The sequence below is a fragment of the Sipha flava genome, unplaced genomic scaffold (assembly GCF_003268045.1).
Source record: "Sipha flava isolate LNK unplaced genomic scaffold, YSA_version1 101_pilon_pilon, whole genome shotgun sequence".
In the NCBI taxonomy this organism is placed as follows: Eukaryota; Metazoa; Arthropoda; class Insecta; order Hemiptera; family Aphididae; genus Sipha; species Sipha flava.
Genome location: NW_020271715.1, coordinates 375,275 through 443,926, shown reverse-complemented (window position 1 = coordinate 443,926; position 68,652 = coordinate 375,275). Strand labels below are relative to the sequence as shown.

Below are 68,652 nucleotides of genomic sequence, written 5' to 3'. Positions count from 1 at the left end.
CCTATACCAGTCTATACTGTACATGCGTCATATGTGCAATTGACAATTTAATGTTCTTTTTCTGCATATAGAAACTAACAAAAATGATGAGATATTTATAGTATATTAACATGAAATTTGTTCAAATAAAATGATTACATACATTAAATATTTATTTATATATAAATTTATTTTTAGAGACAAGAAGTTGAAGCTGAAGGAGAAAATTTCGCTGATTTGCCAACTACTAATTTAACAGATTATTTACAACTTGATCTTTACTTAAGCCGTATAAGATATTTATTAGATAATAACATCGGTCGTTATGTCAGTAGAGAACGAATATGTACAATAATTGACAAACTTTTTGCGGATGTAAAATTTAAACATAGCACTAAAAAACGGAACAGGAATAGATCTAATCCTAAATTGACAGCTAAAATTAAAAGAGATAATAAGAAAATGAAAAATCTAAAAAAGAAGAAAAAGTAGTAATACTAAAGGATAAGTATATCTTGTATATTCATTATATTATATTTTGTTAAAACTAATTTTTTTTGCCTCATAATTCAACTAATATTTTGTAAATTCATTTTATAAATATATTTTATATTTATATTTATAACTTGGCATTTATTATTAAACAACAATAATATGTAACTATTCATTATATGTTTATTTTAATTTTAATGTCTTGTTACATTTTTGAACATTTTTTAGAATTTCATTATTATTCACACATTAATAAATAATTTTTTCATAAATTTATATATATCAGGGATGGCCACTAACCTTAACTCTGAGAACCACAAATTTATAAAGCTAATGCAAGGTGAGCCATATTGTAAAGCAATGTTTATAAAATGAAGTCATATTTTGGCTACACATACTAAAAGCACCGCCGCCTTGCCAATCTATACCTAATTACAGCTTTACTGATAACGAAACCAACGGTTGTAAAAATACTATTTAATATTTCTAAGGATTCTAACAAAGTCTTATATTTATTAATTTTAGTCTAAATTTGGTTCAATAGCCGTACAAAACTGATTTAAGATTCGCATGTGGCTCACGAGCTTCGTTGTGGCTACTCCTAATATTTACATGTGTATGTGTATTTATGTACAGATTATATACACGTTATTTGAGAGTAAGAAATGCAATTTTTATAAATAACAATTTATAAATACTTCCGAAGAACTGAAAACATTAAGCATACTATTTCATTAATTTACTTAAGCTGAAATTGACGTACGTTTTCCTTATATTACAGACAAGAACATGTTTTTTCATAAATACCATTTGAATTTATAATTTCTTTCTAGTATACATTTTCATATAGCAACCAATTTAAATAATTATATGTTGAGATCTGCCTAATGATAATCTATGTTTACTAAAGTATTATGTGCAAACTTAGAAACCTAGCAATTATGATTTATAGCTTTAATGTCTACTGTGTTACTGTGCATTTCTAAAATTAAAATCATTGACTTAGTCAACATAATCATATTATGTATAATAACAAAAAAAATAAGCTCTACTAAATCATTATGTTTAAAAAACTGTTAAGTGATATAAAATGAGGATTGTATACATTTTATGAACATTTATTATATGATAGATTTGTTTAATAAACACGTCCAATTTTACCTGAACTATTTAACTATTTTACCTCTGTATATTATTTTTATTGTTCTAATAGATGGCAAATAAGACCAAAATTCACACTCGTTTTATTTTTTGGTATGCTATATAATATTTGTAGGGATTAATTGCATATTTTTACTCATTTGTTTAGCTTAACGGTTTAAAGCAATAGGGATTACTTTTCACAGCAATGAACAGATTGGAGACAACAGCTTTGTTTCAAACCCTAGATTATGTACACTATTTATTATTATTAGTATTATATAGTTTATGTTTTTAACGCAGCTATCTTATGCCGCTTGACTGGTGCTAACAATTCTCAATTTTCTCCTTGTGATATTGCTAAGATATATAAGCATTAACAAAGCTTTTACCCGAAAAAAAACAACATTTATTGAAATATTAATTAGATATTTTACCCATAACATTTTAAAAATAATATTTAAATCATATAAATATGATATATATATGTATATATGTATCAGCTATTTGATGTTCTAACATATAGTAACAATCAATTTGAGTTGCTGAACAAGTTTTTAGTAAAATTATTGAACAGCTATTATAATATATTAATATCAAGTATCAAGTCCAATAATGGTATCTAAAATTAAATGAGAAAATATGAAAAATAAAGAAAATAAAGTTATCATGTTACAGATAGGTTTTGTTGTTTGAAAGCTATGTATCCTTTGAAAGTCCTAATGGAGAATTTTAATATTATAATACAATGAATAAATAATATACCTATTAAATAAATCAATTTATGTGTACATTGTGCAAATCGATCATGTAAAGTTAATCTTATAAAAATCATTTTTTTTAATATGCACTTATCTTATCAACCGATGTTTTGTACATCAGAAATATATTTGTACTATATTCCTTAGCATTATAATTTAAAACTTAATCTTGTGTTAATTAGTCACTAAATATATGTTTCTCATAACTCGAAATCTATTATTTATTGTTCATTCGTTTGGTTAGACACAGTATTAAAAATATTTTAAAAATTCAAAAAATGTTATATTTTAATTTATTGAGTGTACATGTTTATAAATTATATTTTATATCTGCAGTATACAAAATAATTTGTTAAAATTTTAAATTTACCAATATCTTAGTAAAGTCGAAAACAATATTATAACTACAGCGGAGTAGAAAACAATAATTACCAAATTAAAACTGACAGTATTTTAAATAAACAAATGTTTAAATAGAAAAACGAAATTGTTATTGACCAGTACGTTACAACGTCAACATTAATATAGAATAACTAATTATAACCCGTAATGTTATTATTGTCAAATATATAAAATTAAAAAAAAAAAACATTATTTTCAATTGTTTAAGACATATCACCAGTAAATAAGAGGTAACTTATTTTAAGTTGTAATTCCGAAATAAGACAAATAAGTACGTTACAATTCATGGTTTATTCATAAATTTTATGTTTTACAGTCATGGCATGCGCAGGAATTTGGTATGGGGGAGACGTCATAAATAAAAATGGGATTATTTGCAATCTTTATTTTTTATTATTACACAAAAAAAATTCAATCTAGATGGAAATTCATCCTTCTGGCTTTAACACTAAATTCATCAATTATTTGTTCTGTAGATAATGGAATGTCTTGATGTATGTTCATTAACGCCTATCCATTTAACCATGACTGCCCATCGTAATTCTTAATACGTTTTTAAACGTTTAAGACCAAAAAAAAAAAGAAAAACACATGTGGAGATATATCAATCATCCCCCTGCGCACACCACTGTTTACGGTAAAAGTACGAATAGCGGTATAACATAGGATACACAAAACAGTTTGGTCATACCCCAAATTATTTTGTAGTTCAGAATTTTGCAAACGAAATTTGGTAAAAGTCCAAAATTTTTTTGAATTCAATTTTTCACAAAAATTATGTGATGTTTTTTCCCTTACTATATATACACTCGTATATAAAAACAATTACTATTATTTATGTATATTAGCATCTACCACATATAGATTGTGATCGACTTTGGGAATTTTCATTTTGACTTTAATAAAAATCATTATCATGGAAGACCTTGACACGTGTACCTACTCATACAATCAATAAATTAGCCAAAAATATACCTACTTATGTGATAAAAGTTGTTATTACTGAACGATGTGTTGTACATACATTTTAATTAACGATACGGAACAGGTTATGATTCATTTAGATGTAAGATGTAAGTGTTTATCCAAAAATGTATTGTGCAATTCGAAATGCCACAACAGTCAAACCTGAACAAATAAATAATTATAACAAATAATTTTACTGTAACATTTAATAATGATATAAATTTGTCACAATATATAATTAGGTCCGACGAGAGGGGGAGCAACTGGGGCTATAGCCCAGGGGCCCGAGCTTCAGAAAAGGCCCGGGGCCTGATCAAGTCCACTACGTCTCGGTCATGGTATCGATCTATTTATGGATCACTAACATGAATCGTGCGATGTAACAAGTCTACAATAAAGTACACTACAATATTGATCTAAAACGTAGATAAATAACATTTTCAAGAAAGACCCTTAGGCTATAAGTAATTATTTTCATTTAGTCTGTGGAATAACTGTGACTGCAATTTCATTATCTCTTTGGTATACACATTTTAAAAGATGACACTGGATGTTAGTGGCAAATTTAATACATCGTGTCAAAAGGGCCTGAATTAATTTGTCCCTGAGGCCCTTGATTTCTCTCTGCGGCCCTGTATATAATAATTAATAATAATATAAATGTGTGTACCTATGAAAATGCTTATAGGTAGTAGCCAACATAGGCGTAGCGAGACTTCGTGATCAGGGTATGCGAGTGTGGTGACGTAAACAACGCACCGCGAATCGTCCAAGTTGTTTACAATATTGTTAGTGGATAAGGGGAAATCCCATGTTCTAGAATATGCAATGATTATCTCGTTAAGGTAATTTCGAGAATGTTCTAGACAATTGACGCCGATATATATATACCGGCTGGTCAGACGCTCATTCAATCAGTCCGTAAGTACAATCCGCGACACACCGTGAATTACACTCGGCGATATATTCGGCAATTCCTCCGCAATTGTAACGCGTATCGATATTTGTACATACATAATTATATAATATAGTATCTATTTTAATTAAATTAAATTGTGAGTGATTTTTATTACTTAAATCCCACACGAGAAAGCTGTAACTATATATGTAAAAAGTGAACTTTCAAAGAATATATATGATATATATAATAGCAACCTCCAAAATAGTAGAATATAAATTGTTGCTTACATAGGTGTTCAGGATATGGAGTTGCCTGTTTACGCCTATAGTAGCTAATATACTTAAATAATAATAATTATTTTTATACACAAGTATAATATATTTAAATAATAATAATTATTTTGTATACAAATATAAAACAAGGGTGGAATATCTCATAATTGGTGGAAAATTTTGGATTTTAATCAAATCTCGTTTGCAAAAGTCTGAATTACAAAATTTATTCGTGGTTTGACCAAACTGTTCTATGTATCCTATGTCTTATCGGTATTCGAACTTGTGCCGTAACATGTACATGAAAATGAGATTAAATAAATCATTACAAACATTTTTACTTAAAAATAATTAAGAACACTAAAAAATAATCATGAACAAATAAATATTATTAAATGTAATCTTGTAACCCATAGGCGTAAACTGGGAGAATAAGGGGGACAATTGCCACCCTAGAAAAAGTTAGGAGGGTCAGTGCCCCCCTTTGATATTTAACATACCTTGTTTTAAAATGAGTACAAAACAGCTATAGGTTATAGCTATTATTATAATTTTTTTTTTTTTAAATCTTAATTTTAAATTTTCGCTTATCTAACATGGTGTTAGAAAATAAATAATTTTATATAACAATATGTAGGTAGTAAAGCGGCGTTTAGTCTCGGATACCTTTTTCATTAGATATGTAATTATATTTTTGCCCCCCCCCTCCTAATAAATAAATTGTCGCACGGTAAAATAATTGCCAGCCTAAGGGTACCATTATTTTTGACTACCTATCATTACATTTTTCAGGTAACTGTTAGGAGTAATTAGTTATAGTATAAGTATAAATGGCATGGAATAGATCATTTAAAAAAAAAACTACTCAAAAATATTATAAATCAATTATTTACAGAAATTATTAATTTTTATTATATAAATATTTTATTGTCTTGAATTAATTTGTATTTATTTTATGTATTCAATGCAGTGCTCTCAAGTTTCAAACATACGAGTATTTTGCTTAAAAACTTTAGGATGATATGAAATAAAATATTTTTATAAATCATAATTCGACAATAGGATTGACCAGTATTGAGCACATGAATATAAATCCGTTATAAATAAAAAAATATTTTGATTTTAAATTGAATTCGATCCCCAATTATAAAAAATAGGGTATTTTAACATTGAATAACAATCAGCATACAAATAAAGTAAGACAATGTGAAATTTTCTCCGTGAATTTAAATGTTCGGATTATTATAATCCATGCAAACAAATCCGGTGTTTGTGTATCTGAAATAAATGGTTCGTTTCCCTGGGGATGATTCCCGGAAGCAAGAGAAAAGCGCGCGCTACGCTCTACCATATTAATGGAGTGTTTAAAAATTAGGGCTCAGTTGTTGGGGTTTCGTGGGTGTTAACATACCCCATTAGTCATATACGCGTTGCTGTATGGCTCACGCACCCTTATCAAACTGTAGCACCATCGAAGGGGTGGATGACTTCATAATAGAATTACGACCCCCGGGCTATATAAAGAAAGATATGGTGCTCGTAAAAAAAAGTACAGCTTTTAAATTGCAAAAATCAACCGCAGGAACAGATATGATTAATGGGAAAGCAGTGGAGTGGTGCGGGTAGACCGCTAATAAAAAATATAGAAAAAAACAGAACACGCTGTGTTGTAATTACAGTATCCGAATGCCCCAAACTACGCTGTACAGGATAAGCTACGACGGATACGCGTTTGCTCTTACTAAGTTTAGTACTGGTATATTTCATCTGACACAAACAGCCGTCGCTCGGGTATGATTTCGCTGTCTTGATCAGGACTTTTTAAACTGTGGGCCGCGGACCCCTAAGGCGCCATGAAATATCAGTTAAGGACGGCTTCCGTCTCACATAAACCCTACAGCCGTCTAGACTTACGATACGCCACCGTGAAGTTGGCATTTCCAGGCTGAAATTCTATTTCATTAGGTACGACTATGTTTGTGATGTATTCGGTTCGAAACCGTACGTAAAGCTAAAACACTAAACTTTTCGAAGAAATTTTAAGAACGTAGCATGTTCGTAGTATTAAAAAACCGTAAACGGATTACGCTTAATAAAAATCACCCGAGATTTAACGTTAAGATTTAGCGGTAATCGTTTTCGGTCGTACCAAACGTATTCGTCGAGTTTGTAACTTATATTATTGTTTTTGCAACGCGCAAAAGTATCTTTACACTGAAATTGGTAACTCGGTGCGTTCAAACCGGTACAAACGATAATTCATGTAACACAGGCAATTGAAAACATGTGTGTACGCGTATTTGATCCAGTGGCGGCTCGAGCTATGGTGCACAAGAGCTAGTGTAAGTGTAGTCTTTTAACTAGTGTCTATTAAATAATTAACGGAGCATGTCATAGGCGCGACTAGGGGGGCGTAATAGGGTTTTTAGTACCCCTGAGTTAAAATTTAGCATTCCTTTTTTTTTTCTTCAGATATATGTATCTATATAATCTATAGTGATTACAGGTAAATACCATTTTACTTTATTTTAGCAATTTCAGCACTCCCCAATGTTTGAGCTCTAGTTGCGCCCATGGAACACGCATTCGTTGTGCTCCGGGCGGCTATGCGAAAATTAACCAAATGCGCAGACACGTCGATTAGTGATACACGATCGATTGGAGCACAATCAATGTGTGCACCAGACTTATTTTTTCGGTCCGCGTATCGAAACAAGATTTTCTGTTCATGTATCACGTACATAGTTATTTTTTCCAATTTATTTTTATTTTACCGTGACAAAACTAGCTTATAGAGCATAAAAAAAATTGTAATTAATACGTTATATGTACATATATTTATGACAAAATAAACAATTTTTTACTCGTCTTCATAGGCAATCTTACTAATTATTTGCGCACCAACACGGCGAATCTCACGAGCCACCACTGATTTGATCGCAACCAACGCACACGCCGAAGACACAACGATAATACAACAATACTAGTACGTTGGAGGGTAATAAAACAGTCATTAATAATGGACGATGAAAAAATAAAACTTTATTACGGGCGGCCTTTGGCGAATTACATGTTGTATAATTGACCAATTGTAATAATACCAATTGCAATAATACCAAATGTATGTTGCAATATTTATTTGACCAAAAGCTTGAGTTCGTCTCGTTTCAGTTTACCAGCCGGAGACCGGGGTATGTCTTCTACGAATATCACACCACCGCGCAGTTGTTCGTGTTCGTCTACCCTATCTAAAAAAAAAAAAAAATTAAAAAAATATTGAAACCACTTATTTCGATGTTCGAGAAACTTTTTTACTGTCTCATCTTACCATTAACGTAAGACACTAGTTGGTCGGGTTTGATTTGCTGATCTTGTTTGACCTTTACGACTCCTATAACCAAATCGCCGTGAAAACTGTCTCTACTCGTCACCCCTGCGTCAAGTACGGCCGGATGACTTAGCAAAGCAGTTTCAATATCAATCGGTGATATCTGTAAACGAAGAAATATTCTACTTTATAAGACCATGGAGTCAAGTGCATCAAACATACATTTAAACTATATTTTATAGCAATTTATTCGTGTAGTAAAATAATAAAAGCTTTTTTTTTTTTTTTACAAGAAATTTGTTTAATTTAAAATATACCTATTCATGGGTTTTGGTTAATTGTAACAAAAAATGTGTACAAAGTTAAATTATGAAAATCGAACTCTTCTAAAGTAAGAACAACATTTTGATTTGATAAAATATATTCAATATCTATTTTTACTACACCCGGTAGTACAACCGAAAAAAATTTTATAGGATAATATAATATCTCAACAATTTGCTTGAAATCTAATAAAAAAATTTTAAATTACGTTGAAAGTCAGAAAAATAATGTATTAAATCAATTAAATGAAAACAATTGTAATTTTAATCCATTTTCTTACCCTAATATCCTTATAAATCATTAATTCTTTTATTCGACCGACGATGAACAAACAACCATCGTTCGTGTAATACCCAACGTCACCGCTTTTGAACCATCCGTCCTCGTCATAGGAATTCACTGTTTTCTTCATATCGTAAGCGTAACCGATCATGTTGGACACTGATTTAATACGAATCTCGCCTTCTTTATTAGGACCCATACTTTCACCGGTTACTAAATCGACAATCTAAAATATTTCGTTAACAAAACTGAACAAAATTCAGCTTTCTGCTTAAAAAATTAAAAATACCTCTGCTTACTTTAAATTTCACCCCAGCTGCTGGTTTTCCAACGGATCCGTCAACAACAGTATTAATATCTGATTTCATTGACCAAAGCGCTAGGATTCCCTGTTCCGAAGCCCCGTACCCTTGCTTGATCGGTATCCTTCCCTGCAGTAAATTCTCAGTAATCATCTTTTGTAACTTGGGACGCATTGGAGATCCACCGACGACGAATGTGATCAAGCTTTCAATATTATATTTGTGACCATTCGTCATCTGGTATGACATCATATCATTGGCCGCGGCTACTCCAGTCATTAAAAACGTAGGCTGTAAATACACATTTATATTTAAATTATTTTACAATAAACCTTATTTTGGTAACATAAATGTACGTATTTAATTGTATAATATATGATTAGAGTTTGTTAAATTAAATAATATATGATAAGCGATAAGATAAAATAATATCCCCACATCCATTATATGTAATATATATATATTTGTCAAACACTACTACTACACTGACTATACTCTTCTGTGGACCAGTTAGCCGATGACGTTAACCTGTGAGTATGTTTTATAAATTTTCCCTAATCAATTAATAACTATTATAAATACACTTATATCAAATTTATTTGAAAACACATAGAGTATGTCAAGATTAGTAGCGATTACTGTTCCCCTAGGCTATCTTCTTTATTCGCCTTATATATATAGAAAAAACAAAAATGTAGCTACATACACGCCATATTATATACTTTCCAAACACTGCTCCTGTACTTCTTACCCGGCCCGATTAGTCCAACGCGTAGTTGCTATCCAGAAGAATCACGAACATCGCACTAACCGGTCGGAAGTTCAAAAGTTTAATAATTGGATTGAATCAAAAATTTTAAGACCAACTCAGTGTAAAGTCACGGTTAGTTATTGCTTTTAGGTAAAACTAATTTTAGTATTAACTTACGTTATTTATAGAGCCTTGTACGTACTTTAAACATGTCTATCGCACAAAGTATTTGCTCGGAAGTTGGCTTCGCGGAGAAGAATAATCTGGGCTTACCGGAGTGAACTCCTAGCATCAATAACAATATTCCGGTGTACCAAAACACAGGAGATGTGATCATAAATCTGTTTTCGACCGGCTCCTCCATCAAAGTCCTGTTAAACAAACACCTTGGATTTATGATGCTTAAAATCGATTGGCTAGGTAAGGGGTGATGGGCTGAAATCGCGAGTCGCAAGTTGAAAGGGGCCACAATGTGTTTCGTAATTGTTTAAATATAAAGTACCTACTGTTCTATCAATTAATCGTGGTTGTACTACAATCTACAAAGGTACTATAATTATTTCAATCAATATTTTTTATAAATTACTAAACCCAAATAAAAATATAATAAATAAAAATAATAAAATTAAATTGTTTTTGAGAAACGGCAGAGAGTAATGGTTACCTCCCCCCTCAAGCCTTTTATAATGACAATGATCCGGCCTTGAACACTGTATGCACTGTGTGCACCGTTTGCACTCACATGAACGATATTAGGGCGGCTTTGATGGCGTCATCGGACAGGTGCACACCCTTTGGTACGCCGGTGGTGCCGCTCGAGAAAACCAGTGCGCTCGGCCAGCGCTTGTCGTACGCCGACCTGGTCGGTTGCACGGAAAAGCCGTCGGATCGCACGATATCCGAATAGGCGACGAACCCGACGGTGGTCGCCGTGGAGATCTTCAATTGTGGCCGGTGCTCGATCATGTTCAAGATGTCGGCTATTGCGTGGACGCTGGACGTATTGCAGAACAACACGTCCGGTCTCGACTCGTTAACGAGCGCCGCTAGGGTTTCTGCGTGCAGATAAATTCGCGCGTGATGAAAAAACCGATTAAATATCCGATTAAATATCAGCAGTGCCGGATTTAGCTGGTGGTGCAGGGGTGCAATCAGGGGGGGGAGGAAGGGGGCCGCGAGGGGTGCCCCGGGGGGGGGGGGGCACAAAAATGAAAAATTTTAATAATATACTACAAATATTACAATGTTGTGCATTTTATTTATAATCATTTCAACTTCCTTTTGCGCATTTCGAAGTGAGCGCAATATTTGGTTGCTACGACACTGGGCAAACGCCGTTGTATCTAAAGGGCCTAAAATTGAAACTTTAATTTTAATACATCCGGCACTGAATATCAGCCTTTTAAAACGGAGGCACGGTTACTTTTTTTCAAATTGTAATCCAACGCAGCAACAGTTGCGCCAATCAAAAGTCCCGCCAACAGTACCACTTGTCCTTCATACGAACCGTAGTCCACGCTCATCACTACGTCTCCTCGTCCCAAATTATCGTTGCGAAACGCGGTAGCCATCGCGAAAACGTCTTTTTTCAATTTCGCATACGTGTACTCCGTGCCGGTAATACAGTCGATCTAAATGTACGATGTTTTGTCATCAATCCGTTTACGTGAAACTAAATATGACTAACTGATACTATTACGTTTCATGGGAAAATATCCTGGTCAAATTATTTCCAAAACTAAATATCCCTTAACAAAATATCCCATGAAAACGCACATTTTTCTAAAAATACATGTTGAAATAAATTACATTTAATAATTACATTCATTTCAATCATATCAAACATTTAAAATTACAATAAAAGATTTTAAAGATGAGTGTTACATTAATTTATTACAATTATTTATTTGTATATTATTATATTCAATGTATTATTTATTTAACATTATATAATATAGAAAAATTATGTGCTCTCCGTCTACCGCCCCGCTCTTATTACCCACACATGATCAAAAAAATTTATAATTTATTAGAAATCTACTACGGCACTTTATTTGTTATGTGGTAATTCTAATTTACAAGTTCTTTAAAAACAGAAATAACTTCAGAGATAGGTACAAAAACATATAACGTCCTAGGAATACTTATTGTTTAATTCATTAGACTAAATATTTACTATATAGACTACAAAGAATATTTATATAGACTATGTATTTTTGTTATTAAAATTGAGTATAATGAAATGAAACATTTACGAACTTCAACATAATTTATATACAAGTATATTTCTATGGAAAATTTAATAAATGCCCACTCGAAATCTATTGCTATAGTTTTAGACTTAAAGTTATCAAAATACGTTGTATGTATTTTTTTAATCACAACTTTCATAGTAGAGGGAAATGTTAAGAATTAACTTTTACGTAGGATATATTTAAATTGTTGAGATATTTTGACCGGTTTATTTTTACTGTGATATTTTGACGAGTCACCTTGTATAACATCAATATTGTATTATTTTTCTTACCCCGAAAAGTCCTTTATTGTTCTCCAATTGAACCATAAACATTTCAGCTATTGTTTTATTGTGCATGAAGAGTTTTGGTCCAGAGAGCTGTATACTGACTGCCATTTTGTCCAAATATTCAAAATTTACGAGCAACTGACCTAATACTCGGAACGGGCTACATATTTATACGGTTCCACGTAAAAATAGATAATTTCGATTGCATGTCCAAATGTTGAACCGGTAATTACATATGTACATTCGTATATTACTAATTCGAACTATAATTTATTAATTTTCTAGATCATTATACCGTAAAAAAAAAAACGATACTTTTGAGAGTACGAATTGTTTTACATTCCCATATGAAAATTATCCGAAGGTCAATATTTCTATTTGTCTACGTTAGTAATATATTCTATAAGTATTTTTAATATTATTTTTAACTAATCGTTCTTAATTATGTCTTAGATCTTGGTAATTACAGTTGAAGTCAGTGTAATTTTTGCGATAAAGCAAATACCGGCTTTACATTTTTTTCCTGTGAATATTTGCAAATTAAATATAATTATTGTAAACTAGAAGTATATTAATAGAGTAGATAATTATTAAATATTTAAACTTGTATAGAAGATGAAATATTTAATAATTACCTAAACTTATATAGAAGACTATAATTTTCAGTTGATTTAGTTTTACCATTTCTGCATATATAAAGTCATGAATCGGTTCTTAGTTACAAGCAAATTCATATTATTTTTACACGATACAACGATAATGTATCTAAAAAAAAAAAACGACAGGTCTATAACTGAAGCAACAGATTTTTTTAATATATTAGATTCTTTCATGATTGAAAACATTGTCTGGGATAGATGTTTTGGAGTTTGTACCATTTGTACTAGCTCTATGTCAGGTTGTTATAGTGGTTAACAGACACTCGTTAAAAAAAAAGCCCCTTATGCTGTATGGGATTATTATATTATAACGCAAAGAGAAGCTCTCGCTTCCAAAACTATTAGTCCAAGTCTTGATGAAGTTTTGCTGTCTGCTATTGAAATAGTTAATTTCATCAAAACTCAAACTATGTGTTACTCGTCCCGGTGTTTTGAAAAAATGTGTGAAGACATATGATCTGGGCTTACCTCTCTTTTTTACTATTGCAACTCTCGTAGGTTTTCATAAGTAAATGTGTTAAGAAGAGTATTTGAACATCAAAAAGAACTTTAATTGTTTTCTTCTTAAACAAAAAAAAAAAATTTGAAAAATTTGAAAATTAAGTATTTTTAATAAAACTATCATACTTAAGAGATATTTTTTAAAAACTCAATATATTAAATGTATCTTTACAAGGTAATGAAACCCACATTTTACTGTTGAGTGATAAAATTACTTTTTTTAAAAGTAAATTAGTCTTGTGGAAGAATGAAATGGATAAAGGTGCTTTAAATGACTGTTTCCCCACATTGTATATGTTCCTTCATAAAAATAATTTAAACTTGATAGAATCTGTCAAATTATTATTCATGGAACACTTATCGCTACTTATTGTTCACTTCCAAAATTATTTTCCCGAGGTTATTCCCGAGGTTATTCCCGAGGTATATTGGATTAAAGATCCTTTTACTACTGATCTACCGTTAGAATTAACAATTTTGGAACAAGAAAAACTGATAGACTTATCCTCAGATTCACTAAATCAAATCAAAATTTGCATCATCAACTTTATCAGAATTTTGGATAGCTATGAAGAAGCAGTATCCGATCGTAGCCAATAGAGTTATCAGGATTTTGATTCCATTTGCTTCTTCATACTTATGTGAAACGGGTTTTTTGGCCTTATCAGTTATTAAAACTAAACAAGACCATTGATTAAATATATTTAATCAATAGCAAGACTGAATACCGAAAAGGAAATAAGAATCGCGTTTTCAAAATTTTCGCCAAGATTTGATAATATTATGCAACAAAAACAAGCACAACCGTCCCATTAAATATTAAAATGTTATTATATATTATCTATTATTAATAATTACATGTTTATCATTAAATAACGTTAGATTAAAATGATTAAATAATTTAAATTTGTTTATTTCAAATGTTCGTATAGAAGCCGTAAATTTTATTACAAAATCAAAAGGAGCCGTGGACCCAAAAAGATTAACAACCACTGATCTAGAGGATAATAAGTGTTATATTGATTGGCATGTTTTCGTCTATGTATGTTGGTAACCGATACATAATACGCTTCAATTAAATCAAGGCGAAATAATTATGAATTTTTATACTCAGCACCATAAAAAAGACTGATGATTTCATAATAATATCATACGACACCTACCGGGTAAGTTTAAATAACGGTACGGTGCTCGTAAAAATTATAAAGCACGTAAATTTTGTATTTCAAAAATCGACCAAAAAACAAGAAGTGAAATAACAAATACCACGAATAAAAACGAGAGGAAAAACGGTACGCGTTGCATTGTAATATAACGATTGAAGGCGCTATGGATAGATAACCATATGTATTACCTGTACGTTATGGTACCGATACATTCCAATGCAAAAAAATAAACTATATTATAGTTCGTCGCTTGGGTGCAATTTCGTTTTCTAGGTCATTACGTTTTCGTTGTATGCGTTCGTCTATGACAAACATCACAACATGCATTTGTTTGTTTTACTTTTTAACATACTAATTATTAATAACAAGCCTGTTAGGTATCAGTGACGGTTATATAATTATACGGAAATGTTTATATTGTGCCTCGTAGCACAAGTACTACACAAATTCAACTCGTTAGACCTGGGTTAAGTTGAATAAAATCACGTGGAATTTACTATTTCATAATAATATTCATTTGCATTATATGATGGCTTTAAACATTTGAAATTCCAAAATAAAATAGTAGAACGTTCGAAATGTTTATACTTAATTATCAGAAGGTATGAAATAAAAATGGATACGTTTCACTACTTAGTACTCGCGTTACTTTAAAGGAGTTATTATTCTATTCTATTTATATAAATTTATTGTGTTTAATTGACTTACGTTTATGACTACGTGTACTAATTATACAAGTCTATTAATATTACACGTAACATCATTGGGCCGAGTTGTATTAAATATTCAACTATTCAGCTGACTAACAGTACGTAACGATTAAACTTTAAATACAAGTATTAGTTATTTATACAAACATTCTAGATAAAATGTTTAAAAGAACGACAACATTAACGATTGCACACTAATCGCTAACACATACAATGCGCGTTAAAACGATTTATAATACTTTTTTATAGCACTTTCAGAACTTTTCTGCTCAATGTAGCATTTTAATAATAATTTTTATAATTTAATAATGATCACATTAGGTTAACTAGCTCTTATCAATAGTATGAGTTCACGTAATAATAGTAAAAAATAAACTAATTCTTATGAATTTCATACATTAATTAATATGCATGTTCCTGTAGATGATGGAAAAAAAAATTTATATTCTACAATCCAAATTTATACAGGTAGCTTATTTTTAATTAAGCTGTTTCCAAGTATTGAAATATTTGATAGAAATGTGTCCGTACGCATGCGAATATAAATGTATACCTAAACAAATTTAATTTATTGAAAACAATTTTTGTATACGGTTATTTATAACAGTTAATCTTCATAGTTTTCATATTTCCATAACCAATTTTCATGATACAAGTTCCCATTACATCTGAATAATCTGAATAATATCCATAGCACAAAATATGAAAAAATAAAACTATTATAATTACAAATTAACCTTTAACATCAATATAAATAAATGACATTAGTTTTAAATACGCACTTAGACGTATAAACGGTACGTATGTATTCTGACGTTATTTAACCATTATGATTAAGTATTTTATTCGATTGAATAAATTAGCTTAATCTAGCAATTTCCCTGTGCCTATATATTTATTTAATAATTGCTCTACGTTCGTATGGTCAACGAAGGACAACTAAAAAAAAAAAATGTAGTTCCTTCTGATCATTTTTCGTGTTTTCGATTAAAATATAAACAAATACACATAATATTATATGCATGATATAATGCCGGTCTATAAATAGTCAAATATATTAAGTAATAATATTCATTTTATAGCACATATTCTATATGTTGTATTCACTAATATTACCGATAACTATTCGCGTTCGATTTGCCATCAATATGGTAATATTTAATTTAATTACAAACACGTGAGCTGTAATGTATTGATTCTTCGCAAAACCTTCACACCCAGGATTCATTTCTTTCGTTAGCATGTTGGTTGCACCTTGTACGGCTACAGCAAGCATGTACTACAGGGCAACGAAACATATTCATTTTTTCATTTCTCTGAAGTTCATACCCTTTTAAATTGTTTACTAATATTATATAAAAAATGGTGCACACAACAAATTTCAAGTAACAATCTTAATTTTTACTGTTAGCGCGACCCATCAAAATATATGGTTCATTTGTATTGTGTACAAATAAAAATAAATGTATAAAATTAGTTAAAAGAGTCACAGATTATCATTTAAATCATTCCAAGCATCCATAATTGATCTATCAGAATGTGAATACCACTACCATTGTTGTCCGATTGCTTGTAAAAATCACGGGTTTCGATTTTCCTGGTTGGTGGTAGATCTCAACACCGTACGATGCATTCTACACCAATAACTAACTATAAATGTTTACACGTATGAATAGGTTACACCTATAAATATACACGTATGGATTTAATCTAGTCCGTGACTAGAAAATTTTGAATACACGCACACAAACAACACACACACGACGTACCACGTGCTTAGGATATTTTTAAAAGTTGAACCACCCTTAGTGCACCCAGCTGTATATAAGGATGACTCATTATCGGTTGGCTCGTATATTATTTGTCGCCCGTCGAAGAGCTTACACGTGCAGACAAACTGGCACGTGCGCATGTATTCAACGCTGCCACCGCTGCCGCCGCCGGTGTACATAAAGGACGATTTGCGATAAAAAGCTGTCGTGTCACTGTTATCCGACCACAACTAAACATAAACACACACACACACACACATACACACACACACACTCACAACACATTTGTGTACTTTTCCGATACGAGTCTTTGTACTAAACTTTTCAGATAAAAATGTATTGTAAGAGGGGTCAGGATTTCAATCATAAACGCAAATCATGTGCGAATTCTGTTAATTTTTTTTTCGTCGATTGCTCGTACAACTATTTTTATTTTATCTGTAATATTATATTTTGATTATGTTACGGTATGTACCGATGGTCGATTCATTTAAAATCACATTTTTTGTTCGAATAGACACAATGTCAGGAAAAGGAATTTACATCTCGTCGTAAAATACATAGTATATCATATTTGTTTTCAATCTAATCAATGCTATTATATAAGTTATTATATTACACTATATTATATTAGTATACTAATTGTTTTTTTTAAATTACATCAACTATTTCAAGTGTTTGTTTTTAACCTTAAGTGTTCAAGACAAATATCTGCGCAGTTTAGGCAGCAAAATCATTTGTTTTCAATGTTATGATATTAAATTACAAACAATTACGCTATTCAAATAAAATAATTAAGTTAGCTATAAAGTAACTACTTGAAAATTGAAATCAAAATTAATTTTTTTTTTATGTAAGAGTATACAAATTACTCGCACATAATTTTTTTTTTTTTTTTTTATCAAAGTTTAAGTAATTTATCTGTACTTTGACACTATAATCTAAAGATTCCCGAGTCTCAAATATAATATGTAGATGTAATGCAATATTTAAATTGTGTATACAATAGTAAGTGTTATATTTTATTTACTTTTCTAATATGTACACTTAACTTGTTAGCTAATTTAATATCTATATTTTCATTTAGATATTAAGATGTTTAACTGTGTTGCGCACTATTTTCTACGTTTAAAATATCGTTAACAATAACATAGGAAAATAAATGATTTCCTGAGATATATTATGTGGAATAATAGCTGTTTATACGTATATTATGCTCTATCTTTTTTTCTTTATTATTTATATATTTTTTTTTCGAGGTCTTGGTATTTTAATAGTCTAACATACATGACTAAGAAAATAACAATTTTGTAATTTTATAATTTTGTACAGAATCTTTTAATTCGAGCTCATTTCTTTTTATTTTTTAAATTATTTAAAATCTATGCAAGTATAATATCTAATAACTGAGAATTATCTATGTGGTATATATATACCACACATATATACATATAAATAGTAAATAATAACTAAAACATTTGTTTTTATTATTTTATATTTATATGCTAACCTATTAATATATCATTATGACGATTTCGTAAAAAACTAAAATAAAAATAATTATAAGGATGACATTTGTTTTTATTAGTTGCATTGGAAACTACCAAGTTGAAAAATGCTACTATGAATAATAAATTAATTGAAAACTATAAATATTTTTATACTTCAGACAACAAAATGTACAACTCGTTTGAATCATATTGAAGCGTACCAGCTGATGACCCACTTGCTACAATTACACATACATAACAATATAATGTTATTATTCGTTATGTAAATAGATGTTTGAGTTTTTATAGAGTTTTGATGTAAACATGTTAAATGTTTATCAAACGAAAAACAGAGCATACCGAGATCAGCGAGTTATCTACGTAAACTGGTTTTGTCATCGTAATTCGTAATACAAGAATTATTTCTCAATACTATTTATTATACCAAAACAAAAATATTATCCTATTAAAAAGTCGAATGTATAGATTATGGAGTAGGGAAAGCAGTATACAACGACAGTAATATTATATTAGTTACGACGTGTAAATCGAGTTTATTAAAAATATAAGGGCAACTGTATTATAGTACAATGCGTTCATATTTAATACTATTAAATCAAATTTCAACGTTGTCGGGCCAATTCCCTTTAAAATCATTGGAATTATTACTCACACCGAACTATTCAATTAGATGCAAAAGAGGGGATGACTGTTAAGTGCACATTCATGTCTTCCCTTGATTCGATCCGGGTATTTTTTAAGTGAGTAATATTTCAATAAATAATGAATCCATACTAGTAGACTTATGAGCTATTGTACACGAGCAGTCGGAACAAATCATTTTCCTCGAATACATTTTAAACATATTTTTGAGACAAGTTCGCATAAATAATGTTGTCAATTTTATTTTAAGTTGTACCGTTTCTTCGTTTCTTTCGTTAGAAATCAAAGACGTGATTTAATTTCAATTTTAATTAATAATTTTAAAGTCGTAAATATTAATACCATACAGATGATTATCTATTTTAGATTAGTGACTAATAGTATACGGTTTTTAATTGACGCACAATATATCAGTAAATATGAGCTATTAACGTGAGAAATTACTAATTAATTTTGCACTACACCTACACGTTTATTTGTTCGTGAAAAAACAACAATGGCTGTAAAGTGCTTTAACACTGATATTTAATTCAAATTATTATTTTTTGTTGTGCTGTCTTGTATAAAAATAAAATTGACTGTTATAATTTTTTTTAAAACCATTGTATGCATTTTATATTAGGGAATTATTTAATGAATAATCATTATTGTTTTTAAATATTGTATGTTTAAAAAATAATATTCACATTCACAATTATCAAATTATTTCAATAGGATTAACTATTATTTAATTATTATTATTTTGCATGATGTATATACTAGTCATGGGAAGTAAATCTGGAGTCTTCAAAAATCCGACAAAGACGGATTCCAGATTTTCGGATTAACAAATTTCAATATCCGAATTTTGGGTTTAAAACTGTGTAACTTTGTTTTCTAATTAAAAAATACGTATGTAGATATCAACACTTACTTATAAGTTAAACGTAAAAGAATACTAATTCAATTTCGGATTTCATATTTCAAGAATTCGTATTTTCCCATCACTAATAATATACCTTATTGGATATTTTTGATTTTTGTACATGGAACAATCTAAATAATTTAAATGATAATTTTTGTTATAAATAGATAGAATAACGATGAAAATATGAATAATTGAACGTCCAAAGAAATCGTTGAAAAATCTGAATTCTTTCACAGTCTTACATTAGTAACTAACAACGAATGTTCTAATTTTGGAATATTATAATATTATGAAGATACACGGCTTGTGTCAACGAACCGTAATGATTTTGAAGCGCATAATGAATTCGTCGAGCGTTAAACACGGTAGGTGCTATTATCACTGGTGGCATACGCAAAAGTAGATACATTTAATATCATTATACATCGTTATAAGAATACTGAACTATGTTCCGAATAATGTAACATTGAACAGACTCGACTGTACACGAAAATGAAAAGTTCCTGTAATAAATTGTGTTAATTGCGAGCATGGGCTTATTTTAGGGGGAGGTGAAGGAGCAATGTCCCTCCCTAAGTCCGTATTTAAGGAATTGATTATATGAGAGATACACATTTCAAATTATTTTAATGTGGATTATTTTATAACGAAATCAAATTACACGTTGCTGTGAATACTGAATTGGGCTTTTTGTCGGGTTTATACTTAATGAAAAATCGAATAAAACACAAGCGTAACTTTCAAAACACAGACAGATGTTAGAAATGAACTACGCAAAAGTCGATTCTAAGTGGATCTGGCATTAGATTAAAAAAAAAAACCCACATATTATTAAGGATTCATTTAATTTAAATATTACCAAAAATTTAACTTTTAAATTTTGAGCCTGAATCGAAAAAAAAATTGAGACGCTCCCTCCTAGAAGTAAGTCTGAATACATACGCCCCTAATTTCACGTGTGTTTGTCATGCGTCATATTTTCAACTTCTTCATAGTGCTATCCGATTATGGCCAATCTACATTTTATACGTGTAACCGTATGCAAATATTTTGATAAATAATAGATTTTAATTATGATACACGTGTACACGAGATACCTATGCACCGTTTCCTTTACGAACGTCGCGACAAAACACTAACTGTTAACGTACGACGTATTTATTGTTCACATACAGTGTTCGGAACGATCACTTAAAAACAGAACTCGTTGGCGTTCAATTTATTTTTAAAGTGACCATGTTCACGTTCAAGTTCCATGAATACGCGTCTATTCTACGGTTAATTTAAATGTTTTTATTTTATACTGAATCACCTACTCGAATTCCGTATAAATGAGACATATAGGTATTACGTATATTTTACTCTACGTTTAACCATATCATAGGTAACCATTATTTATACTTATATTTTTAAAATGCCAAATAAATGTGGACGCTTCTAAAATCGTTAGAAATCGTTAGGAATATAAACTTTGTTTGCGATCACGTATTGTTTGGAAACAGCTAGTGACATTCGTGTGTCGTTCATAAAATGCGTTCGCGAACGACATTCTTCCCAAACGCTGCACCGGTGCGCGAACACATATTCGCTTAAAGTTTTCGTCAGCTACCGCGTACAATAAGCCAACGACTAATCATGTCGTAACCAACGCGCAGGACGCGAAGGAGCTTTCGGATTTATTGGCCGACAATGTTATTGTGCGGCATTGATTACGGTCTGATGCTGTTTCGGCGAGGCCGGTTTACGCAATCACACAAGACGTGCGTTTCAATCCGAATAGTACGCGTTGCGTTATGGTAAACGCGCGTGAGCAATGACCTATAGCTGTAAGTAAATCGCAGCTTTTGTTATATTAATTTTCGTTTTTGCTCTACCGCTTCATGTCCATGCGACGAGTCGTCGCCAATGACGTTCGTTCACACTGTACGTTCGTCATCGATGATTTGGGTCTGCACGCGCGGTGGTTAGGTTTGTATTCCCAGAGATTTCGGGACGGTGCGTGGATCCGACACTGCGATTTTGTTCATCAACCGTGATTAGGTACGCTTTTATCTGTACGTGCGCTTGTAAGTGTACTCCCCGTAAGTAATTTATACTTAACTTAGTTACTAAAGTTACTTACAGTAACTTTACTCCCTGTAAGTATACTGTTGTCGTCTCGTAGTAAAGCTCGTCCGTGTACCATATAGTCCGACCGCTCGGCACGGACCCGCGTTGATATTACTGTGCCAGCACACGTGGACATTTTGAACCGCTGCACCCAGGGACGTATTTAAGGGGGTGATATGGGTTTTAGAACACCCCCTCCCCATCGACCATATTCTATGGTATTTCATTAAATTACAAACTTACTTAAAGTATGATTTGAATAAATGTTGTATACAACTTGTCGATTTTACATACACTGTTTTAATATAATCATTTTCATTAGTATAATAATTTATATAAATACATGGTATTTATTTATGTAATATAGGAGGGGGGCAGAGCCTCCCACTTACCATAAGTCTATCAAATTTTAAAACACCCCTGTTGAATAAATCCTGGATACGCCACTGCCGGCACCTGAGTGGTGCAAGGGTCGACCCGTAAAAGCGAGCGCGTCCGCAGCTTGCTGCGCGAGAATAATAATATATTTCTGTCCCCGAAGCGAAGACCTTTTGTTTTTATCACCGTGAGGGACCGGCCGGAAGAGGTCCATTTATGTACACGCCGCTCCCGTGCGCCGTTTTACACGCTTTGTGTAGGAGGTCCCTGTGCGCGTTCGCTCTCTATTAATACGCGAACCGGCCGCCCGTTGACGTTCGATGACTCATGATGTTTCCGTCTTATTCTGGACGCGCCATATACGCGTATTGTATGTAACCCTCTGCCGTCGTATTTTTTCCGTTGTGTGTATACACGTGTATCTATGTATTTAATTATAAATAAATATATATATAGATATAAGTATTTATTTCTCGTATACACATGTTGCAGGGCCATTGCAAGGGGGTGGTGAACCGGACACATGTCCAGGGCCTACCGCTTCGATGGGCCACTTTAAATGAGGCATTAGTAGATATTTTTTAATGTTGGTTTTCCGTAATTGTGATTCATATCTCATAAACGAGTACTGCATATTAAACCTACTGCGGTTTTTACTTTTTTTAATGCATGATACGTTCTATTTTATTTAATATTATGTATTGTTAACGGTTAAACCACTAGCATGCTATAAAGGAAAATTATTAAGATATGTTCGTGTAAGATTTTAATTGTTTAATTGTTATTTGCACCAGGTATATATGAACTAAAACAGTAAAAATACATAATTTTTTAGTTATTGTTACGCATAATTTGAATATAAAAGTATTGAACCATAGTTATTATCTTAACTATATCTTAATTCTAAAAATCATAATGTATGCATCAAAAAGAAAATAACCTAAAATATAACGAGGGGCCTAAGTATGTTTATCTTTATGCTCGAAAAATATCGTGGACATCGTAAAAAACTCTTGATAACTTTGCCTTGGACCCCGAAAAATCCAGCATTGGTCCTATGTACATCCATGGGTGCTCACGCGCACCCGTGTGTTCGTGTGTAAATGAGTTTATACCAAAGTGTATCACAACAACTTACCCTCCAGAATTCACACTGATCCTGCGGGGAAATATATATCAAGGGGCTGGAAAAACAACAACACCGCGGCCAATCGCTGGCTGCCGTCCAGTCACAGATAAGCGGCGCCCCCGCACGCGCATTAGGCTTAACCGTTGTTACGCGTGTGCGCCGCGGTCCCCTTTCCTCGCGGCGCAACTTTCGTTTGTCATTCTAATTTTTAAACGTTAAGCCTGAGGCTGCTAAGGACGACGTGCATCGACTACAATACGCACTGCTGCAGTTATCCAACGAAGAGTATCGTATATTATTATAATATTGAGTCATGCTCGTGTAGTTACTATAATCCCACGCCGCAGACACTGGAAAAACACACACATACACACATACACACACACACACGCACGCACACACACACACACACACACACACACGCACACGGTTCCGTATAATCTCTAATTGTTAATCAAGCGTTACACTCCGTAACATGCATATACCGGTTTGATCATTTAAAAATATCACTTTGAAGCCTTACACTATTAAGTGATACACAAGTATTATATTTTAGGAACAATAAAATTATCATAAGTAAAATTGACATGGTAATAGTACTAATATTATTATAGAATAATTATTATTAAGTCAGTGAATGCAATACCTACTGCGATACAAAAACTTTGAAATGATAACCACTATGTTAAGGAAATCGCATAAAAAGATATTTTCAATTAATTTTAGTTATAAAAACATATTTGAATGCAAAACACCTTTTGCAATCCTTTTGTTTTTTGTTCCCTTTCAAAGATTTTATCGCATACGCAGAGGCGCAAATCTAGAGGAGCAGGGGGGGCATTGTTCCCCTTAATTTGGTAGGAGGGTGGGTAATTGATCGATAATCGATGGTTAATTTTTAGACATAACAATAAGGATACATCAATACACTTATATTACGTAATTGTATATTATGCGAGCACAACGAACGATTTTATTGGTGGGTAGTGAATACTATTGTTTTGCCCTCCTCCATAATTCCAACTAGTTTGCAGCCACAGATGTAAGCGTACGTATGTATAAATACATAAATATTTTAAATTTAAATTTATATGGATATGATGTTTGCAGCTTTACACGCACGGCGCACGTATTCAACTATCAGTTGCCGCACTGTTAATACCTCTCCGACCTGTATTATTCTCCTGATGATACAACACTGATAAAGATGTGATAATGAATAAAATATTGACAGTTTTATATGCGATTATAATTTTGAATTCATGGTATTTTCTTTTATTTACCGTTTATTATTAAAGGCAATTGCAAGTACAACATCTTCATTCATTCGTGCTATTCACTGCAGTATAAGAAATTACATGCGGCCATATGGATTAAGTAGACAATTTTTATTCCGTAACCAGCCAATTTACAAGTTTATCTCAACGTACTAGTTGAGAATGTATGCGTGGACCGGTTGAACACAACCTAAGGCATCTTAACCCATATTGTAAGTTAAATATTTCGTATTGACATTTTATACAAAAATATTGTATACATTTTAAATGTAACCAAGTAATATTCCTTTTTAATAAAGTTTATTTTTAATACCAGAACAAATAACTTAACAATCTGGGTAATTTCATTGAAGATTATAATGGCCCATGTTATCAGTTTATCGCCGATTTTCCGGCAGCTTAAAAGTCGTTGGGTAGGTACATTTAATATGTAACAACTAATAAGAAATATCTTAAATTTTCCGGTCATCGCTATGAAAAGTGAATCGTGCCGGTTTGTTTTAATGCATTTATAGTTAAAACTTCATTACAATCGTTACTTTATTTGTCTTTTGTAATTCTTTACAAAGTGTTTTTTCTTTAAAATATTATTTATATGACCATTACGTGTACCTGCGCATTTGCGGCCATTACGCCGTTAAGAATTATATATAGTATTAATTGTTGTATTCTTCTTAAAAATGAGCCGTAGTGATATACCGCGTCCTGTTGAAAAGAAGCAAAGAAAGATTTTTGAGATGAAAACGTTAAAAATGTGTTTTGGCAAAGATCGTCTGAAACACCGAGAACCCATCGAACCAGGTAATATAGTTGTAGTATCTAATTAAAATATGGAATTAAATTGTTGATGACCAAGAACTATTCATTTTTACTCGATTAAAACAAGTCCTAATAATTAAATTAGGTATTTAATCTTGAATACAATGAGAAAGTCTATAAATTAGGTACAAATTGTCATTGAGAAATTGTACAGTTAGGTTTATATTCTTTTACTCATAAATGTACAATACAAATACGAAAATTAACACTGGACCAATATAATAGTATAACTTTTTTTTTTATCAAGTTAAATTGTTCAATGTAAGTGTATTATTGTAATATTTGATTTTTGAAAATTTACAAAATTGCTATAAATGATCTACAATCAGTGCCGCAAAAACCGGGTATACAGTGTGCCGCGCACACGGGCCCCTAGGCTTACATACATTTGGGAGACCCCTAGTCCCAGCCTAAAATAAACTACACTTTACAAATATACAATTATTTAATAATATTATAAGATTATTTTATAATAAAAAGAAACTTTTTTTAAAATTCAGGTAAGGATGTTTTAATATTTTAGAGTAATATAATATTTATTTAATAATGAGTTTATTGAGTATTTGAGTAAGCATACAATATATCTACCTAAACTACTTAAACAAATTTACTACATAAATATGTAGTGAAGTATATTATACAACAGTTATAGGTATTTCATTATATATATATATATATATCATACACCAACTGATGTGAAACATATTTTAAAACCTAAAAAATTGATACTTATAAATAAAACGTACAACAGAAATAAATCACAAATGATTCACAAATGTTACGTTTGGAGAATAATCGACAATCAGGTTTAAAACGTATTTATGAACATTTTGTGAAAATTAAAAGCATGAACAAATAAATATTGTAGAATTAATACATTATTACCATTGTTCTTTCGCTTAGGATCTAAAAATATAACAGTGTGCAGTGATTATAATGATTTATTATCCATATAATAAACTAACGGTTCAAATTGCTATCTACAAATTATCTAACATTTCTTATACCCCTATAGAAGAACTCAAATTTATTTTACTATTGATTTAAAATGTATTACCTGTAAGCTGAAAAATGATGCAATATTTTTCTACTATCGTTAAAATTATATCAAGTATTTAGAATTATATCTGATTAGGTTTTGATTTTTCCATTTTTCTGATTTTTCAAACATAGATGGGATAACATTTTGATTATTAATAGTCTTGTCAGTTGTTTTTAAATGTCATTCTAACAAAACTTTTCTTATATTTTAATTCGTAAATCAAGACTGGTTAGAAATAATAACATCGGGGTCGGTGCTAAGAATTTTGCCGCCCCGTGAAAATAAAACAATGCCACCCCTTTCAATAAATGGTTGCTCGATAATTAGTACATAGTTATTTATAAAAAATTAATTAAAAACTGGATTTTATTGTAGGAGATCAAACTATAAAATGTCGGCTTTCGAAAATTTAAAAAAAAAACTTTGGGAAATTTAATTAATTATAAGTAGATTGAATTAAGGCACAAAAATACCTTTATTTAATAAAAATTAGAAAAAAATACAAATTATTAATTTATTTATTTCAGTGATATAATTTTTTTAAATAAGCTTAAGGTACTCTAACACCCATTATCACACCTATAGTATATCTCCAATAATAAAAATTGTTTTTAATTTTCAATTGTTTTCACTTATTTAAGTTATTTAAGTTATATGGTTATTTTTGAAATTCATTTTTTAGTGTTTATGGCATTTTTATGTTGTTTTAAAGGTCATCACCATCCTAACTCTGATTATTATTATTGTGAATAAAATGTATTTATTTATTTCTTAAGAAAACATATGTAAGTATGTTATAATATGTATAATTAATGCATTGCGCTTTAAACCAAATTATAGAAATACAAATACTATTAAAATTATGTACATTTAATTTGAAAAATAACTGCTGGGGGCTTGAACTCCCCTTAAATTTTTTTTTTTCTATTTGCGCCATCGAACACAATTCACAATGAGTAAATATAATGAGAAATAATGAATAATACATATTTTTATTTATAAACGATGACGCCCCTAAAATTTCGAAAAAAATTGTCGTCCTGTGCGGTCGCACAAGCCACACGTGCCTTCCACCGGCCCTAGATAACTTTGTCAATTAAAATATAAATCATAATTGACCGATTGTGTTCCTTGGATGTATTAATTGTTTTAATATTAATTTATTTTACTAGTACAAAATAAATGAGTTTTTTCATCCAATTGATTTCTTAACTTTTGACAGGTGAGTGGTGTGAATACGAGTAGATATTTATAAAAAAACATTTATCTTTGTTATTTATAACGTGTTAAAGTACGCTTTAAAAATAGTCTGAACAATGTCTTAAAAACGGTTTTTTAAGCTAAAGTATTAGATATAATTTACTAGTTGGCTATTACTAACTTAGTAAAAGTCCAATTTTTACTTATTAACATTTTTTTATCTAGAACTTGATACTTGTTAAGTCTTAAACTTATAAAGCTGATATTGATAATAAATAATTTTGGAATAGTTCTTTATTAAACTATAGATAATTTTAGATCGTCACTGATATACTACACATCATACAAACATTCGTAATATGTATAATATATCGCATGATGTTATTATTGCATTATCGATTAATGTGTGACTATTGTTTACAGTTTACTCTAAATAACTAAACATGTTATTGTTATAACTATAAGCAATGAAATATGAACTACAAAAATCTAGTCTATGTTTTAATAAACATTAAAAATGAAACCTTTATTTTTCTTATAAACTACATTTGTAGTATTAGAAAAGAACATTATACGAGGGACTCGTACATTCCTATTTTCATCTATGAGAAATTAGATGAAAAAATAAATCGAATAAATTGATCATATTCCTATGTAAATTATATAATTTGAATAAGTTAAACTTTATTATATGCGTAATTTTTCTGCCCCTCCCATCTAGTTATCCGTTTAAAATAGTAACAAATAAAAGTATGTATTAACTATTTCTATTAAATTAATTAACCTATCTATTTCATGTATTTCATGTATGTTTAATTTTAACAGCTCTAAACGTATGAAAAATATACAATTACTTAGGTAACTATTAGATCAATGTAAGATATGTGTTAAGATAATACTATCGGTAGAGGGTAGTTATTAGGGTCGATCCCCTCTGAAAATCGTACAATCTGAAATACATACAAAACTAACAAAAGTAAGAAATAAATATTATTTATATCAATATTTATTAATTATACTCACTATACTTAATATTATATATTACGATTTTCAAACATCATTTTAAAATAGATTTTATGCCGCTGTTAAAAAGTCCCTTTTTTTTTCTACTAATTTGTATATACTTGTTAGTTATAGTAATAATAATAACTAACAAGTTAATTTGATATTGATGTAAGAAACAGCTAACATGAGAGAGATTGGCGGTACACTTACATCCAAAAGTTAATTTGTATTTATGTTTATATGAAAAAAGTTTTAAGTTACATTTCTAATTAAAATAATAAATCGAATTAATAACATTTAATAACTGGAAATTTAAGTTAGGATACTGTGTTAAACATTAAACATTATGCAAAACAAGAAATACTAAATTATTTTACATGATACACACTATACATTCTAATTTATACATTGACAAAAAGGGGAAAACAGTTTTTGGCTATTAAGGGGTTGTTACCACATCGACAATTTTCAGGAGCCTCGTAAAAACACCTTAGTAATGTAATCCCTCGCGGTCATTATATGTGTTCTACTTGGGTATTACGTCCTCTTAATTATTATCATGACATTAACTATTTGATATTCTATAAAATACTACTGACAGTATAATTTATTAGAATAATGTGTTTTTAATTTTCAAACTATAAGAATAGTATAAGAAATATATATCAGTTTAAATTTGTAAAAATAATTTAATAAACTAACATAATATTATAATAATAAATGAATAAAACAATGAGAGGAAGTGTAATATTACCATTCGCCCCTAGCTTGCCCAGAGAGTCTGAACTCTTGTGATATAAAATCTTTTATCGCTTAAATGATGAGAATCAGTAATATTTATAATACAAACATGGATGTGCATGTATGGTGTAGCATATTCTATTAAATAAAATAATACAGTATACTACACAAAATCAATAGACCGCGATAGAGTAATACTTTACGGTTAAAACTCATTATTGCATTTTATGATGTAATGGTGGTTTCTCGTCATATACATCAAACACGAGATCTTTTAGAAAACAATGTTATTAGTAAACAATCGTAGAGTTATGCGATTGCAAAATATTTGTATTAATCATACTATCATAAATGTATAATAACATAATATTACAATATTAAATCCGACTGCATTATTGCGGGCGTGATACAGTGTTGAAAATAATGTTTATTTCAATTTTGAAAGACGTACGGTTTATTCAAACGTGTATTATTTTAAAATGCTTTTGTTTGCATTTAGATTCATCTAATATAGTACGTTTTTAAAATCCATTACATTCAGTAGAGACTAGACAACAAAAATGCTTGCAATAATAGTTTGTGATACAGTTCACCCTTTATGTTATGAGTGTTTCACTACAAATACACAAAATATCATTTTGCCGATACGACTATTCGTATATTTAAAATGGACTATTAAAAAAGGGTTTTTGTACGATAAAAAAAACGAGACTATTAATCATAACCTGTGTAATGTATGGATATGTTTAAATAAAACTCGTCCTTCCGCATTTTAACATGGTTATAATATAAATAATCTTATTTTTACCACAATAAGGTCAATTATTGTGATGAAGCAGTCTCAAGGCTATCATAGACAAGAATACGCGGCAATGGTGACAGAAAAATTAGCGTCACTTCTTTTTAAACTGTTCAACAGCGTATGTGTTTTTAGTATTGTTAGTGTAATCGTTCTTAAGCACTCGAGTCCATCGCAACACTTTACGGTTGTGGTCTTTTTTTCGAGTTCATATTGTTGTACAACCAGGTTCAAGTTAAAATTAAGAATCCGAGTAAGAACTTAATGTAATATTTTTAAATAACGTTTTTTTATTTATTTTTTTTATTTTAGAATTTTCCTGACAAATCATTTAAATTTATTAATTTAGAAATTTGAATTTTTAATATTCTTGTATCTGTTAACAATAATAAAATGGTAAATTTACAAAGTTTTAATTAACACGTTAAAGTATAGAATACAATAACAATTTTTACATTACACAAATAAGTTATAAAATTTTTACAAAAAAAATATACAATAATGAGTAAATTATGCTAATTTAAAATTTCGTGGGGAATATTGCGTTAGAGTATGTTAGAACGGGCATTCAACTGAAGATGTTGTGGATCACTTTTTTTTTTTTTAACTAAAGTAATATATTATATGTATAATAATGAAACTTACGCAAATTTACTATTTAAAATAAAATAAAATTTACGTAATGTATATTTAAATATATGTATAACATAACATATAACATATTTGTTAATTTTTAATTTAAAATGTCATTCTTACGAAATCATCAATACTGTATTAGCTTAGCTTAGTTAATGCTCTGAACATGTAGATTATTTAATTGATTTACAATTCATATGTTTTGTCCCTTAAAAAAATATTTGAAATGGAATTTAAAATAAAACTATTCTGTAAAAAAAAAAAAAAAAATTGAGGTGTAAATATAACTTATGTTTAAAATTAAAACACACATTTTCTACAAATTCTATTTAAAGAAAAAACAATGGCCTTGACTTCAAACGAGAGTGAATGCGTAGGGTAAAATGTCAGCCCGATGATTTCATTAATATATTTAAGGTACTTTGAGTTGGACTAAATTTGGCTCAAGAATTCGACTTGAAATTTTTATTCTTTTTTGACTATGAAAAATAGGTTTTTGACCTACATATGTGTTATTTATAATAATTCACTACCATTATTTTGTAAAATAATAATAACATAATAGGTTGAAAACTATTGACCCGTTCTTTAAATCAATAAAATAGACCTTTAATGGTGACGTCTTACGTAGTATATTTAAATGCATACACCTTATTTCATTATTAAGGTTTCTTTAAATATGGCCAAACATTAAATAAAGTCTGTGACTATTTTAATTCAATAATGAAAATTTCAACATTTTATTGATTTTTATAATATGATGTTTTAATTTATGAAGAATGGACATTAAAACAACATGAAAATGTTGTAGTTAAAAATAAAATACATTTTCTCGCAGGACCACGCTAATGAGGAGTGCAAGGTGTTCAAAAAACTGCTCCCGAAAATGTAGGGTGGTTTTATAAATCAAATCTCAGAAAAAAATATCATAATTACTTGTATAATAATAATTTATTATAAACATGATATAAAACATGTTTTAAACAATAACTAAAAATCATGTTAATAACATTTTTGAAGTTAAACAAGATTCTGGATAATACTGAGCTATGAAATTGGGGGGGGGGCACCATTTGCTTGTAAACATAGGTGGCTAAATAGATCAGAGTGGGCCTATTTTTACGTAGTTTAGTAGGAATGTATTACCTACTATAATATAACCATTTTTGTCTTAAGAATTATTATTTTAAAAATACCTATTACCATATATTAAAAATTTGGATTTTTGATGGAAATTTATTTGGTTGACGATTTGAGCAAAAAAAAAAAAAATAATAATAAGATTAAAAAATCAATAGAATATAATTTTAATAAAAATATGATAAACATTTGTATAATTAAATGAGTTATCAACACACAGTTTTTGAACGGTCATTTTAAATTTTTTAAATTGGTTTATAGTCTAAAAAATGTGCAATTGAGTACGTGAAAACAATTTGAATATTTATTTATTCTATAATTTGATCACGAAAAAAAACTGATTTGATTTAATTTGATTAAAAACTGCTACCTTAATAATTGATTGTGTATTGTATGATTTTACAGATTTGAGCATAATGGGAATAGTCGTGCCTAGAATAACTGTTCATTCTCCTTCTAGGAAACGTACCCTGCCAACTAACTGCGAAAATGATCATCGTAAGTAAATATATATTCGATTTTACACTTTATTCTTTGGCAATTTATTATTGTAAAAACTGAATATTATTATATAGATATTTTTATAGTAATAAAATATAAAATCATATAAGCCTCAGATTATAAATGACAATATTCAATTAGGAACGATCAATATTGCAGGGTCAACATATTTTATATTTAACAATGACTATAATATTCTCCATGTATCAGGTTTTTTGCATCAAATGAGTAAACATCAAAATATTCCACAAATGTTTTATTTTATCATTTTATTATACCTAATAAATGAAGACAACAAATTAAAAAAAACTTCTTTTATCCAGAATATGACAGTTGATAATACCTAACTCAAAAGCAATTAATCCCCTGAAATAACCTTTAAATAATTGAAACTCATACAAAAAAATCGCTGTACCTATATAATTTTGTACTTAAACAATATCTGTTATTCCCATCAGTTTATTTTTTAAGGTTCCTTTAGTTCAAAAAATATTCTTGTCATATCTTTATATTTATAGAATTATATTAGTCAGAGGCGGATCCAAGGGGGTGGGTTAGGGGTTACCCCCCCCCCCCCCCCAAAAAAAAAAAAAGGAAAAAACCAATAATTTTATAAATTAAAAAAAAAAAAGATTTTTTTTTTAATGTATGACGGAAAGTATGTACTTTGTATTATTATTCAAACAAGAAATTAATTGTTTTAGATTTAAATTAATGTATTATATTACTTACTATTATTTTAATTCATTATTTCATACACTTAAATATAATTTTACAATTAAATTAAAAAGTTTTGCAATATATTTTTCTTAGTTTTTTGAAAAGTTCTTCAAAAACCTCATCAACTGATACATTTATAGATTTATGAATATTCACAGAAGTTAAACGGTTGAGCCTTTCTTGATATGTTGTATTTTTTTTATTTTTACTTCAATTTTACATTCCAATTAATTCCAATAACGTAGATACAAAATTCGTCAATCATTATAGAAACTTACAACAGTCGTATCACTTGTCACGATAATATATATCATAGATGTTTTCTACCTCAAAATAATTTGGGTTATACACAAAATATAAGTAAGTAATAAAATCAGTTTACGAATAACAATTGTTTAGTATATGTAAAATGTATATACCTATATTATACATATGTACCTACTAATAAAATGATATATGAGATTCATTTTTAAATGTGTACTACTGCATTACGAAGTAAAAACCCTTGATTAATTACTGATTGCAATGTTATAAAAAATATCCCAAGGGAAAACATTTTTCGACCCCCCCCCTCCCACAATGAAAATCCTGGATCCACCACTGATATTAGTTGAAACGATAATCACTCGAGAATATAAAAAATTTACATTAAATAAATGAATGAAATAAGATAAAAATATATAGGTAGTAATAATGTGCATATAAATATGAGTATAAGTAATATATTATATTATAAGAAATAATTTGTATATTAAGTCAATAAGTGTTTTTTTATTTTTTTATTTGTTCATCGTAAATGTAATTATGACATTATGCGAGAATGCCATATATTTAATACAACAAACACCTTGCATTATGATCGATCAATATCATATATATATTTTAATAAAATTATGCCTGTTTGATTTAATAAAATATTTCTTTTACATAAATTAATACTTTTTTAATAAACTTAAATAAGACGCCTTTAAAGTATAACAAAACGAGTTTGTCGATTTATAAAATAACTTAAATTATGTTTCAACTAGTAATAACGATATACGTCTTAAATGTTTTTTAAAAGTTGTGTACGTATTTTATCGACCAATCAGAGGTTTCTCGTCATACGTCAACTCTTGGCGTGAGTCATAATATGTACGTTCAAATGCATGTACAAACGAGGTTTACATACACACAGTAACGGTATGGGTATATAATGTAAGTTGGGCCTTGAAAATTCGATAGTATTTTTTTGCTCGTGCCTGTAAATTACATCTAATTTTTGCTCCGTAAATTTAAAATTGATTTATGAATTTATAAAACTGTGATACGTATTATTGATTCCAATTAGTTTTGTTGAAGTATAAAAGCTCTCCAATGGTGCGTTACAAGAAAGAAGCCCAAAATGACACCTTCCCAAAATAAAAGATCAATATAGTCCCAGTACACAGGTGAGTCATGCGCCATATTCTCTTGCACCCTTTATGACCATCACACTTTTACTATTGGCGCACCAAAGTTTATAAAGAGGTTTATACTTATTATTCATCCCTGTATAATCTCCTGATGAACTTTGTTTCAAAATCAAATTATTAATGTAAGATTAAAAAATCTTATTAAATAAATTAACTACTATCAAAATCTTGCTTGTAGTACATTCTTTATTTTTTTAATAAAAAAAATCGTTTTTTTAACCATAATTACTGTCTATTGAATTAACATAAGTATAAATAATTCACGCACATATAAAAAAGTAAAAATTTACAACCGTAATGATAAAATAAAAATTACAAAGTAACCAATTTAAATAACTTATTGCATTTTAATGTTTATTTTTAAGCGAATCCTAAAACACTTGAAAATTACATTATTGTTAAATTTATTGATAATTAATAATTGATAAAATTAAAATCGCTGTTCATGTGGGGTGTATGATAAATAAGTACTCTTGTTCAAATGATTTCCAAGATTGCAAATTACTTAATATTTTTCTAACAATAATATTGATAAAGTTGTTAAAATATGTTTAACAAACAAAATAAACTAATTACTCTACGAAATCTCGTCATTCCTTACACGAACTGTTGACCTATGTTTAAACATTCGATAAGAAAGAAAAAAAATTGTACACACGGTATGCAGTCGTGAAATGTAACCTACCAACGGTACGGTTTACCTCATATTAACATCGGTGGTTTGTGATGTTGATAACGTGACATAATTTTTAAACATTAAAAAAGAACAGTTAAACCCCGGTGTAATTGGTGGTACGAGCAGCGCTACAATAGCAATAGAGTTTTCGGATTGATCGAGAATAACAGCATCACCACGGTTTACTGGTCGAACATCGTGACCCGGAACACTCGGCGGTATATGTTTTTACGATCGTACAAAATGATCACGTACGCAGTTGCCGACGGGAAAACGGGAAATCTGTTTGAAAACGAAAAGACCATGTTTTTTTGTTTCTCTCCCTACCGCCGCCCTCCTATGTTCGATTGGTTGGATGTGAAATTATCCGGAGTTCTGGAGGCTGTCTCGAAAACGATGCTTAGGTGCGTGCACGGTAACTAGGAAGTCGTCTGTTAAGATATCAATTTTTTAACGCCCGATAATCATAATTCCGACGATACGATAAAACAGTTTTTATTTTTTACACTTCCCGTTCGAAAAACCGACCGAATAATTGTAATAACATTATAATACATTACACCTATATGCAATAGCGTTACACGCGCGCGCGCGCACGCACACACACACACGCACACGCACACACGCAGTGTTGTACACGACAGCCCGCGAACAAGGTTGTACTTCTACTTCCCGCGTGTGCGCCGCCGTGGCAGCGGTTTCGTAAGGTCGGTTCGGCGGCGGCGGCAGCGGGTCCCGGTGTTGTACCGCACCGTTGCGTGCGTGCGCGCGCCCCGCGATTGTGCGCGTGCGAGCGTCTGTATAGGCATGTGATCGGGGATGACTCATCGCCCGAGAGAGAGACCGCCGCCGCTCACCTCGACCGCCTCCGATACGGACCCGCGCGCCACGGACTATCGAGAGACATATCGATGTTTGCACCTGCCCCGCTGCGCGATTGTTGTCGTTGTTTTTTCCTAACCGTTTCCTCCGGCCGGTAACCCGCCGCCCCACCACGGTTGAAAATTCTCGTGTACGTTTGCCCCGGAACAATCGACTGCGTCGGCTCGGACAATCGATTGAGTGCCGCCGCCACCGTCTTCCTCTCGCGATTATATCGTCGTTACTACTCCGCCGTCGTCGTAATCGTCGCGTGTCGTGTTCTCCGTGCGTTTCACTACCGCAGCACCATACGTTTCGTACGGAACTCGTGCGCACCGCATCCGCAAACCGACCAACACACACACGTCGCACTCGTCTCACACGGGTTGCTGCTGTTGTTCGTCCATCACGTATACCTACACTCCGTGTGCGTTGCGCCGGTGCACACGAACGTAAAACACTACACCTGCAGCAGATACGTCGTCCGCGTCTTGATCGTTTTTTGATCGCGTCTTTCTTGATCGTCATCATGTTGTTCATTCATTATCATTGATATTATTCACCGTCATCCCCGTTATTGTTCGTCCGGTGACCACCGCAGTCGATGATATATCGTCGGAGACGCGTGCGATTGTGATTTCATAAATAACTATCGTCAACGGCAGCAGTGTCATTACCGACCGACGTTGGTCGTACGCGACCTGATTTGCGTGGACGCGCGGCGACGATATGAGTTTCGAACGTAGTGGGAATTTTTTTCCGAAAACTCCGTCCTCAATAAATGAAAATTCCACCGAACGACTACGGGAGATGACCGTGGTAAGTGTTATTATGCGTGTGTTACGCGAGCGCGTGTTCGTGCGTGCGGGGTCTACTTACCTGTGTGTAATATTCGTATTATTTTTTCGAAACGGTTTTCGGTCGACTCGTGTTGGACTTTCACCGCGAAATCGACCTGCGTTATAACGCGTCAGGTGTCGTCCTTTCATTACAATATGTTTTTATTTCCCATACACGGCTATAGTCGGCCGACTATCATCTGTATAATATATATTAATAATGAGTACTACAGATCAAAGTAAAACTATTATCTTTTGGTACAATTGCTTATAAATACTAGTGTTAATTAATTATCAATAATAGTGTTAATGATCAATGGTCACCTTGTTCAAAACAAAGTATTACAAGACTAAAAAGATCGTGTTTGAAAAATGTAAAACTGATAAACACGGCGACGCATACACTGCATCTATATGTTCGTCGTTGTGACGCAGTCCAGTGCAATAATAATAGTAATAATAATGTATAGGTACATGCCCTATTGGATATTTGTCGATGTAAGACGTCAATTGATGTGTTATTGTAACAATAATAATAATTTTTTTTATCAATCAGTCGTATCATCAGTGGTAAAATCGACACTTCCATCGTCTTTATATTAGAATATTCAAATGGTTTTTGTGCTATTTATAAATATGTAATAATTGGCAACATTTCAAAGTTTTCACGTGTCCTATGCAATTTTTCAAAAAATTCGCATGTTTTCGTGACTTGATCAATACTTTAACGTAATGGCAGGTATCGGTATTGATGGTTCTTTTTCTTCTCAAATAATCTTTTCTCTTGGTCACATAAAAATTTAGATGATTTGAAAATAAATAAATTCTTTTCTTTTTACACAATTGTGTTACAGTTGTGTTCATATGTCTTAACTCGTATTTACAAAATTATTATAAAATCATTTTGAGTTAGTTGCTTTATTCAGAGAAGTTTGAAATGATTCGTCTATCTAACTTCAACACCCGTTATATTTAACTTTCAAATTATTTTTTTATTTTCTAATTACATAACCAAAAAATTGCTGAGATATTTTAAAATTTTATCTTCTTCGTTATAGATATAATTACTTAGCAATACAATTAATAACATTTAAAATTATATAAAAAAAAATTATCTTCATACATTATACTGATAATAAACTCAACTAAGATTAATGATTGATATTATTTGTTTATTTTATATTATAAGTATTATTTTCGTCTAAACAAATTTTTCGTATATAAATGTATTTATGTAATTTTCTTTCATACCAAATTAACTAGTCAGCTTAAATAAATAATTATGTTGTTTAATTTTATTTTAATGAAGTGTTAAACATTATATTCTGTTACAACAAAATGTACTTGACGATAAACTTATTAATACTTATTTTTTAAAAGAAAAAATATTGTTTAGCTGATAAAAAGTTTAGTGTTAAACTATTGATTGAATTATCTTAAAAGTATTGTGTCATATTTATAATTATCTCACGAAATTTCAGTCGTATCCCATTAAACACTTAATACAAGTACTTACATCATCTGTTGGAAAGTTATAACATTATTTAAATTATAAGAAAAAAGTATATTTGACGTTTGTTTAAATTCAAATATATAGTCAATTACAAGGTAAATTATTGAAAAAATTTAGAAGCACTAACACTACTTCTAAAAGTATTCCGTTCGTCATAATTTTGTTTGTCCCTTTTCGAATTTTTATTTCGTGTATACACATTTACATCAGGTCGAATACAAATACTGATCATAACTTATAAAATTAACCGTGAATATAATGTTAAATTTACTATAGATCATTATGTTCATTTATTATTAATAGTAATCTGTGGTATTTGTTTTTTGTTATCATTCATGGTAGTTTTTTCAATATTATGCATTTTTTTCGTTTTGTAAAATTAAATTTTTTATACAAATTTAAAATATGTAGTGTATAGGAATAAACATGGGCATGTATTTTTCATTATTATTATTTTTACTACACATTGTGATAAATTAAATTATATTTTGTAGGTATATTATGAACTTTAAAAATGAACAATTTTTAATGTTGTAATTGAAAAAATGTATCGCTAAAAATATTATGTAATTATTTAATTTAATTTATAATTTAACCTACTTAATTTTAAATTATTATTTTCTCAGGCTGAATGTAAATTTTTATATGCCAAGGTGTTGTATGAGTGTAAATAATTTAATAAAATCGACAGTAAATTATTAATAATTTATTTCATTATTTTACAGTGTGTTATAATCCGTGAATGAAAAACACGTTTTTTATAAGAATTCGAAATGTTAGCTGGATGATAATTACATTTTAAACATAGTGCAATTGAAAATGTATACTTTAAGCCTAATATTTGTGTTTAATGTTTTAGTGTGTCATTTGAAATCTCATCAGCAGCGTTGCCCCATGTCGGCCGTCTGTTACGAAGGTGGAGTCGGTGGCCGATCCCGAGCTGGGCTTAGGCTCAGTCTGAACAGGAGTATCAGTGAGCCAGGCCCAGCGACAACAATTACAGTTACTACACCGACAAACTCAAAACGTTTTCGATTAGAACCGATACCCAGTCTACCTGCCAGTTTACCTGCTAGTCCTAATTCGGATGGTACCAATTTAAGCAGCGCTCTTATACTCAATAAGGTGTGTATAGTAATTTATACCTTGTTCAATAATGTTTTATCGAATGTTTATTCATATCGACTAATCGGTGATCAATCGTCAGTTATAAAAAACTGACTCATCTAAAGGATGACTTAATAGCATATTTATAAATATTATAAAACTTGATATCATATGTAATTAAAATGTCAAAAGGTTGAACGTATCTGGTCAGGTTAGATTTAATTTTAGTGTTGTATGTTAGTAAAATGGTACGTCATTGATTTTGTATTTATTTTTATTTGTATTGCTATCATTATTTATGACTCGTTTCAGTGTAATATAGGCTATTTGTAATTAATTACAGGTTAAACGAATAGACGCTGATTCTTTGAGACAAAAAATGGAACTTTTCGGGCCTGCAGTCTTAGCCATCGATTGCCGATCGTTCGTGTGCTACAATGTAAGCCATGCTAGGGGAGCCGTAAACGTAAATGTTGCTGATCGAATTAACCGGCGGAGATTACAAACAGGAAAAGCAACATTGGTAGAGTTGGCATCTTCAAGGGACGCCAAAGACGCTCTCAGAAGACGGGGGTATAGAGAAATAGTGGTATATGATGATTCCACAACTGACTTAGACAGGATACCCCATAACCATCCACTGATGCTAATTCTTGCATCATTAGTAGACGATGAAAGAGAACCTTCTTTTCTCATTGGTAAGTCATAGTTGGAAGTTAAAACACATACATTGTGATAGCTTAAAATCTATTTTGTTTTATTCATTGTATAAGTCAGGCGTGCCCAACCTATAAACCGCTGGCCAATTCCAGTTCGCGGAAGTATTCCAATGAACCCATGAAAAATATAAAATGTAACAATATAAATTTTTAAATTAAAAAAATTTATAAATATATTTTTAATCAACTTTTAAGAACTAAAAAATATCTTACAATAATTTTAAATTAAAAAAAAAAATAATAATGCTATAAATTATTAATAAATATAAATAAATTAGTATGAAATTTATGAATGATTTTATTTTGTTAAAAGGATTTAACCAATTTTTCAATGTTCAGTGTATAATTTGTTTGACCAATTCTCAATAAAGAGTAAATGTTCACTGGTTAAACAAGACCGGTTTGAACTTTTTGTATAATTCATATGGAAAAACGATTGTTCTCAAATATTAATTAATTTAAACATGCTCATTGATAAATTTTTATTTTTGGAAAATCAACATAAAAAATGTTATAAATAGTTTTAACGTTGTATGTTTATCTGTAAAATTTTTATATACATTTTTCAAATGGTTATTACTTTTTAAATCAATAAGATCAAGTTTAACAGTTTCTCAAACCTTATTTTGTTGACCTCAAATTAATTTTTAATAATTTGAAACAATACTTTATATAATAAGTTTTAAAAAACGATTTACAAAATTTACCAATAAATTCTCAAATATAATTTACAAAGTGATTCACCAGAATGTTAAAAAAAATATTTAATTTAATTAAAAATGAATGAATGAATACAAAAAAGTTATTAGAAATATACCAAATCAGTATTATAATTATAAACTTCAAATATTGTCCAAACTTAAAAAAAGATTGGGCATGCCTGATATAAGTTTAATAACATATATATATATATATATATATGTGTTATCTCAAATAACTGATTTAAAACTATATTAATGTCGAAGAAAGTTAAAATACTAAATTGTATTTTATGAACCTATCTAAAAGTTAGTTTATGTATTATTTAAAATAATCATTAATCAAATTACAAATATACATTTTTATATGAATACATTCAACATTTTAATGAAAAATATGAGTTATTTTCATATTTTATAAATAGTAAATTAGGGGCTCTTTAAGTATGACCTGCTAATTTTTATTTTAGTGATTCTAATTAACATATTTTATAAAAAAAATTTAAATTAATTAAAAATAGTATTTTAATGATTTATTGATTTTATATAAAATGAAGATAACTAAAAATATAAATATTGGTTCACATGTTCAATTATTATTAATTACATAAATAATTATGTTTTATTACTATTTTAAATATTATTCACATTACATTTTATGTATTAATAACAAAGACTGACTTATACAGATAATAGGTTTTTAAATTTCAAAAATAAAATGTATTAATATAATTTGTACTCCTTGGCTCTAATGGAGTCCTTAAAAATCTGAAAAAACCCCTAAATTTAATAGTTTGGAAACATCTATTCTGTAGATCATAAATAAATAAATTTTGATTAATAATGTCAGTGACTATGCATTACATTAAACTATTTATTAGTATTATTAAAAAAAAACCTGATAATCCTTATAAATCCTGTACCTTTTAATTAACTGTAAGGTCCATATTATTATTAAAACACTTTCCCTCCTATAGTTAAAATATTGAATATTTATTTTACTTTATGGCATTTATTATTATATTTTAAAGTTTTAAACTAAGTTTTAAACATCACATATTCTAAATAAATATTGATATTTATGTAAAGTAACTGTAACTTAATTTTGTAAATAATTATTTATCAGTAGTCATGGATATACAAATAATTAATACATTTTGATATAATATGTTTATTTAAAACTAACTGTTAACTTCATATAATATGAGTGCAAACCATTTACCTTAACAAATTAACAAATTCCAAACATTTTAATATAAATACAATTTCATGTACATACTATACATATTATCATGATATAATATATGTATTATATTCATCAAATAATATTTTAGTTTACTTAGGATCGTCTACATAAAAGTAAATTTTAATTTATTATTTAAGAAATACAAACATTTTTTATAAACTTATAAATATGGTAATATTTTTAATTTACATAGGTAGTTGTACAAAAAGTGTCTTAGAAATAAATATTTGTTTAAAATTATCCTTTTTATTTTAATATTATCAGTAATAGAGATACTAAGATTAAATAATTATCAATTTAATGAGCAGACTATAATAATTTATTTGTCTACGGGATTATTAATTATTATAGAATATTATCTTTAATCTAATTTCCAACAAATAGTAATAATAAGTCTTAATAACTAACCAACTTTAAACCATATTCATTTAATTTAAAATAATAAATAAATAATTTTGTGATTTATATTTTAATGTTATTATTTGAAATTTATATTTATATTTTCATTTTTATGGTTGTTAATAGACTAAATCTAAAAAATGTTACCATTATGACATATTGTGTTACCAAAGGCTTTATTTTATATTAATTTGTTTATGAGGAGGATTAGCGGAAACATACATAATCATCATACCCTGATGGATGACTGTTCTTTCATTAATTACACATGTTTGATTCTAAATATGAAAATAATTTATCTGTACACTTAATTTAGCTACTTTATCAATTTAATTTTTACAGTTTAGCCATTACATTGAAACTGCTAGAAAAAATGTGACCTCCGGGCCTAACTATTAGTTCTGTACTTCTATCTATTTAAACTATTACTTACCACTGACATCATCAAATGACTTCCAAATAATAACTAGAATAGAAAAACTATCATCATGTTATCATTGGTGAAGTCACTGTTTTCTAAATTAAATGTTTATTATTCATGTTATATACTTCAGTTATTTTTCTAATAATAAGAATATTATTATTTATTGTAATGTGCTTAATTATCAATTGCGGCGATAGCTAAAAATTATAATAAAGTTATAATATGTATTTAGGCGAGAAAAATAATTAGAGACAATAGTCATTTATTTGCTTAAATAATGAAGTTATTTACTTTGTACGTGTTTTTTGATATTATCCATAGTAAAATATTATTATCTATATTGATCTCTTGGCTACGATATTAAGGTTTTGTGTCTAATGTATTGTTTTCCATGAATATTTTTAGTAAACAATATTGTTTTGAAAATTTTAATTTAATACTATATATACCCTGTATACATTATTTAATGATAAATGTAATCTTAATAAAAAATAAATATTTGTGGTTATATTCGAGATGAAATTATGAACATCATGTGGTTGCTGAAATATAATATATCATAAATAATCATTGTATAAAAGTATTAGTTTCAATGAAATCTAATAATATTAAGTTCGTTCATCATTATTGGAGTTTTAATATAAACGAAATAAGGAAATTCATATATATTCGTGCGATAAGTATCACATGCTTGTCTATAAACGTTTTCATCAATATTCGCTATGGAAATAATAAAATTATGGTTTATTTTGATATCTACCAATGTATCACTGGCATAGTAAATTTAAAGAACAGCTGTCCATTATGTTGGCAAATATCCCTTCCAGGTGGAATGCATATGCGTCCCCATCAGACATAACGACGTGACTTTTATAGATTTTATACAAAGGAGGTATTTAAATAATATGGCTTCACATAATTCCCAAAAAATCCTTAACAACGTGACTTAATGATATGTTTCTTAATATTTATTATGTAAATCGGATAAGTAAAGACGAAGTCACGTCCTGAATATGCTTATATTTTCATTTATACTCAAATTTTATGTTAAATCAGTTATGTCAAACACGAGGCCCGCGGACCGCATGGGCCCATAGCTAATTTTTTTTGTGGCCCTCGGCTACCCAATATCAATCGACAAAATAAAAAATTAATAGTAAATAAATTATAAAATATTAATGTCATGTCGCAACTATCATAGACTTTTAAAGATTGTCATATTGGGTATACATGATTACGTCTTCTACACTAATAAACTGTAACCGAGTAAGTTTTATTGTTGGTTTTATATGTATACAATGTATACAATGCTATACATAAAATAATATAAAATTTTTATGTGCGGCATGCGTAGTAAACTGTTCAATATATTTGGCCCATTTGATACTTTGAATTTGACATGCCTGTTTTAAATTTTATAGCAGAATATCTAGTGGTAACTAATGATAATGTGAATAATATTTTATAGAAAGTGCATATAGAGTGTTTTATCGCAATAAAAATTATATTTTTTACAGTCTTTTATTAAAATTTATTTATTTATATTTTCGTCTTTTTATATGTTATAAAAAATGTCAAGGAAGTATCAATGAAATTTAAACACTACTACCATTTACTAAAAATATAATGTACCTTAAAAATGATTTTCAGAAATTCATAATTCGTATCGTAGAAAATCAATTATATTTAGTCTACAGAATTACAATTTGTTTTGTTTTCCATTTTTTTTTTTTTTTTTTTTTTTTTTAATTATTATTATTCGAAGTATAAAATATATTATACAATATTTGCCTCTATGTATATTTTTAAGATAAACAACAATTTATTTATATTAGGTATAGTTTAGAACATTTAAAACTGAAATAATAACAATATTTACAAAAATAAATGTATGTTCAACTCGTACGTACATTTAACGATTTTTCAATGAATTGAGTTTATTTGAAAACACTTGAGTTTGAAAAAATGATTTTCCTTGTATTTTATTTGTCTATGGAATTAATTTTTTACTGTTGATCAAAATTCTACCATAGAAAAATCTATTGTATTTTAACAAAATTCTTATTAGAAAAATGGACCACTTAAAAATATTAATCTCCAAAATGTCCCGGATTTATTTGAAAAACACTGAGGGGAAATATTATAAAAAGACTAACCCTAGCTCGATATTAGGGTAGTTTTCTTTCTTTTAACGTGGGGTTTCCTAGATGAGTACCCCGTATTTTATTCTGAAAACAATAAACAGTAGTTATTCAACCAACAACCCTTCTGATTTCTTACAAGTGTTGTGTATGTGTCATCAAGTACAAGCGAAGGGTATACATCTCATTGTTATTACTTTTGCTATATGTGCATTAATGTGTAAATGTGCATTAACTTGTTTTTTGAAAATTAGTTGATCGAGTAATTGAAATGTTATACGTACAATGTACATTTTATTATCAGCAGTATTATCTTAAAATGCTGAATAATTGAAATATCATTGAATTATAAATAAATTACTCAGACAATTGCTCATGATATATTATTACTTATGATTAACAATAATTTAAAAATATATTGTTTGATGACAATCATTTAATAATCAAACAAATTTATAAAAATCATCACAACATTTAAAACATATTTACACTTATATAAATGTATAAAATATCGTTACTAATGGGATTTTTTTTATGAATATAACATATTATTAAGAGAAAATTAGATAAACTCAGATTTATTTATGTATTATAATATACCTATTTAATCCGCACAAAAAAAAAAAAAAAATGAACCTATTACTCAAACGGAAAACTTTATTTCTGACTTATACATTATTCAAAACATCAGCTTTCATAGAATTTAGAACATCTGGTTTGTTGTTGAAGGGTTCGGAGTTGTCGTATTCGTGGTGTGTGTCCCTAATTGAAAAATCCCTATGGATTATACACAATACAATCAAATACACAATGATGACTAACAACTAGTATCCCTTTTATTTTCTACCCTTAACTATATCCTGTGGTAATACCAGTAAATGCTGTTTAAATCTATATCAATAAAGCCAATTAATAATTATTATAAAATGAAATAATGACATAATAAAAATAGTTTAAGTAATCTGAAAAAGACATGAAATTATATAAAAAAAAATCTAAATAACTATGTATACTTAATTATACATATTTAATCTCTTTATTTTAAGTTAAAAAATATTGACACTATATCTTTATATAATAAGTTGAATGCTTAAGATACAATTTCCTAATTCATAATTATTATAAATGTATTTCGAAGTGATAATTGATTATATATACCTATTGTAAGATTCCAAAATAAAAATAATTACCAAATGTTTTAATAATTATACAATTTAATAACCCATAAAGTTTAATGTTTTAATAAAATAAATTATCCGTACTTTTTATTTAATTTTAATATATCTAATTATCAGTGTATGATCTCTGTATAAACTTATGTATTTTTAAGTTTATATACTAAATTTTTTTATTTAAAGTTCATTTTTGATTTCACATTTATGTAAAAAAAATTTCAATTTGTACGATTGTTTGATAAAAATTAGTTGTATCGTAATTCAAATTAATTATGCCATTAAAACTTAATGAGTAGTATGATACGTCTTAGATTTATTTACTTTTTCTACGGCTGAGTGCTGAAAGGGTTATCCATTTAAGAATACGTTTTTCGAGTTAATCATTTTAATCGATTCATTAGCATGAGTCATTCGTATTGAAAATTTATCAAACTTCATGTATTTAAGCGTTCCAAATGCTTCAAGATTAAAGACCTATATAGCTGACTCACTTCAATATATACATTGTATAATGTTTTCCAGATTATAGATTGTTAAAAAAGACGTCTTGTGTTTATTTAATAGTTATTTTTCAAGAAAACGTTTTGTTATGGTGACTAAAACATATTTAACATAAAAATAATGTATATGAACTCAAAAATTACCATAGTTGGATGGGTTCAAGTACAATATATGAGAGCAACAAACTTGTTTTGAAATTCAATTTTTTTACCTTATTCCAAAACTATTGTCTAACGTTTTCAAATTGTTTCGTTATACTTTTGTATGGAATATAGTTTGTATCATTTATAATGCACACAGATTTCACATTAATTATGTTTATATTTTACGTCATAATAAATACATTTATATTATACGTATGTACATTTTAATTTACCGTTTAAATTATTCAGTTATATTGGATGTCTACAGCGGTGGCTTTATGATCATATGATTCATAAAAAATAATAGATAAATTAAAAATATTAGTTTCATATTTTTATTTTTAAATTATTTATGATTCGATACATTCAGTTAAAAACTATTAACTATAGTCAAATTATATTAAAAATCAAATTTAAGAATTTATTTTACATAATTAAAAATTAAAAAAATGTTGGGGTCGACTGTTTAAAAAAATGACTTGTTATTCATAGAAAAAAAGTTCGAGCCTTCACTGCAAATTTTCCATATGATTATAGGGATTAAAGTTTTAATACAGGAGACGTTTATAATAGTAAAATGATTTTATATTATACAGATTACTTATGTAATCACCCTTTATATATTTCTTGATAAGCAAAATGTAATAAATTAGTTTTCACTGTTTAAATAATTTTTAATCACTAGTAGCAAGGTGAAAGACTAATTTGAAACAAGTGTTATTATCTTTCGTAAAAAAAAATGTTATTCTTTTATTATTGTAATGACTTAAAAGCGGTTATAACAGTATAATGCATGTAGTTTGCATATAGGTACTTTATTTTATTTTGTATTAATTTTTATTTATTTGTGTAATTACAAACATTAAAAGTAAAACATTCTAGAAGTAATGGTCAGAGTGATATGATAGTTGATTAAACTATCCGTCTTAAATATATAGTTTGATGAATTAAATGACCTATATATCCATAAAAAGGATTTAGTTGTATTGTTTTAATTTTATGTTTACATAGATTTACTAGAAGTATTATTCATGTAAATACCAAATGTAATATTTTGGTATTTTATTCAAGCTATCCCAGTGTTTTTTGACTTATTGACAATTGGTTAAGAGTTTCCTCTGTAATTTTTGTACAAATTAAAAGTTATAGATACCGTGGGATATTTTATATACATACAAAAAAGAACCAATAAGTATGAGTAATTATTTTTCTGGGAAAAATTATACAAAATTGTTACAAGTGAAATATGACGAGGTAAGAAAAACATTGTGTGCCACTCTGTTAACGCTGCAAAATAATATTACAATCTTAACAAATAATCACATTTTTTAAAATAAAAATAATTTTCTCAACTTCTAATTTTATAAATACAAATTTTTATTTTAGTTGATAGAAACATCAACCTTAATAAAGGTTTATATATATTAACCATAAGATATTATCATAGTTTGAACTTTTTTCGTTTTTATTTCATAGCATCATATTTTTTGTTCATTCACAATTCATTAAAAACCAAAACATTTTATTATTGGCTTCCGATTATGATTATAAATTCCAATTCAAATACACCGTTGGTCTTTGGATGTTTATGATTTTAAGAATTTTGTTTCTCTACATCGTCTATAATATCAATTATATACCGGTAATTAAGAAAATTATCCAGTCACATTCTAGAAAAATTTTACTGATAAAAGATAATTGTTGTCACGTTAAATAAACACAATGACTATTGCGGCAAATAATGAAATGTTGTAATGGTGTAGAAATAGTGAACATGATATCATGCTGGAGATATTACGTCATGGATCTTGACTACTTCTATATAATAACCATGTTATATATAATATTCTGACGGCGAGAAGAAAAATAATGATTATTTTTCCCATAGTAACACCCATTTCTGTTCACAAGAAATTTGATTCGAAAACATATCGAAAAACGCTCGACAGCTCGTTATTGCTTCTCCTATCCGTATTATTAGTATAGAAAACTATTCTAGATCCTTTTTCGCCAACGTTACTGTTCATGTTTGTGTGTCATATTTCAAAACGTATTAAATCATTTAAATCCGTTTTAATATAACAATTTCTGAAATTCTTTTATTTTAATACAGTACGATAAAACGTTAGTTTAAACGACAGTTAGTTTTTCTTGCTGTTATTGTTAAAATTTTCTTATTTAGTTACTCAGTGATAGTTTAATCGACAATTTTAACATAAAACCCATGTGAACATGTTTTTGGTTGTACTGTGCCGGGATATATTGAAAAATAAACAATTATAAATTAACTAATTACTCCATTAACTTATAGAATTTAAATGAAGCTTAAAACTTGCTCCGGGATGTACTCTTTTCAAAATATAATTGAGATAATCGGAGCAGTAGATTCAGATAACATGTATGACAAAGATTCCATTTTTATATTTATATATATATTGTATATGAAATGTATTTTCATACTTTTTTTAGAAATATATTATTGCATAAATTATACATTTTATGTATATTATCATTTTAACTTTACTGATAAAATTTATCTAGATATGATGAAAATGTTTTTTTTTTTTATTAATTACTTTTAAAATATTTAATAGTTGATAGATACAATTCAATTGTATAGTTTTTAAGATAACTATACTATTAAGGAGTCTCCAATTATATTTCACCATTCCTATAATATAGTAAATAGTATAAAAAACACACATCATAGTCCGTTTCCTTGAATTTTGCGATATATACTTAATCTGTTTGATATGTAATATATTTGAATCATTTTGCAAGTTCATTGTTCCTCTTGGATTGGTCATTCTGATTCAGCAAGGAAGAAATAAGGAAATGTGTGTAAAGGTCTCATAGTTATACCAAGGCCACACAATTTTGTCATTCCATCGTATAACCGGTTTACTAACGTTGTAAACTATTATGATGCTTTTTACTTGGCAATAATTAATCATTTTATATTTTGTACGAAGAAAAGTTTTTATAACCCTGTGTAGAAAGAAAAAAACAAATCTTTTGAATCCTATATTCGTTTATGCCAGACTTAGTAGTGTTAACTCGCTATGTTGCTTGTATATGTATGACTCATCAGTCATTTAATTAACACAATACAGTTTATAGTAGTAACTGTTAATTATATTAAAATCAGATTAAATTCTTACTATAGATAATAAAATATTTATACAATGACACGTCTTATATCCTAATTTGAATAAGTTAAAATTACTTATTTTAAAAATCTATCGTGTTATTATTTATCATAATAATTTATAATAAAATAAAATAGTTTTATGTTTTGATAAATAAAAGACGAAACACGCGCGTCCACCGTAAAATATTTATTTATTAAAAATGCGATGAGTGATTTTTTTAAATCGTTTTTATGAATTATGTGTACTATAATCGATTACGACAATATATTTATTATTACTTAAACATTGTTCAAAATAAACAAATAATATTTTTACTATTTTGCCCTCATTGGTTACTATACAGCACATACTAATAACTAATGGATCTCGAATTTTCAAGATATTTTTTTTACACTTTTATGTATTAAAAAAATTCATCAATTTTTATATGCCTTGTTCGATATGTATGATTTATTATAAAGGATGTTTCAAAAGTAACACAGGATTTAAATCTGCTATAAATTAAATCAATTTTTTTTTAAAAAAACATAACAAATACATCATTCTCTTCAAGAGAAGTTAAGTTTTAACAGTGAAAAACAATATCGGGCATATGATCTTCCCTACTAGCCCTACAGCCAATTATTTTTTCCATAACATTTAACATCAATGGATAACACATTTTCCCATCAAGTTTGTTGAGAATACGACGAATTTCTTGATTAAGTTCCAAGACTTTTCGAACTTTGTTCTGGTAAACTCGTGACTTAGTCTAACCCTTTAAGAAAAAATTACATGGTTTCAAATCGTAAGATCGAGGTGGGTAGCTTTGGCCACACAACGAAATTAGTCTGTCCAGGAACTTTTCATGCAGCAGAGTGATCGTTTCTCTTGAAGTGTGACAAGTTGAAACCAAACATTTTTATGTTCATTTGGTCCGAATAAGGCCAAAGAAAATGACTGAGCTTAGTAGGTATTTTTGATTACAACAAGACGGCGCTACTTGTTACACTTCAAGAGGGATAGTAGGGAGGGTCATATGTCCGATATTGTTTTTCACTGTTAAATCTTAACTTCTCCTGAAAAGAATGATATATTTGTTATGTTTTTTTAAAAAAATTGATTTAATTTATAGCAAATTTAATTCCTGCGCTCTTTTTGAAACAACACCCTATGTATATGTACAGAATCTTAACGCAGTTTATACCAACTCTATGAGTAATTGTGGCAATTGGGAACTCAGTCTTTTTAGGAATACTTTTTATACTTAATCGATAGTAGCTATAACGCGTAAAGTCGATTTGAACCGTTTTAAAGGTGTCTCAAAATTGTATCGCCTACCATCAAGACGTATTTTATTCTCGCTCCAACTCGACCACGTGCCGACTTGTATCTCATTGATTTTTATTTGCGTATACTATATATATAAAGTGACACGGTTAAATGATTGATTATCCTGCGTAAAAAAAGGGTGTAATGATAACGATGTTGTGAATGCGTACTTCATTATCAAAGCGGTTTTAGATATATCGATAGAATCCATGAAAATACTATATTGTACCTTTTTCACCGGCAATAATTTTTTTTATAAAAAAGGAACAGAATCTGAGGAAAGATTTTAACTTAAAACTCAATTTTATATAAACCGTTTTGTCGATTTTATACTCAATCGTGGACGTGATGAATATACGGTTTGATAAAACGATACATATGTTCTACCCTGATACATAACATATTACTACCACCGGTATTGGTGGCGTTTAACAATTGTTTTTCTTAAATCTACTTAGATGAGGGGGTGTTGTCAATCGGTCGAATCGAATTGTTTCCGATTAGAGATAAAGTATAGGGGTGCAATCGTAGATATATTATGTGCGCGTATAGGACTACAAATACGTTCGAAAAATCCCGCCCATTCCAAAAACGGGAAATTGGGCGAGTTGCATGCAATCGAAAGCCACTAATTTAAAAATAAAATTTACTGTTTACCGTTGTATTGCAATGCTTATTTTATTTTTCCAATTCGCATACGAAAACAAAAGTTTGACGGTAGTCATAATGTAAAACTCTCTAGAATGAGGTGTCCGGAAACGTACGGCTTCTGTGCTCAACTCAGCCACGTAGTAGCAGTTGAATAATAATAATAAAAGTACGTATAATAACAGTTTAATTATGATAACAAGATAATTCGACGGGTATCCATGCGTAATTGTTTTCAGTTTAATCGCAATAATATTATAGATATCGTTTGTCGAATTTTTTCTTCGGATCAACATTATTAATGTCGAGAAAAAACGATCGAAACTTGTGTTTTTAAAAACGTAAGCTAGTGCGCGCGCGCGCCAAAGTTGGAGCGTGTGTAGGTGTGAGTGAGCGTGTGTACTCTCATTCACGACGGCGGCGGCGGCGGCAGCGACTTTGACCGACGTGAGGGGAAGTCGAGGGGGAGGAGACAAGGTCGGATGACTAATGCGGGAGAGGTTATGATGTTTTATATACCCGCAGCCGGTTTGGCATTTTACGATCCGCGTAGTATGTGTTTATATATCGCGTTTCCCCTCCCCGCGTGCTCCCCGGAAACACCTCCCACCAAGCCCCGCCCCGCGCAGCCGTAGCTTTGTAACGTTGTCGACGGGATGGCGGCGGGGAGACTCCGGAGGACCGCGTGTGACTGTCGCTCGCGCAGATTCGAACGATGCCGCATAGCCGTTCATAACCGACTCACAATCGCAACGAACCGCACGTCCGTCCGTCGCGTACCGTGGCGAGAACCAGACGCGGAATAGTAAAACATGAAAGTATAGTGACGATCGTTCGGTGACATTAGTTTATTGATATTATTGAATACTTGTGACGGACTCGTGCACACGTATCGTCTATAGCAGTATTGTGTGTCATAAAACTTTTTTATTTTTTCCGTTTTCGTTCTCGTTCCGATACAGGCACGTGCGCTTTGGACTCGGCTGTTCGTTGTGTGCCGGTTCCGCCGTTTACGAAACGTGATCACCTTTTTTCGATTTCAATATTATTTATGTAATTAATACTCGTATTCGAAGAGACGACACGACACGGTCGCATCATTCCGCCGACACTGCTGTGTGCGTAGTGTTGTTCTTCTCGTTGCACTCCCGTCGACTTTCGCCGAGAAATCCCGATATGACTGCCGCGGTTGGACACAAGAAACTCACGTTGAAGCTTAAACTATCTCTGGACCCTTGCGCCACGTGGAGTCGAATCCGCTCAGGTACATGAGCAATAATACACACACACATATACGATAATACGTATATACGTATCGTATAATTGCATCGCGATTACTGCGGTTTCTGCTTGGGTCATTTGTGTCTACCGCAAATTTCCGTATAGGCCCCGGGGATCATGGTGGCGAAATTTGTACGGAATCTTCAAAAATAGAAGATTAAATTATCAATCGAATTTGCAATACATATCATTAATTGTTTCTGTACAACTATGCGCCTCGTACCATCGTATATATTCCTTACAAAATGTCTTTCCGTGTCTCGATTGAGATACTGAAATATTTCTATAAAAACCGTATCAAATGTCTACTATATAACTTTGCTACATATCTCCGTAACTGTATTGTTATTGTAATTGTAATTATATAAATATTGTATTTCCGCTATTATTTGGTTTCCAGCAATTATTTATATGTTGTTATTCCTTTTTTTAAAATCAAATAATTATTTATCGTACGTGGCATAAATACACGTTTGTCGTAGTAAAATATATTTAGTATACATTTGATTCCGCTTGTTATTTTACTTCCGTTTAGATGTGTTACCGTTACTTATATGTAATGTTTATACAATTATATACTGTTTCGTTGGTGATTGTTTTGAGATTTGGTAAAACAAACACTGTTTATATATTTTTTCCTTTTTCGTTTGTTTATAAAAGAAGTTTATATAGTGATAGTTTACGAAAACTACTACTAAAATTAAATTGAATATATAACCTTAATACGATCGCTTTCAAAATACTTTAAACCAGAAAGTTTTAATGATTCAGAAAAGAATTACTACGCGATTACTCATAGCTACAATACTTAATAATCTTACTATATATACGATGTATACAGTTATTTTATTTTTTTACGTACGAAATGGTGTTATTTTTACACTTTAAATGTTGATAAAAGTGTTATATTTATTTAATTTAATTTCTTACTAAATTATTTCCTTATTTTAAAACTAAAACGTCTAGGACAGCTTATATTAATACCATATAAAGTATTTTAAAATTATAATGTTTTCAAAAGTGTTATTCTATCTTTATAAACAAAAATGTTTTCTTCATTTCGTGTACAAACATCGATTCTGTTTGTAAAACACGACCATTGCATGTATTCATTTAGTCAATGAAAAATTAATGATTTTTTTCCACTGTAACGATTTATGTAGATTATAATAACAGTTTTTTTTTATAATTGATCTAAGCCAGTTTTCGTTTTATTTTCTGATTAGTTTTCACAGAATTTTTTTTTATTTCGCAGGTGGGCACAAAGAGTTTCACTCTCGACACAAGGACATGTGCGAAAACTCATTGTTGCAGGCACCATTAAGCGCCAGCTGCACGCAGGACGCGGCCCGCGAATTAATGGACACCCATCCTCTCACCAAGGTGCTGCCATTCTTGTATCTGGGTAACAGCAAGGATGCCGACGACCGGGACGGTATGACCGCCAACGGGATAACACGTGTGCTAAACGTGACAACCAGCCAACAGTCCCCGTCGCCGACCATGGACCACCGAACCTCTGGCATCGTGTATAAACGTCTGTCAGTGCTAGACAATGGTCACGCTAACCTTAAACAGTACTTCGAGGAAGCATTTGAATTTATTGGTAAGTTGCACTGTCCGACTTATTTTGACCTTATACAAGCGTCCGAAAAATCTCCGGCGGACATTTCAATGGTTAAATTTTATCATAAATATGCATGGAACCATAAGCTTTATACCCTTGTTTATCGTAATACGTTCGTTGGTTAAATGCGCGCCAAATAATATCAATGTTTATTGTTGTGATACTGCGACAAGGGGTGAGCGAGCTGTTGTTACGGGGGCATGGAGGATTGTTCTACTGCGCAATCATCTGCACGAGGACGGTGTGTATGTGTGAAATATAGCGGAAAAACAGAAACCTCCCCTGATGGTGCTTCCCCTTAGCCCCGCCGTGAGTCATGTACATAGTGACAGCTGTATACTTCGCGCGCAGGGCACTCGATTGTAGATGACGTCACCCGTTTTTGACCGAGTTTTATTGTTTGAATTGTTTCCGACGCGGTGTCTGTCCCTCATTCGCGCATGTTGACATCACGTTGACGGCGGACACCCCGCCCGGAAACGCAAGCAGCCGCACGCCCTATTCTCTCGCCTACTTCTACTCCTCTTCGTCCGCTGCTGCGCGTCGTGCGAGACGAAACGGTGCAACGATGTGTTTGAAAACGCCACAGGAAACTGTGTACGATGTGCATGTGCACGCGCGCACCCAAAATCCCTGCAGGAAACGTCCATGTTATTGTTTTACGTGCACGAAACCGCGTTCACCGCACACGTGTGTATAAGAGCGGATTTCTAGACGAGCGCGCCGCCGCCGGTGCGGTCGCGCTTTAGCCATTTATAGCTCATCGGCGCGCACGACCACCTCTCTCTCTCCGGCATGAGTCATATTATCATTACGCTGCCGAGCCGTGTTCACACCGATATCGGTATTATTATTATACACGATTGTGATATTTACGTCGTAGTCGTAACCCACTGCTACTCGCTGCAGACCGTTCAATCCGTGTGCGCGTGTACACATGTTTCACATGCGTGTGCGTACAAATATTGTCGTCGGTTCGAGATTATATTATATTTATATACCTACCCGTAGCCGCCGGCTGGTGTGCACTCCCCTAAAACACTGCTAATGACTCATATACGTGTGCGTACCCGGACATAACGCAATCGCCCTGTGATTGTCACCCCTTTACCCGTCGTGCGCGACCCCTATATTATAAACGTTCGCTAGGGGCACCGCCGTCGCGTATACTATACACACGTGACCCGTTGACGTTACGACGGGGATGACGTCATGGAAGCTCCTGTTGCCCTCGTATACGCCACCCGAACGCACGCCGTGCACTATTAATTTCAATAACGTACCGTGGGAGGATCCTGCAGCGGCGGCGCGACTTGAGCGTGGAAATCTTAAATTAGAACATCACGCGGCGCAATGCCTACACCGCTGCTGTTTTTATACATATATAAACACGTTGAGCATAACACAGAAAGAATAGTGTAGCGCAGGGGGAATTACACGGCAGTTGAAATAGACGCACGAGCTAGAATCCTCTGAAGCCAAAATTAAAATTATAGATTGGACGTACGCGCACCACACGAGGTTCGATTTAACGCTGGACGTCTACCAGATCCGACCACAGTTGCTCTTTTATAGCCAAATTCGGATGCTGCGTGCGACTTGTTTATTTCTGGCCCAGTCGTTAGCTAAAATTAACCTCAAAACATACGCCACGACGTCGTTTATTGACGATGCGCTCGATGAGTCACTATTGTGTGTTTTGTATACCAGTAAATAGGTGCTGTGCAAGACGTATATAGTGGTGTTTTGTGTACAGATGGCTGCTGCCTGTTGTACACTATCTGTGCCAATATTGATTCGGGGGGATTAAACAAAATAAAACCGCACGCACGCGCCAATAATATTATAAGTTACAAAACGTCAATCGACCCGACCGTATATTGTTTGCTTTCGTGTACCGACTAAGCTCGGTTGCTTTGCAGCGAAGGAGGAAACTTCACTCGCTCGACGACTTGATTAGCATTGCTCGTCACTTTACACGGTCCTTCGTCCTTAATCGTTTTCCTCCGAGTAAATAACTTGATCATAGGCGTAAACGGGGAGGGGGGGCAAGGGGTGGCAATTGTCCCCCTAGAATAAATTAGGAGGGGCAGTGCCCCTTCTGATATTTAACATACTTTGTTTTAAAATAAGTACAAAACAGCTGGTTATAGCTTTTATATACTATAACATTTTTTTTTTTTTTAATTCTTTATTTTAAATTTTCGCTTATCTAACAGTGTTAGAAAATTAATAATTTTATATAATAATATGTAGGTAGTAAAGCAGCGTTTAGCTTCGGACACCCTTTTCGTTAGTTATGTAATTATATTTTTGCCCCCCCCCCCTAATAAATTTCCCCAATTACGCATATGAAATAGTTCGTCGTCGGCCATAATCAATGTTTGATTGTTTACAGAGGGCGCTCGGAAATCCGGAGGAAGCGTACTGATACACTGCCAGGCCGGTATCTCGCGGTCCCCGACCATCGCGATCGCGTACGTGATGCGACACCGGAAGATTTCCATGGTCGACGCTTACAAGACGGTGAAAGCTGCGCGGCCGATCATTTCACCGAACCTAAACTTTATGGGGCAGCTGTTGGAGTTGGAGCAAAACTTGCAGTACGAACAACAACAACAACAACAACAACAACAGCAGCAGCAGCAGCAACAGTCACCTCGCTGCGGCCATTCCTGGGCCGCTGTCCAACAGCAGTCCGCGGCCGACGAACTACTGTCGCCCGGGTGCAGTACATAACGTGGCTCGGCCTCATCCCTTACCTACTCAAAACCCGACCATCGTGCGCTACGATCCGGGTTTACGCGTGTGCAGGACAGAGACAAGGTATCGTGTCCCCGCTTCGGGCATGTTTTAAGATAAATATATGTATATATATCATTACGTTTGAGATATTCCAACCTATTAATGTGTTCCTATAATTAGTGTATCCACTCTCTTTTTCTCTCACCTCTCTATATATATATATATATATTTTTTTCTATTTCTCTCTCTCTCCCTCTCTCTCTTTTACTCTCAAGCACACGCACATTCATTGTCGCGCGCGCAAATTTTCAAATAGAATAAATATAGTATAGATATGTTGAGAAAAAAATAAATATTAAAAATTAAAGTTAAATGTTTAATAATATATACGTACGTACGTATGTTTAAGAATGTGAAAATTTATAAATATTGTATTATTGTTGTTGCGACGAATATAAACTGCGTGTACCGTTTGAATCTGGGACGTATTTTTCGCGGTTGGGCGCAACATGGCACTTGACACGAATCGAGAAAAACAAGCATTATCTAGTCTTGCAAATTGTACATAGTAATAAGAAAATTATTATTACCCGCTGAGACTACTATTTTTTAAAAAATTACACCATTATTATTATATATTAATATCGAAAAAAAAGATGAACATGTATGTATGTTTTTTTTTTAATTTAACAAAAAGTAAAGGCTGTGTTTGTAGATATTAGTATAATGATTATAATATGTATCCCCCTCCCAACATGTATTTTAAATTTTTTTTTATTTGTAATTTGAGTCAACATATAATGTTTGTTTGTATTTTATATTTTACCATCCAAATACAAAAACGAATACATTGAAAACATAAACGTAACGTATTTTAAACACTGTGTTTTTATGATTTAATCGCGTCGGTATGTACGAGGCAGTTCTACCATTGGTATACGGGCAGACGTCTTACAATGCGATGGCGCAAACACGTATGAATCACACTGCGCACATATCGTAACATAAAAGATAATGAATCATGTTATTAGTCCTGCCACCGGTTTAACATCGTCGTCAGAGGCTTAAATCTAGGGGAACAGGGGGATAGGAGTCAACTGCCCCCTTAATTTAGTAGGTGGATAGAAATCGATCGATACTCGATGATCAATATTCAGACTCAACCATAAGCTATGATCAATACAATTAAAACGTAATTTATGTTATACGAGTGCAGCGACCAATTTATTTTTATACAGTATTGAATTATTTTTGTCCTCCTTTCCCCAATAGTTCTAACTAGTTCGTGCCTCTGATTGTCTGCCGTTGTTGGTGTTGCTGTCGTTACGGATCGATGTTTGCGTGCGAATCGAGAAACGTAGACGTATCAATGTGCGATTCCTTAGGACGCGGGTGGTACGTGCCAGTACTGCTTCACCGGTTAATTATCTAGAGAACTGCAGACGCGCGTGGCAGGGACGTGTGTTCGAAATAGAAACTAGCCGCGCACGTCTCTTGCAACGCATTTTTTACTGCTGGGAATTCGTCATTGAGCTGCACTTTTATGTCATATGGCTATGAACGAAATCAAAGCGGGGCGGGAAAAACTGATCGAAAATTGTGGACGACAGGATTCGGAACGTTCGCCGTAAACGGATATGCGTCCGACAGGGATAAAAGGGGTACAACGGTTGCATAATACGAGAACGTACGGACGGCGACACGTACATTTTGTGCGGTCGAAAACGCATCGGACCTGTACGGGAAACGTAAAGGTGATAGATTCTGCGCGAGTTTGCAGGGTGGCTAGAATAAGACCCGATCGGGTTCAGTTGTGAATCGAGACGGCCCTCACACCATTCTGACTGATTTTATCGTAAGCATCCGTCGCGACGAACGAGAATTTCGGAACCAAATCGTGCAGCAGCATCTCACCGTACAACGTGCAGTGTTGAGATCCGAGTTTCGCGAGTTCGCAAAGCACCGGGGCCTCGAAAACCTAAACTGACAATTGTCTGTTATTTTTAACGCTTTTTTTAAATTTACTTTTTAATGTACATGAATTACGTTTTTTTTTTTTTTTTTAGTTTTTAATACATTAATATGTATTTAATAAATATATCAGTTTTATGATGAGTAAAATTTTTTTTTTTTTAACGGGCCTCTTATTGTTACTTATCTCCTGATACTTAATTCCGTCACTGACAGTGTATATTAGCGTGTGCTCACTGCACGGTACTTTGTTGTTGTTAACCAGCACAGTTCACGTACACCGCAGCCGTTACAGCCTTGCAGATCAGTACGTGAGCATATCGGTTGGCCGTTTTCGGACCCAAAGTCTCTATTACGTGGTGTCATTGGATCCACGTTTGCCGTGCTTCACGATTATACCTAGTGTACATCCACACACGATCCATTATTGTTGACGACGCGTTAGTTCATCTAAAAGACAAAATAATTACGTAATATTGAGAAAATATTGTTGTGCTATAAAGGCGTCTTGATGTACAGAAATGATTTTTTTGGATAATGGCGTCAACATTTTTATTCGGCATAGGGTCGGTAGATTGCTAGTCCCGCCTATGAGCGCGACCTTCATCGCGGTAATCGGACCACGTCGAAAACGGTAATGTGTGGGTGCACGGGCGCAGCGCAATCGTCCACCAGAACCGGTTGACTGACCGATAGATGCGTGATCGCGTTCCCAACCAAAGAATGGTTCGATCGGGTTTTTTCTTATTATTATTTTATTTTTACCATCGTCGGCTTTTCCTAAGTCGTTTGTATACACTTCCGCTGCTGCGGTCGTCGTCGTGAGAATAACGATTCGGTGTTGCTACGGATCACGATGGGACTGAAAGTAATTTATTTATGTATAGGTATTTTACATTTTAAACGGGCCAGGACCAGTGGCACACAGAAGATTTTTGACAAGGGTGTCGAAAATATATATTTCGAGGTATCCATCCACCCCTACCGGTAAAATCTGAGTTTATGCATAGTATAACTCTTATTTTTAAGTGTTTTTGGTTTTTTCTTACTAACAAAGATACTAAAAAAAAATTTTTAAAATAAACCTAATATTAATTATTTTTTAATTTTCTAGATATTAATTTATAAATTTGTATAGCATAATTTTTGTGATTGACCACTACTACTTATTCTCATATGACGCTTTAGTTCTATAGTTCTAGGGTAAACATAATTAGTATGTTGATTTGGATAGCTGAATTGTTTAGTATTAAATTAAACAGATATTCATACAAGTTCACACAGTACTAGCCATCCTCCAATTTTCTGAGTAGTGTCAGTCGACACCCCTGACCCTCCCTGTGTGCGCCACTGGCCAGGACCTCCATTACGTACATTAAATCAGCGATTCCCAAAGTGTGTTCCGCGGAACCTAAGGGTTTCGTGGGACAATCTTGAGGGTTCCGTGAGATGTACCTGAATATTGAGAACAGTAATTGTAGTAAACAATAATCATGAACTGTCTTTAAAACATTTTTTGATTATTAGTTTTTCAATAATAAAAATAAATGCAAATACAAATAATTACAGAATTGATGTTAAGTTGGAGTTAGAGATGTTAGGGGGTTCCATGAAACAAAAATATTTCTTAAGGGTTCCATGGTCATAAAAGTTTGGGAACCGCTGCATTAGATAATAACAATCGTTCATAGATAATATGATGTAACGATTATATGTTCGCTGGGAATTTCGTTTTCGAAGACTTAGAATCACGCATTCGGAAGATCGCAATTCCCAATCCGGTTTCTTGCACCGTTGGTACTCCCAGAATACACGCGGTCCAAACCTGTGCTTGTGAAAGGCGTTGTAGTTAGCAGCCTACACAAGTTTTTGGAGCGTTCCTCGTCCTTATTAGGCAAACTGTTGTCAACCATAGTGACCACACGAGATCATTTCGGGAAAAGGTTGTGTATCCGGGACTAGATGATAATTTTTTTAACTTACGACATGAACGAATAACATCGGCTCGATACAGTGCAATGCGGTTTGTTTCACCTGTTGTATTGTATTCGCGCAATGTGTTGTATTCGATCGTGCACGCGTGTCGTCATTCCTTACCCGTACAAATATTAAGTGATTCGCGCTTTCCGACTTTCCGGTACACAAAGCTTTCTGCAGTGCGAGCCGCAGTTACAATCCCGACCAAAGGATCGAATTTTACGGCTCGGGCGGGTCCTCCGGATATTCATCTGCGCCGCCACCGTCACGCAAGTACCTTCGTCACTTCGTCATACTCTCGTCGTCGCCACACTAAAAATATATCGCGCAACGCGTATTGTATACTGTCGACGGAACATTAACGCCCTTTTGAGTTCGTTACGGAAAAAACGCAAGACGCATCACGCGGACATCTGAAGGATTTGGCTTTGAACCGAAGCTTTTCACCTTTCCATGTATTTGTGCGTACACATGATACGCTGATCGCGTATTGTAGTCACCCTAATCTTGGGGTATTAACCCATGTGAAAACCGTACAGCGGCATAATTCGCTTCCCCCGCGTGTTTGTCGCTTTGAATTTTCACGGCGGATTTACGCGTCCCCGACGATTGATTCTCTCGACAGGTTTTAATCCCGAGTTTACATCGGACCGGTGCAGCTCGTTGTCGATGGGGTCTGTCGTTGCGGCGTACGGCGTGCCGCCGTCGACTCGTATTGCTGCAGGGGAGATGATGAGTCAAACCGAAAATCCCTTTCCAAACAACCGTGCGACCGACCGGAGGCCCATTCAAACTTGTATTTTTTACCCTTTGTACGGGCTATTAGTCATCTAGCGACTCTCCTCTTTATTATTATTACTATTATTATTATGAGTACACTTCAGCCAGCGCGTACATACACAGCAGTCGGCCGCACAGCGGCGGCGGATTGAATGACATCATCCGCGGCGACTGCAATACGGAAGGGCGCAAATATTATATTATATGACTAATGACAATAAATCGCAAAAGACCGACACGCACACACACACAGACTAACCGGGTGATAATGCTGCTCGTATAAATTATACATTTTTCACTAATCGTAAAACCTATTAAGAAATCTGCACATAGCGGCCGTTACACTAATGACCGAAAGGGCATACGTTTTTCCCGTCGTAATTGCATCATCGCCGCAATGAAACGGAATTTTACGACATCGACGCGAAAACTGCGTCGATGGTCCTAAATACTCGACGATGTGACCACGTCATTGGTGTTCACGGGAAGTTCTCTTACCAAAGGTTAACGTGGTTACCTGATCGTGGTGGTACAGTATAGGTATACGGTTAATACGTATAAATGGGTACAACGGAAATAAAATAAAAAAAATAAAAACTTTTGAAATAAATAAATGATTTCATTCCTTCGGCTTTACTCTTTATTATAAACATATGATATAAACATTATAATAATAATATTATAATATTATATATTTCTTGTATAAACACTGAGTATTGTCCCTGTCTTCACTTTATTTGTTATGTTTTTTTATTTTAAATCCAAACTAGTTCTTTCGAAAGAATTGAAGTTTCATTTTTTACTTTTTTACTTACCTATTATATAAAATATTTGACTATCTTCTTATATGAGTGCAGGTTGATCTAAAACAATTAACTGTATCCGAATGGTCCATAATCGTTATGTTCAATGAAACCACTTCCACCGTTACCATGACGATCGGTGTGCTATGTGCTCGTGTTTTGATAATGACCAACCAATGAGACTTAAGCAATAGCTTAAGAATTTTACATTTGAAATCTCCCTAGTTTGCTGTAATCTCTGTGACAAATGCAAAATAAAAAAAATAATAAAAACTCCCTCATTTTTTTGTTTAAACTATTGTTTATCGCCCTAGGTAATAATTTTTTGTAGATGGTCGCAATAACTAGTCATTAAATTACCTCGATTTTAAAACACATATTTTTTAACTGTAGTTTTGTCAACCGTTTCAAAGATTTATCACAACCTAATACAGTTATCGATCGTAAGTTGTCATTAACAACATTATTTTAGTGTCGATAACACAGGTATTGACTTTTGGGCAGTAACTGACTTAAGTATAGTCATTGTAGTTCAAATGATAAAAAAGCATTTTTTCTATATTGAAAACAATTATATACATGTCTTGGAAAACACTACGGTCTAGTGAAAACTTGTAATAGATATTGGCTTGGTTATGTGATAATCAACAATTATACACATTGGCGATTTTTAAAAAAAAATTCTTAGAGGAGAGTCCTTTGATATTATCTTATAATATATTAAGACATAAGAATATTTAGTTTATTAATAATTTTTTACTTAAAATATAATTCTTATATTTAATTTCTTATATTCTTAAATTACATTTTTATAAATAAAAAAAATAACAGCATTTTAAATCGGAGCATCCTGAGCGAATAATATATTACAGTCTAAACTCGGGACCTGAGGAGTCCAGGGTTCTGCGGACCCCCTTCCACCGCAAAACCGACAACGATAATACGTAAGTATACTATTAAATCCTAATTCACATACTACGCGTAAAATACAATATTGTAATAATACCAATATTGTTAAATAATAATTTCGATTGTTTTGTGACTGGTATGTATGTAAACTTGCGAACGCGTCGTTGTACAAGCTGCACCGGAAATGCGTTCTGCGTATAGTCCGCACTCGAAACACTACAAGTGATAGCGCGTAATGGTTTATTGCAAAACGGAGACACGCATTTGAAACATCACCCCTAAAACTAGTTTACATATACATGTATAATATATATATACGTATGTGTTATGACTAATGATCCAATACAGAGGTCGAATGGCAATATGCGTACATAATCAATCCAGACCCCGCTGCAGTTTTAGTGATTGCAGTGATTGCGTGAAAAATCATACAATCTCGATAACCGTCCGTTTTCAATATAAATTTAAATATACAATACACACACACACACACACACACGTACTACTGCTTATAGCTTGTCATTCGAGTGTGTTTTCAATGTTTAACGGTCACGTGCAAATGTCGTTAGACGTAGAAACGCGTCGACTAAAACAAATTAATACAATTACGCGTTGCAACCGTATACTCAAGCCCGGATTATGATAATTAGGGGTCCGGGGCCCAGAACTATAATCAAAATATTGGTGACCTACACATAAATATATTTCAGAGACAAAAAAAATATTCTAATTTATAAATTTATTTCTTGCTTTTTTAAATATAAAAATAAAAATGTTATTTGTATAAATAATTTTTTCTTTATTTTTGGGAAGCCAAACCCTTTAATTATACATATCATCGACTATATCATTGTTTCAATATTTTTGATTGAGATTTTGATAAAAACTGCAGTGCGCAACTCGATTAGGTTAAAATACAGCGTCGATCACAAATCACCGCAGTATGTATTCGTTCAACGGAAGCTCCGCGGTTTTTTTGGAAATTCATCTTTTCGTTGCGTGAGAACAGAATACTATACTGTAGTTCCCTGAAAAGATTCTCCCCCCCCCTGTCGTTCTTTAAACAAAAAGAAAACATATAATAGCCCCTCGGGAACGTGATTTTATTTATTAAATAACGCTTGATTTGTATGTGGGCTGTCCGCGTACAGAACTGTACATACACATCTTGATTGAATTCAATTAAATTATACTTCCGCGCGGATTGCTGCAGCACGTCGTTCACGTTTAATTGATTTAAAAACGATTTCCGAAGTGTACATGTACGCGTTTAATTCGTGCACGGTGTACACTCGCCGCGCGTATAATATACGCATCTGTATTAATATTGTGTACACAACATAATATATATTATTAAATAAAATTATACGGACAATGAACCGATGATCTTATAGTATTTTATAATTTTTTTTTTATCGAAGGGCGGCGCTAAGAATGTTATTGCAGATGACACATAAATGTATGTCAAATAGTAGTACACAAACATATACGTACGGCACTATGGCATGTGGCGTGAATGCGAAGCGTAAACATTTTGTACGTTATTTCGTCAATTAGCGCCCGCGCACTGCTGTCCCTCACCCGGCCACATTGTCGCGTAGCCGAACACGTTCATCATCGTCTCGCGTGCACCCAATTAAATTAGCATCGAAGCTGCGGACCAACAAACATGGAGTCGGCCGATATTTTCTATGGTCGATTTCAGTCGGAGAGGTTTTCCGATCGTATTACTCCGGTTTGCGACACGTGTATCATAGACGATTGAATCTCCGTCGATAAGTGATTACTATTCGAGATTAAAATAATTTAACAAAAAAAAAAAAAAAAGGAAAAAATAGATGTATATTGTATGCCATAGTTATTAGCTAAAAGTTCTTAAATCGATTTGATATTAATCGCGAAACAATCAATGATCTCAATTTGATAAACCATGTATGAATTATTATTTTTTATTCTTAATAAACGTTTTAAAAATCAAACCAATGCAAGATAACATGCTGTTGCTAGTTGCCGACCGTTGATCGATTTGGCACCGCGACCGTTGTCGATCTATTGGATATTTCTCGATTTTCCCAAGTACAATCCGACGGGCGGTCGGCCAATGACTCATCGGAACGTATTGTTTTAGCGCATCGGCTGTTACAATTGTTTCAATAGTACGTTTGATTAAGATCATGAATAATTTATAAGCGTTTGATAGCGCGAGTGTGGTAATAACGGCTAAATGAATTGTTAGCGCGATAATATTATCAACCGAGTACCGAAAACGTTTCGCGTTCAACGCATTTAACATCCGTCGACCGACGGAAGCTCCTCGTCGTCCTCGTAGTCGATGTCGCGAACGTGCGTGGAGGGTTTCGGTTCCCGCGAGGTCGAAATGACGCGTTCCGCCCGAGTTCTTTTTAGCTTGACGTGCACGTTTTCTAATCGAGTTCCGGGAGCCAGACGTGTTTACGTGAAGGGCGGCATTTCCGTGTCGTCCCTGAACGATTTCTTCGGAACGTTCGAAACTCAGCGAAAAAAAAACCGAAAATAAAGAGCCGTTCTCGTGCGCATTAGCTATCCAGACCGTTTGCCGCGTAACGTTTTCCGTAGGGCACAAAAATAACCACTGGATTCATGTACCAGGATTGTTACTGCGTGATGGCGGGTGCGTAAAATCTTCGTAAAAATCACGGAACACGTGCGCGCTTGACAATCCGTTGTCGTTGTTCTACGTGTTAGAATTCCTCTGATACGCGCGTTGTCACCTTGCTGATGCACCGACGGCAGTGCCCGTCGTCATCGACGCGATCATTCGTTCGCGTTGTAAACCTTCAAAAAAATTAAAAGAGCTGTGTCGGCAGAGTGTGACGCAACACGTGTTATAACACGTATAGTAATAGTAATATAGTTAGCGAATGCAACAGGTGATATACAATAGTATCCCTGTAAGCTTGCAGCGGTTCTTATCGATTTCGATTTACGTGTAATAACGATGTAAGTATAATTGTTAACATTGGTAAATAAAAAAAAAAGTATAGCATGCACACAGGGACGCTTGCAGTAATGTAGCTCAGGAGGGGTCAGCGACTATGGCGATACGAGTCGAGACCGGCTTCAAGTAAAAAAAAAACTCCTGATATGTTGACGGGAGGGGGGTGAAGTCCGTGCTTTTTTAGGCATTTTTGGTTATTAAACCCGGTAGCCCTTGTAGCTGCCGACATGGACGTTTCGGCGACCGGGTTCAAAGTACACGCGCCACCGGAAACGCAATTTCCGGATCGTGCTTTTCGATCGTGGTGTTCGTCAACCAGACGCGTTGACGGGTGCGACCGATTCCCGCGACTTCCGTTTTGCAGCCCGTACGTGCCGGACGCGCGACGGTCACGCGATACCCATGCCAAATCGTTCGACAGCATGTGTGACGAAATAAAATAAAATTGCCACGACACATCGCATTTTATCGCAACCACACGCGTGATTTATTATTGTCGTCGGTCGAACAGAAATACAATTTCGAAATCTGCCCGTTTCGACAGGCCGCAGCCGCCGCTCAGGATGTATCACCGATCGAGTTGTAACAACGCGATAATCTATTTCGAAACCTTCGTACGGTGAACGCGTTACGTTACGCTGATAAAAATAGATTTACGTAAAAAATCGTAGTTTTTATAGCAAATACTCGTATGTATATTTGGGCCCAGTGTCCATTGCGCGGGTGGTCTACGCGGTTCGACTTCTCGTCGATATTTTTCCGTAATAATAGTAAAAGGTAAAATAAA

At 31.8% G+C, this 68,652-nt stretch overlaps 3 protein-coding genes across 10 annotated transcripts in view; 2 read left to right on the top strand and 1 right to left on the bottom strand.

The window, feature by feature from the left end:
* LOC112680614 (deoxynucleotidyltransferase terminal-interacting protein 2-like) overlaps positions 1–565 on the top strand; it is a 1,600-nt gene extending 1,035 nt beyond the window's left edge. For 2 of the 3 annotated variants that reach the window (XM_025550782.1, XM_025550777.1), the window contains exon 3: positions 180–565. In XM_025550782.1, the coding sequence (XP_025406567.1) occupies positions 180–471 (292 nt within the window). In that variant the 3' untranslated portion in view covers positions 472–565. The remainder of the gene's footprint in view (positions 1–179) is intronic. The other variant, XM_025550787.1, reaches the window with a different exon arrangement.
* A 7,368-nt stretch (positions 566–7,933) lies between these two features.
* Positions 7,934–12,549, bottom strand: LOC112680668 (4-coumarate--CoA ligase-like 9). Its single transcript, XM_025550837.1, has 8 exons — positions 12,428–12,549; positions 11,324–11,531; positions 10,643–10,955; positions 10,103–10,271; positions 9,147–9,440; positions 8,846–9,073; positions 8,242–8,404; positions 7,934–8,161 (listed from the first exon to the last, which is right to left on the bottom strand). The coding sequence occupies exons 1-8, from the start codon at positions 12,530–12,532 to the stop codon at positions 8,049–8,051; spliced, it is 1,593 nt and encodes a 530-aa protein (XP_025406622.1). The 5' UTR covers positions 12,533–12,549; the 3' UTR covers positions 7,934–8,048.
* A 12,660-nt stretch (positions 12,550–25,209) lies between these two features.
* On the top strand, positions 25,210–58,457 carry LOC112680984 (dual specificity protein phosphatase 10-like). 6 transcript variants are annotated; one of them, XM_025551252.1, is made up of 8 exons: positions 25,210–25,397; positions 25,502–25,598; positions 25,871–25,986; positions 32,973–33,065; positions 39,991–40,256; positions 40,582–40,936; positions 55,332–55,682; positions 58,102–58,457. In XM_025551252.1, exons 2-8 carry the CDS (start codon positions 25,552–25,554, stop codon positions 58,440–58,442), a joined length of 1,569 nt encoding a protein of 522 aa, XP_025407037.1. In that variant the 5' UTR covers positions 25,210–25,397; positions 25,502–25,551; the 3' UTR covers positions 58,443–58,457. The 6 variants fall into 6 exon arrangements, with proteins under 6 accessions (XP_025407037.1, XP_025407044.1, XP_025407050.1 ...); XM_025551259.1 differs by having other exon boundaries at positions 25,211–25,397; positions 25,877–25,986; XM_025551265.1 differs by lacking the exons at positions 25,210–25,397; positions 25,502–25,598 and having other exon boundaries at positions 25,699–25,986.
* Positions 58,458–68,652: the final 10,195 nt, after the last annotated feature.

Bases quoted from the DNA above. Each gene is read 5' to 3' on its own strand.
- LOC112680668 (XM_025550837.1), bottom strand. From the start codon at position 12,532: ATGGCAGTCAGTATACAGCTCTCTGGACCAAAACTCTTCATGCACAAT. The intron at 10,956-11,323 runs GTAACCGTGCCT...ATCTGCACGCAG, and splicing joins GGATTACAATTTGAAAAAAA to AAACCCTAGCGGCGCTCGTT. The intron at 9,441-10,102 runs GTACGTACAAGG...GTGTATTTACAG, and splicing joins GTGCGATAGACATGTTTAAA to CCTACGTTTTTAATGACTGG.
- LOC112680984 (XM_025551252.1), top strand. From the start codon at position 25,552: ATGTTATCAGTTTATCGCCGATTTTCCGGCAGCTTAAAAGTCGTTGG. The intron at 40,257-40,581 runs GTGTGTATAGTA...AATTAATTACAG, and splicing joins GCGCTCTTATACTCAATAAG to GTTAAACGAATAGACGCTGA. The intron at 40,937-55,331 runs GTAAGTCATAGT...TTTATTTCGCAG, and splicing joins AGAACCTTCTTTTCTCATTG to GTGGGCACAAAGAGTTTCAC.